The sequence below is a fragment of the Saimiri boliviensis genome, chromosome 3 (genome assembly GCF_048565385.1).
Source record: "Saimiri boliviensis isolate mSaiBol1 chromosome 3, mSaiBol1.pri, whole genome shotgun sequence".
Classification (NCBI taxonomy): domain Eukaryota; kingdom Metazoa; phylum Chordata; class Mammalia; order Primates; family Cebidae; genus Saimiri; species Saimiri boliviensis.
The window spans coordinates 106,464,521-106,536,609 of record NC_133451.1 but is presented as its reverse complement, the minus strand read 5'-3'; the positions used below and the strand labels follow the sequence as shown (position 1 = coordinate 106,536,609).

At 37.3% G+C, this 72,089-nt stretch overlaps 1 protein-coding gene across 2 annotated transcripts; it reads left to right on the top strand.

Annotated features, from left to right (window-relative positions):
- Positions 1-24,454: 24,454 nt before the first annotated feature.
- HPGD (15-hydroxyprostaglandin dehydrogenase) lies at positions 24,455-52,343 on the top strand. 2 transcript variants are annotated; one of them, XM_003933870.4, is made up of 7 exons: positions 24,467-24,897; positions 25,198-25,321; positions 28,565-28,671; positions 37,578-37,674; positions 47,799-47,875; positions 50,088-50,251; positions 51,318-52,343. In XM_003933870.4, the coding sequence occupies exons 1-7, from the start codon at positions 24,805-24,807 to the stop codon at positions 51,454-51,456; spliced, it is 801 nt and encodes a 266-aa protein (XP_003933919.1). In that variant the 5' UTR covers positions 24,467-24,804; the 3' UTR covers positions 51,457-52,343. The 2 variants fall into 2 exon arrangements, with proteins under 2 accessions (XP_039324202.1, XP_003933919.1); XM_039468268.2 differs by lacking the exons at positions 47,799-47,875; positions 50,088-50,251; positions 51,318-52,343 and adding an exon at positions 38,184-47,792 and having other exon boundaries at positions 24,455-24,897.
- The last annotated feature ends 19,746 nt before the right edge of the window (positions 52,344-72,089 follow it).

Genomic DNA, 72,089 nt, shown 5'->3' with positions numbered 1-72,089 from the left:
TAGTTTAGTAATGAGGAGGTTAGAAAAGAGTGGAAATGTTTGAACTCACTACAGTAGGGCATAAGAGACAGAACCAACTAGATGAAGATGGGAAGGCTGCATGCTATGTTGAAGACCAATGAGATTGGAGCCTGTGAATAGAGGGCCACATTTACTTTTGTAGTTTATTATTTGCTCTCACAATACCCTGATAGCATGAATGTGAAAATACAAAAGTGGAATAAATTCATCCATGTAGATACAACAGTAACATAATGACATTGACATTATTGACAAGAATGTGATGCCAATAAAGGGTTGTGAAATCTGGAAAAGAAAGAATAGAGAAAAGTCAAGAGAGGGCTGACAGGGAAGAAGTAGAATGGCCAAAGGTCTAGAGATCTAAAGTTTAAGAGCCTCAAAAAGATTACAATAATATATTTTGAATGATGAATGCCTAACTAAAGGTAAAAGTTTAAAAATACTAATATCTAAAAATTTATTTAAAAAATAGTTCCATGCTTTGGACAAATATTGACTTAAAAATTTACCATCGTATCTCAAATAATTACCAACTGTTTTATTAGGTATTCTTAATTACCCAAGAAATTCAATTATGTACAAAGAAAAAAGTAGACTTATTCAAACTTAATAAAACATGTAAATGATTTGGAAGTAGGATTTAGATTCATTGCTTAGGGTGAAATCCTACAGAAGAAGCTAGAAGATGACTGGAGGTACAGGTGGCACAGCTTCTCTGTTGTTTACCTGCTAGGGAAAAGAAAAAAACTTTGGGAGGAAAATCAATAAACCTACAGGTACATTCTAGGGTGCTAGGGAGGTATTCACCAGTAATATCCAGAGAGATAAAGCAAACTGAAGAAAGGAGCCTATTTTAGATGCTTAGTTTTAAAACAGACTATTTTTGGAAGCAAATTTAGTTTCACAGAAAAAAAAGAGAGAGAGCAGAAGGCACAGATGTTTCCTATATACTCACTAAAGCACACAAGCACAACCTATCAACTATCAACATCCCCAACTATCAACATCCCTCACCAGAGAGGTACATTTGTTAAAACTGATTAATCTCCATTGCTATGTCATTATTAACCAAAGTCCATAGTTTATATTAGGGTTTATATCAAAGACAATATTTGTGCTTTGAACAAATGTGTAATGACAGGTATTCACTGTTATAATTTTATGCAGAATAGTTTCACTGCAATTACAGACCTCTGTTCTGTCTCCATAGTTTTACCTTTTCCAGACTCATATAGTTGTAACCAAGGTACCCTTTTAGGATTTGCTCATTTCACTTAGAAATGTACATTTAAGGCTCCCCTCGTCTTTTAATGGCTTCACAGCTCATTTCTTTTTAGCACTGATTAATATTGCATTGTCTTTTGTATCACAGTTTATTCATTCATTGACCTACTGAAAGTCATCTTGGTTGTTTTCAGGTTTTAGCATTTACATAAAGCTGCTATAAATATCTATAAGCAGGCTTTTGTGTGGGTGTAAATTTTCAAATTCTTTGGATAAATACCAAAGAGAAAGATTGCTAGATCAAATTTACAATAGAGATTCAGAAGTTATTCGAGTCCACTTTCAAATAACACTATGCTATTTCATGGGTAATGTGAGTACCTTATCATAATAATAAAAAATCCTAATTCCTCTCTCTTACTCATATTGCTGGCATTCATTACACTTATACATAAGCATATAGAAACATATGCATATATGTTTCTGATATATATTCAAATATATATATTCAAATACATTATTGCTATTATTATTTTGAACAAATTGTTAGATCAATTAAGAATTAAAAATGGAAGTTTTTATTCTAACGTCATTTATTTCTTCTTTCATTCTCTTCCTAACTTTATGTAGATTCAAGTTTCTGACCTATATAATTTTACTTTTCTCCATAGAACTTCTTTACTATCTCTTGAAAAGCAGGTCTACTGGCAACAAATTTCATTAATTTTTTTATTGTGTGAGAAAATGTTTCCGCTTGATTCTTAAAGGATAATTTTGTAGGGTACAGCATTCTAGTTTGGTGTACTTTTTTTCTCAACATTTTAAATACTTCACACCACTCTGTTCTTACTTTTCTGGTTTCTGAAAGAAAGTAGTACGTAATTCTTTGCTCTCCTATAGGCAAGATATCTTTTTCCTCTGGCTTCTTTCCAATTTTTTTCTTTATTTTTGATATTCTGCAATTTGAATATAATATGCCCAAGTGTAGTTTTTGTTGTGCTTTGAATTTTTTCTCTCTTTTTATTTTTTGTTTTGTTTTGTTTTGTTTGCAACTATCTGAATCCTAGATTTATAGTTTGGTATCTGTGGAAAACATTTTCAGTCATTATTGTTATTGCTTCAAATATTTCTTCTCTTCCTGTCTCTCTGCTCCTTCCGGTATTCTCATTATGTGTAGTTTAACCTTTTGTTGTTATCTCATAGTCCTTGGATACTCTGTTTTAGTTGTTTACTCTTTTTCCTTTCCTCCTTTCAATTTTAGAAGTGTTTTATTGAAATATCTCTAAGCTCAGAGATTCTTTCCTCAGCAATGTCTGAGGAAACATTTGCAGAGGGCTAGGCACTGAGCACCATGTGTCATGCTAGGCCGTGGACCAATGCTTTCCAGTCTGTTTTATTAACTGATTCAGAAATACATGTACACGTTTGATACACATTACTTCAGGTGACCTCAAATGGGGTATTATAAAATTTAAGAATTGGAATGGCTTTCAGAAGCAATCTCTTTTACTAATAATTCTGCAAGCAACTAATATTTATTGGATGATTACGATGTCAGACATCATGCTAAAGGTTTTACATGTAGTCCTTCATTTATTAATTAATCCAGTATTTTTATATGCATTATTTTTATCTTCCTTGTATACGTGAGGGAACTCACGTATACAAGGAAGAACTTTCGCTTCTGAAAGGTGAAATACCTTGCTTAAATTCACACAGTATGAAGCAGTGCCAGTTTCTGAACCCAAGTTGATTCAGCAGCTTCAAAGCCCATAGATTTTCCTACGACATTCTGATAAATCATTAACGAAAACACTCATTAGAGGCTGGGCGCAGTGGCTCACACCTATAATCCCAGGACTTTAGGAGGCCGAGGTGGGTGGATAACCTGAGGTCAAGAGTTCAAGACAAGCCTGGCCAACATGGTGAAACCCTGTCTCTACTAAAAATACAAAAATTATCTGGCTGTGGTAGCGTGCACCTGTAATCCCAGCTACTCAGGAGGCTGAGGCAGGAGAGTCGCTGAAACCCTGGGCAAACAGGCTGCAGTGAGCCAAGATCACGTTACTGTACTCCAGCTTGGGCAACAGAGCAAGACTCTGTCAAAAGAAAGAAAGAAAGAAGGAAAGAAGAAAGGAAGAAAAGAAGGAAGGAAGGGAGGAAGGAAGAAAGGAAGGAAGGAAGGAAAGAAGGAGGGAGGGAGGGAGAGAGGGAGGGACGGAAGGAAAGAAAGCAGGGGAGGGAGGGAGGAAGGGAAGGAGGAAGGAAGGAGGAAATAAAGAGGGGGAGGGAGGGAGGGAGGAAGGAAGGAAGGAAGAAAGGAGGGAGGGATGGAAGGAGGGAAGGAAGGAAGAAAGGAAGGAAAGAAGGAAAGAAAGAAAAAAGAAAAGAAAAGAAAGAAAGTGGGAGGGAGGGAGGGAGAGAGAGAGGGAAGGAAAGAAAGTGGGGGAGGGAGGAAGGGAAGGAGGAAGGAAGAAGGAAATAGAGGGAGGGAGGAAGAAAGGAAGGAAGGAAGGAAAACACTCATTAGAAAATAGGCAGGAGATGATCATATTCACTGGACACTTAGTCTGGCTCAAGGTGACAAGTGTGGAAAGGTGCATGGGGAGGCTTTCTTCCTACTGCAAAGAGGCAAGTCTAAGAGCTGGCGCCACCCAGCAACGACTCTGCTTTCACTTTCCGGGTGCCAGGGGAGATGATTTCGGTTCCGGGATCCCCCTTCCTGGTCACCTGCAATTCCCGGCTCGTTCCACCTACAGGAAGAGAAGCCATCTCAGTATGATTTTTGTGGACATAGCTGACCTTTCATGACTTCTATGAGGAATGGAGTTTCTTTGATGAGCCTCAGAGAGAGCTGTGCTGTGTGATGCGGGAGAACTTTGCATGTACGACCTTGCTAGGTTGTTGGTGGGAAGCAGTGAAAGCAGGCACCCTCTGTGGAGTATTTCAGTAGAAAGTGTCACAGCTAGGTCCATGCATCCAGAAGGCTCATCCCTGTGACCTGTGTGTTCTGGTCATGAGGGACATTGTGCACCTGGCTGAGCACCGAAATATGCTATCTGGGTAGAGATGGTACACTTGTGAGGCATGTGGGAAACAGTTCTGGTTTAGTGCAAACCTGCACCAGTACCAGAAGGAACACAGTGGAACAGAGATGTGGACCACTGAAAGGCTGCAATGCAGATTGTGTCAGGAAGGCCCTTCACCTGTGGGAAAGTTGGGAAGGATTTTCCCGGCAGCTGTGCCTTCTCCAGCACAGGCCACTCACAACTGGATGGAAGCCACACAGCAGCACCAAATGTGGGGAGGCCTTTCACAGCAGAAAAAGTCATTACCAGTGCAGTGAGCCAGGAAACCTTTCAGATACAAATTCAAACTTGTTCAGCATCAGGGATTTCACAAATGGAGAAAATGCCTTAGGAGCGTGGCAACTATGGGCAATCCTTTAGTCAAAACTCCAGTCTCATTTGTCACTGGTGAATTCCACTGGAGAAGGACTTATGAGTGTGGCGAATGTGGAGAACTTCTTTAGGCAAAGCTCTGGCGTCATTGAACGCTAGAGAATTCACGCTACAGCTAGGCTTCATGTGTATGGTGAATGTAGAATGTCCTTTAGCCGGAGCTCCATCCTTAGTAATCACAGAAAGTTCACACTGCAGCAAAGCCCTGCGAATGTGGCGCATATGGGAAATCCTTTCCACAAAGACCTGGCCTCATTCAGCACTGTAGAGTTCAATGCTGGAGAAAGCCTTCCATATTCAGTACAACTCAGGAGGGAGGCATCTACCTGATCAAACCCCATGCATCTGAACATCCACAGTGGAGAGAGGGTTCCCTACAAATTCCAGGTAAGTGGGAAGCTTTAAGGAGCTGCACTGTACTTTCTATCCTGTGCTGGCCATGACCCTTGCCTGATTTAGTTCACTGCCAGTTTCTATGGCATAAGTCATTTCACCTCTACCACCTGACAGGTTCCCCATAGTGTATGTTAGTCACCCCAGTGTAATAAAGGAAAGCAGATGTTTCGGTTCTCTCCCTCTCATTCCCTGGAGAAAAAACCATGAATAGTCTGTGCCCTTAGGGGAGTGTCATTCTTTCCTCTCTGACTAGTTAAGGCACGATCCTGACCCAATCTTGTCTAAGAAAATTGATCCAGTCTGGGTCTTACCGGCAATTTGCAAATAACTTTGCCTTCTTCCAATTTTGGTCTAATTTGTGTTGCTTGCAAAGACCACCTGGGAAAGAGTATTCCACTTGATGATCCTAGTTTGTGGTCGAGATGCCAGTATTTCTTTGTAGGCTCTGGGGAGGGGGGTATTGTTGTGACAGCTTGTAGGACTTTGGGGAGAAGGATGAATCCCTTTTTCTCAGGGGATGTCACGTAACTCCCAGCACCATTGAGGAGACTCCAGGCACTGCACAGAACCATGTGCCCAGAGGTCCAAACTCAAGTTTCTGGTGTCAATTGTAAGAATATAGAGGCCAGGCTGAAACCATAATTGGTGCAGAAACACCGGGTGTGATTAGTGAGGTCTGGAGGAGACTGTGTCAACATCGAGAATGGTGCCTCCTCTGCAGTGTCTCCATAGGTGTTTCAACGACTATGGTTATGAGGATGAATGGGTGAACTCCATGCTGGTTTTTTCTTGGAACTGACTCACTGTCAGAGCCAATAAGGTTTTGTTTACTGCTGTAATGACCTCAAGGCCGTTGCTGCACAGCCAAGAAAATGAAAATAGAGAAATGAGAGACCTCATAGTCCAGGGATGTGGCTTTTGTCACCCCTCTAGCATTTCTGTTGACTCATATGGGAATTCTGTTTATTGCTTATCAATATTTCCTGCCACTGATGCGAGCTGCCTTTCCCAAGGCATGGGGGAGTCAGTACAGGGTGGCAAAACCCTATGTGTTCCTTTAAAAAATAGATCCACACTTTTATTCAGATAATTTTTAACATTCTATTGAAGTATAACTGGCATGCTATAAACTACACATATTTAAGGTATACAATTGAGTTGATTATCAGCCTGGATGATATACCAAGACCCCCATCTCTATTTCAAAACAATTAAAAATATTAGCTGCTCTTGGTGGAGCATGTTCTTGGTCCCAGCTGCTTGAGAGGCTCAAGGGGACGATCCGCTCAGCCTCACCATACTGAATTATGATCACAGCCTTGCACTACAGCCTGCACAACAGAGCAAGACACTGTCTCTCTAAAAAAAAAAACAAAAACAAAAAGCAGTGCACAATTTAGGTAGTTTGGACATACATAGAAACTCATGAAACTGTCACAATCATGCTAATGAACATATCCAAATATCTAATCCTGTATACCTTTTTAATAATCTTTTCCCCTACCCTCACTAGCCCTTCAGGCAACCTTTGATTTTTTTTTTTCAAAATAAATTAGTTAATATTTTCTGGAATTTTATATGGCTGGAATCTTACAGGTTTTTTAAAATTATTATTCTTTTCTTCTTGCTACATAATTATTTTAATATTTATAAATGTTGCTTATGTGAATAGTTCATTCTTTTCTTGGTGAGTCGCAATCTGTTCTATGGAAGTTATCACTATTTGTTTACCTATTTATCTGTTAATGGACATTTGAGCTGTTTCTGGTTTTGGGTTATTACAAAGAAAATGGCATATTTGAAGTATGTAGTTTGATGTTTTGATATGCTTATGCTCTTGAAACTGAAAATTTCTTCCTGCACTTACAACATATAAAATTATGTATACAAAGACATATTTGACTTTTTGTAATGGATATTTTATATGTAGACACAAATGGAGAGGGATGTATTATGAAGCTCTAGGAGCCCTCCTCCAATCTTCTATCATTATTTATCATTTCATAGCCATTCTTCTTTCATCTGCCTCCACACATTACTAGGTGATTTTACGTACAATTTCAGACATCATGTCATTTAATGCATAATTTTTTCAGGATGCACTTCTATAACATCAGTGTTCTTTCATAGCTCTAATAACTCTCATACAAAACAAAAGTATTTTAAAATATTAAAAATGGATAAGGAAATGAGTTGATAACCAAATAAAAATACTATACATGATCAGTAAGCATATGAAAAATATTCAACCTCACTAACAAAAAAGATATACACATTTAAATAAAAACAGCTATTTAATTTTTTCTTACCCACATTAGGCAAAGATGTGAATGAGTGACACTATTTGATAGTTAGAAGGGATATGGTCACTTTCAAATTAATTTGTGGGAGAATACATTGGTATCTCATTTTTTATTTTTAGTTTTTGCTTTTACAGTCTGGGTCTCACTCTGTTACCCAGGCTGGAGTGCAGTGGTGTGATCACAGCTCATTGCAACCACGAATTCCTGGAACCAAGCAGATATCCTGTCCCAGCTTCCCAAGATGCTGGAACTAGAGGTAAACACCACCATGTCCAGCTAATTTTTAACATTTTTGTTGTAGAGACAGAGTCTCACTATGCTACCCATGCGTAGTCTTTAACTCCAGGCCTCAGGGCTGTCCTCTCACCTCAGCCTCCCAAAGCACTGAGATTACAAGCGTGAGCCAGTGCATCCCATCAGTATCACACTTTTGGAAGGTAATTTGGCAAATCCTTTTAACTCAGAAATTTTACTTTTAGGAATTTAATGTAAGGACATAACTAGAAAACTTCAAAAAAGTGTAAAAAATACAAATAATCTAAATGTCCAAAAATGGATATTGGTAAATTAACTTACAAATTGTGATATATTGGAATACATATAGAATGCAGTTTTGTCATTTAAAATAATACTATTAATACAATAGCAAATATATTTTAATTTTAATATATCTTCTTAATAATTTCACTTGTCATGAACAGAAATGATAAAATTAACAAAATATGTATGGTTTATTATATATCACATTAATTATTATATAAATGCAACTAAGAGCAACTTACATATTTAAATGTGAACATTTTGTTTCATATGGTTAGCAAAGTCATGAATATTTTGGCAATATTCTGTCAATCCCAATCAATATTTAGTCAATTATCTTCTCTTTGTAGACCACATAATTATTTTGTTTTCTATTTTTTAATTGGCCATTGTAATTGTACACATTTAAGGGGTACAGTTTGATGTTCTGATACATGCATATGTTGCATAGTAATCAAATTAGAGTAGCAAGCATATCCATTACCTCATGCATTTTTTATTTTTTTATAGTGAGAACATCCAAAAAAATCTTTCTTTAAGCTATTTTGTATTATACAATATCTTACAGTAAACTATCTTCACCCTATTGTGCAAAAGGGCACAAGAACTTACTTCTATTTTTTTGTAACTTTGTACCTGTTGACCAGCCTCTCTTCATCCTCCCGAATCTCGAATGTTCTCCCAGTGTCTGTAACCAGTGTTCTGCTCTCTACTTCTATGCGATCAACCTTTTTTTAGCTTCTGTTTCAAAATGTTAACTTTAAAAAGTAAGTTATTAAGCCACCTATTTTCTTCATATGCCTTACTCAAATCCAGAATTGTTTTGCCTACTCGACTTTAAAGTCTGGAAATTATATCAAAAAAGAGGTTAGTTTGCCATGAGAAATTCTTACTGAACCTATGCTAGCTCACTAAGAATGGAGGAGGAAGGATGCCATTCATTATTGTTGAGCTCACTAAGAGCTCAGAAATAATTGGCTAAATATTGAAACATAGAGTTATGCTGCAGATGGATATCAACGTCACCTCAGTATGATTTCTGGAATTTATATATGATAACCACCTTCCTAGGCCTACTCCCCTTACCATCTTGACCTGTCTTTTGAAAACATAGCCATTTGTACATTTCTGGCATCTGGTACCCATCACATTCTCCTCCAAATTTGTTCATAGCAGTTCTTTAATCACAAAAGAAAATGCTTAGACACTGAAGAATGTCATTCATTGGGATTAATAGTTATTACTCATTCTAAAAGTATCCAGATCATCTGTTGCATTCTTCTAAACCCCTTGTGGTTTCAGACCATTTTTGCTTTGTTCTTTCTAGTTCAAATAATGTTCTCCTGGATAAGGAAGACTATAAATAAACTAGCACTGTGAAACAGGGGGGTCTGCCAAATGTAGCCTGCCTACTTGCTTTTGGTTACCTGCTTTTTTTTTTTTTTTTTTTTTTTTTTTTTAATGAAGCTGAAGGCCACAGTAGGTGAAGACTGCACCACTGAACAGTGAAACTTAAACTTCATTAGCTACATTATAAATTGAACATTTATAATGGTAATGGTCACTTCAGTTATTTTTCAGGAATGTGGAACAGCTCCTGACCAGTTCAAACTGATCGACTCTTCAGCTGTGCCTGTATAAAGGCTGGAGAGATGGCATTTGGATATCAGAGGACCAAAAATTCCACCCTGAGATCATAATACCATCATTTTCTACAAATATGTCCTATGAGATACCATAAACCCCAACTGTGTTTGCATAGAATCACTGACTGTCTCATTTCCCCCCCTCACTGGCAATTATCTTTCCCCATGTCTTAGACGACCCTATTTCTGTAACCTATTAATATCCCTAAGCCTTATCTTCAGGTAGGTGGAGTTGAGACCTGTTTCACCTCCTCACTGACTGCCTTATGAATAGTCCATCTCTTTTGTAAAACTCATCAACTCAGTGATCGACTTGCTGCAATTGAGCAGAAAGAACCTGGTTGATGATCATTGCAAAAGCTGTAGATACTCAATTATTCACTGCCATCTGTTGTATCAGCTATTCTGTCTCCTCTCCATTTTCATGTAGACATAGATACAGATATCTTGTTTAACATAAGAGCATTTTTAGAGCATTTTTTTTATTTTTAAAGAGCATCTTTAATTTTAAAGAGCATTTTTATTACCCTACCCATGATGTAGAAACCTCAGTTAATTGGAAGCCTTCACCTTCATAAACTCTTCTTCAAGTCTTGTGCATTTATTTTCATCCTTCTACCAATCTCCAGGTAAATAGCTATTTCTTATTCCCTTCTCAACTCTAGTGTTGCTTCCTTAGAAGCCTCCTTTCACAACTGATCTCATGAAATCCTTCTTCCTCCCCCACTCATGTCACTGTACGCCAATCTTGTGTTCCTAGTTTTGTTTCACTTATCACTACCTGTAATAATTACTTTTTCTATCTCCTTCAAATAGAAAGTGAGCACCATGAAGATAGGAATAGTACTGTCCCCTCAGAGCCTATTACTGACCCAATCACATACGAAATAACACATAGATATCTGTTGAATACAGTGCTGATATTCCAAACATTAGCTGGTACAGCACAGGCAATAAAGAATCAGAAGAGATGCCAGCTGTGAACAATGGGAGGTGCCCTACTGGTGAATATAGACTGCAGAGTAGCCTTCGTCAAATGAATAGGTAAATTTAAGCATATCTCATCTACTGCCTGACCAAGAATTATCCCTGTTTTTCTGTTTGCTTCTTTAGAACACCTTTCATATTTTTATTTACAATATTAATCATTTTTAGTTGGAAAGCAGAACTTCATTTAAGTCTCACAAATATTTTAATAGATTTTTTATATTGATCTGTAGTCATGATATATCTTTCTTACTTTCTCTGAACTTTCCACAGTCTCAGGTTGGAAAAACTAATACCAATCCAAGCATTTCTCTCTTTGGTCAACAGGCATACTGAGATGCCAAAATTATTTTACAAATCAGTTCTTTTTTTGGATTAAAATTCAACACAGAGTCATATTTTTCACCTCATCTATCTTCAGACACTCAAAAGGGACACTGTTTATCAGATTTTTCATATGCTTTGTTCTTTCAGTAGAAAATAGACAAAATTTACCACCCCCACCATATAAAGCTTTCACTCTGTGCCATGTGTTACTTGCTCTACTGACATTCACCAGATAATAAATTGTTTAAAGTCAGGACTGATTTATTCTTATGTTTCTTTTAATTCCTGCCATCAAGCACCAGACCTTGACTATAAGTGAGACCATTGCATTTAAGTTGAATTGAAATGAGTGTACTGATTTATCCAAGCTAGACTTTTTTATTTTTTTGATATGGACTCTCAAACTGTCACCCAGACTGGAGTGCAATGGCACAGTCTCAGCTCAACTGCAGCCTCTGTCTCCTGGGTTTAAGCAATTCTCCTGCCTCAGCCCCCAGAGTAGCTGGGATTATAGGTGCCCACCACCACACCTGGCTGATTTTTTGTATTTTTAGTAGAGACGGAGTTTCACTATGTTGGCCAGGCTGGTCTCAAACTCCTGACCTCATGATCCACCCACCATGGCCTTTCAAAGTGCTGGGATTACAGAGGTGAGCCACCATGCTTGGCCTAAGCTAGACTTTTATAGGTACTACAGATAAATAATAGTTTCACATTTCTCTTTATCCTTTATCCTTTTTTTATTGGTCCACTTTGTCCTTTAGATTTTTGGCTTTCATTTGTGCATATGCTTTCTACCTCCTTGTGCCCTCTTTCAGATCTGTTTCCTTAATACAACAGATAGGCTTACCCTGCCATATTCCAGTTCCGACTGCCATCTCACTAACTCCGTAATGTTGAGATCATGTTTACCTACTTACGGTTCAACCTAAATTTCATTTTATTCATTACTGACTCATATTTTGTAATCCTTCTTCTTTTCCTTTCATTTAAGAGTTACAAGGAAACCCAAAGTATCTGGGTTTAAATTCTATCTAGTGATTTCCCCTTTCCTCTAAACATGTTGCAAAAGTCCAGTCTCTCAAAATGAGTTCTAGTTTTGCAGGAATTCACTGAGTTCAGCTAAGATTGGATGATCTTTCTAGTACTGTGCTATGTGCTTCACATACATCTTAACATTTAACCCTCGTGAGAATACTCTGTAAAAATTATTATTGCTATCTCAAGTTTTACACAACTGATCCGAAAAAGATTAAGAACCTCACCTCTGGGTACGAGTGGTAAGCTGGTATCCATGTTTTCTCCTTTATTTAGGAAGAGCTTACTTCCCATTCTTCATTCTGAAACTCAGTGCAGAGTCTTGCTGCTTAGCACCATCTAAATATATAGTTACATTATGTCCAAGATCTTATTCCTAGTATAAAAATACTAAAATTTGCTTACAGATAGCAAATATTTCTTCTAGAAATATTAATTGTTTCCCCATAAATCACAAAAAGTTGGCAGTCCCTCCAATGCGTAGCAGAATAACACTGCGACAAGGCCTAGGGTGGGATCGTGTTGGTCAGTGGTGGTGTTTACTTACAGAGTGAAGTTGGAACGATTTACCAAATATCTCTAAGCTTCATTTTCTTCTTTTGTAGATTGGAAGAAATAATAGATCCAACCTCATGGCATCATTTTAGGAAATAAATGAGATAATGTGTGTAAACCTTTAGGTATAATGTCTATTGCAAAGTAAGCCTTTAAAAAATGAGAACTGCCATCATCATCATAATCATCATCATCATCATCATCATTGCTGTCACCATTATCATTATTTTGGAGACTCTGAGAGAGTAATATATACCTGTTTAACTATATCAAGCCACAGTAACCCTGAACATCATTATACATACCTCTTCCTAGTCTAATGTGAGATTTCTGGGTAACTTCCAGTACCTATAAATCCTGTTATTTTTCTCTTCACAAAGACAGCTATTTAGTACAAAATGTACTCCATGGGAACATTTAATCTAGCTTGTAAGTATAACCCCATCAATAATAACTGTGTGACTTAAGAAAAGATACTTAATTGTTTTAATCTACTTATCTATAAAATGAAGAAATTGAAACAGACCATAAACAGCAAAATTTGTATCCAAACTAAAGTTCTGAGATTTCTTACCACCCAGCTCTGTCTCATGGTAAATAATTAACATCTATGGTTACAAAGAATAAATTATTCTCCAGTTCCAGTTCACCGAATTGATGTCTAGCTCTCTGAGAATATTATATTGTTTTAACTCCAAAAATAACAAGATGCAGCAATTCTGCTGTCTAGTAGAAATTAATAAGCTCGTGACCTGAAAAAAAATCAACATAATTCCAAGTAGACATACTGTAATAATGCATTACTGAAATAAGTATAGCCAGGTGTGACTGTTAACAGCCCCATTTATCCTGACAAAATTCCTACAAAGTATTTAAACAGTTTGTAGCAGAAACATTTTTTGTTTTAGCAGGAGAAAGAAAAACCTTATGCAAAAAAAGAAATTTGCATATTTTGCCTAAAATTACTCATAGTGTTGAGGAGCAATCTAGAAGAAACTGGACCTGTGAACTTCCAGCTGAGTGTCTGTAAGGAGAAAGAAAACATTGAGATAAACAGATGGGGAATAAGGAAGGAGATGTTTTCTTCTTTCCTTCATTCATATCTGAACTCCCTACCAAAAAACAGATGAGGCCAATTCCCAAAGTGTCTTTTCTTTAAAAGAAGTTTTACAGTAGTGCTATATTCTCTCCACACAGTGAAACTGTATGAAAACTGAGCTTGGGTCACTGGGAAGATACCTGATCTTATCCCACTGTCAAGGCAACCACTTTCTATTGCTAGCATTACTTAGAGCTTTCCCTCCTGGACAATCTCTGTGCTTCTGAGCAGAGGAAAAACTTGATTTCTGGGCAAGACATTAAGATGCCTATTTTTGGAAACTTATGCTATTGTTTTCTTTCTTCCTTTCTTCCTTTCTTCCCTCCTCCTCCCTTTCTCTCTCTCCTTCTTCCTCTCTTGGTCTTGGTCTCTACCCGTCTCTCTCTCTCTCTCTCTCTCTCTCTCTCTCTCTCTCTCTCTCTCTTTCTCTCTCTCTCTTTCCTACTCTTTGTAAATCAAACTATAGCCTCTAATTTCACACGATACTTAGGTTACTTGCACAGTTACAGATAAAACTCACAGGGCTCACCAGTAGGAATTTTTCTATCAATAACTTGTGCAGTTACTCATACAGCATATTATATGTTCTCACTGTTGTAGATTCAAAAAGCTGATGGAAATTAGGGAAATTTAATTCCAGAGCAGACTGCAAGTAAGCCAGGATATTTACACAAAAGTAAGTTTGAAAAGACAATTTCACTGTCAAGATTCAATCGAAAAGCTTGATAACCAGTTTTCTTGGTATGTTCAGATATATTAAAAAACAAAACCCTAAAACCTTTTTTTGTTTTAAAAAGGAGGAATTTACACACACACACACACACACACACACACACACACACCCCAGAATGACTATATCAAGTATATAGAACAACCAGAGTCCTCACATGGTTTCTGGTAGAAGTGGGATTTAGTACAATATCTTTGGAAATCAGTCTGACACATTATATGCCAAAATTGAAGATACAGACATTCTAGAATCCAGCTATTGCTGCACTCCTAGGTATGTATGCAATAGAAAGGAATACATGTGTATACCAAGAAACACATACAAGAATGATCTCCACAGTGTTATTCCTAATAGCCAGACAACCAACAGTTTCTTTGGTAATAGATTGCTAAATAATATGTGGTGTTATCACACAACGGAGCAGCTCAGAGCAATGAACATGAACAAACTCCTGCTATATACAGTAATCTAGATAATCTTACCAGTGTGGAATACTGAACAAAAGAATAGAAAAATAAAAAAGGAGTGTTCTAACTCTCAGAACCAAAAATATATTCACTGATTAATATTTCATTGACCTTAGTTTATAAAGGATATTAAATTTAAAAAGTCTTAAGACTTTATGAAAGATTGAAAAAGGGCCTTCTCAAAGTTGTCTTTGAGAAGCTTCTGAATATTGTCTTCTCTTAATACCAGGTACTGAGAAATAGGGCCTGTTTTGACACCAACTGAAAAGACACTCAAATCACTAGTGAACCGTTAGTAACATATTCCCATTCAAAACTCTACCTCATTTCTCCACAGAGGACTTTGGTTGTTCATTTGAATGTTTTGAGGTTCAGGTCAGTTTTGCTAGGACCTTCCAGAGGGCCTCAGACAGGACTGTCCGATAAGACCTCCTATTGGATAATCACAGGATGAATAAAGTCATTTTCTCCACTATGCACGGGAGGATCCAAACAGTATGTGGAATCTCTTAAGTGCAGAAAACTTGCATTTCCTTCTCCCCATTATAATAGGAAATTAGAAAATGCTAATCTGACTTCTCGTCCATGACCAAGAGGGTTACACTGTAAAAAGGGCCAGTCCTAAAGAATTTTCTAGGACTCATATGGTTTGGCAGTGTCCCCACCCAAATATCATCTTGAATTGTAGCTCCCATAATTCCCATGTATTGTGAGAGGGACCCGGTGGGAGATAATTGAATCATGGGGGTGGTTTCCCCATACTGTTCTTACGGTAGTGAATAAGTCTCACAAGAGCTGATGATTTTGTAAGGGCTTTTCCCTTTCACTTGGCTCTTATTCTCTCCTATCTGCCACTATGTAAGACGTGTCTTTTGGTCTCTGCCATGATTGCAAGGCTTTCCCAGCCACGTGCAACTGTGAGCCCATTAAACCTCTTTTTCTGTCTAAGTTACCCAGTCTTGGGTATGTCTTTATCAACAGGGTGAAAACAGATGAATACAAGGACACTACCCAAAAGTTCAGAAAGAATAGATACATGCCAAAGATGAAACAGCTCAGTCAAGTAGAAAGAGGTTTCCTTCCCCAAATTTAAAAACCAAATGTATAAGCTGACATCCAGTATTATACACAACATATTTTCTTTTCATTATTATGAAGAGTATGACAAAGGCAAAAATGGAAAATGCAGATAGGAGTGGGTGATTGTCACCAGAAGTTTTACTGATGTTCTTCCCCTTGAATCTGTCCTGTCAAGTCAGTTCTCATGGTTAGCATCATGATGGAGCATTCTACTTCCTTTCTGTTCTCAGGAGGGATGCCTGAATTTCTTTTAGATTCTGTAACAGCCAGACAGGCTAAATACAGTTGCTGTGGTTGCATTGCCCCTGACTGCAATTCATTCTCCAAGTCAAACCGAGATAATCCTTCGAACACCCAAAGCTGAGTGATCTCTTTGGGTTTTAAAGCCATTCAGTGACTTCCCATTGTCTGAAAATAAAGTAGAAAGTCCATTCCATGCCTTAAAATGTCCTTAGTGGTCTGCCTCCTTCCTTTATCTCCAGCCTCATCTTCTGCCATTCTGTCATCCCTCATCAGCATCTTATGTTCTAGTCTTTCTTTTAATTGTTCAGATACACAGTATTCTCCCTTTCTCCTAGATGCTAGAATTTTCAGCTCCCTCTGTTTGTACTACCCCTTCTCTGCTTCTCCTAACTTCTGTTTTACCCGTAAACATTTTTCAGACTTCAGGAGAAATAGCACTTCCGATGGGAGACTTGCCTCTTCACCTCACCATGTTAAGCCCCTTTGACATGGGCTCCCATGTAACTGCCTGTGACCAAATTATTGTCTGCATCCCCAAAGGGGCTCCAGGCTCCAGGGAGGTAAGACCATTTGTTTTATTTACCGCAGGTACTCATGACCTAATGCAGGACATATCTTTGCTGAATAAATTGTCGAAATTATATGAGCACAATGTATTAAGTAAAAGTTACTTTAAAGTAGTTGGTTATAACTGATACCACCCAATATTGGAAAACATGTGTAGAAATTCTTCAAAGACTCTTCTCCCTTGGTCTTCAGGTCTGCCTGTAAGCGATGAATTTCTTTTCCTTTTTTTCTGCATCACAGATTACCATCACTTGAGCATTTGGCAACTGAATAACTTTGACCATTAGATTCTTCTCCCATTACTGAACTGAATGGCCTTTCGACTCTTGCCATTTAACAGGAATGTGTGACGCTTTGTTAATTACAAGTCACAAGACTGGCTCAATCCTTAACGCATCCATCTGTCTGTTTCCCCAATATTGCTTGGTCAATAAACAGAATTCCATTTCCATAATGGAAAATCTATATGTTGTGGGCTGAATTGTGTATCCCCCCACCACCAAATCCTTATGTCGAAACACTAATGCCAAATACCTGAGAATATTAGAGACTTTAAAGAGGTGATTAAATTTATTTGAAGGTAGAGCCTTTAAAGAGGTGATTAAATTAACATAAGGCCAAGAGTGTGGGCTGTAATCCAAGCTGGCTAGTGTCCTTATTAGAAGAGGAAATTCGGAAACTCACACAGGCACACATTCTCAGAGGAAAAGCCATGTGAGAACACAGCAAGAAGGTGGCCATCTGAAAGCCAAGGAGAAAGGCTTAAAGAAACCAAACCTGCCAACACTTTGATCTTGGACTTCCAGTCTCAGGAATTGTTAGAAAATAAATTTCTGTTGTTTAAGCCACCAATCTATGGTATTTTGTTATAGCAGCCCTTGGTATTTCTAACACCAAGAAAAGTTAGAAATATCTCACCAGTATTCTGGAGCTGAAAATTTATCTGTATCATCATTCTTTCTCCATTTTCAACTAAGTATCTCTTATTCCAGAAATAAATGTGAATATTAAGGAAGAAACTTAATAAGAATATTTCATTGATTGCCAAATTTGTGCCAGGCATTGTACTGGGTGCTTCAAGGAATGTCAATTTGTTCTCCTTTTAACAGCTCAGAATCAGAGAGGTTAAGTAATCACCCCAAGATCATACAATTAGCAAAGGGGATGAGACAGCATTTGAATATAGATATGTCTAAGATAATTGAGTGGAATAGACAGAGCAAAGGCTTTGGAGCCATGTGACTTGGATGTGTACCCAAGTTTGTTGTTTATTTCCAGAATCAATTACTTGTCTTCCATGAGGCTCAATTTCTTCACCTGTAAAATGAGAATACTACTACTTAACTTGCAGGTTTAGTAAAAAGACTAAATGAAATAACATAGAAAAGGGCAAAAAACAGCCAAGCGGTGGCTCGTGCCTGTCACCCCAGCACTTTGGGAGGCCGAGGCTGTCGGATCATGAGGTCAGGAGATCGAGACCATCCTAGCCATAGTGAAATCCTGTCTCTACTAAAATACAAAAAATTAGCCGGGCGTGGTGGCCCATGCCTGTAATCCCAGCTACTCAGGGGTCTGAGGCAGTGGAATCGCTTGAAACCAGGAGACAAAGGTTGCAGTGAGCTGAGATCTCACCACTGCACTCCAGCCTGGCAACAGACCAAGTCTCAGAAACAAAAACAAAAACAAAAACAAAACAACAACAACAACAAAGAAAAAAACAAAGAACAGAAAGAGTAGCTATTAAAAACAAACAAACAAACAAACAAACAAAAAAAAAAAAACAAGCTCCTCTATTGTAGCTTATGGTAACAAAGCCAAGACAAGACCCTAGACTCCAGTACTCACAGTAACTGCCTTGTACTAGCAGTGTTTTTGTTTGTTTCAATAAAGAAAATGCCTATTTTTGTATTGATTTATATGTGAGTATTCCAAAATTCGGTAACCATGTCTATCAGGTGAGTGGCTAGCCTCTCTCTGGGCCGGTGCCTGTGAGTGAGTGCATCTTGGAATGTGTGTGCTCACCACTGTGCATGTGGTAAAGGAGAAATCAATTTAAGACTAGGCTGGCCCAATGGGTCAGAACTGAGCTGACAGACACTGGAGTATGTGAAAATATATGTTTGCTCAAAGAGTGATGATTTCAGTCTGTTTTCAACTTGTATTTCTTAAATAAATCACTACTCAAACAAGGCTAAAAGTACCGCTCTGCTACAGTTATCTCAAAATGCAAAGTTTAAAAAAGAAGTAATACTCAGGAATCAGCCACACCTTGAGTCAAAGCCTCCTCCTTCATTTTCTAGATAAGTGACATTGACCAGACTTCCCAAACTGCTTAAACCTGTTTTTCTTATCTGTAAAATGACCACAAGAATATCTACCTCATAGCTTGGCTGTAAATAATAAATGTAATTATATATATATAGTGCTTAATGATAATAGCATTTATATAACGTTTGCTATGTGCCCATCACTGGCTGAGCACTTGATTTGTATTGAATTTAGTATAGTCTTTACAACAACTTTATGAAATAGGTGCTGTTATTATCCTCATTTTACTGATGAGGAAGCTGAGATTCGGAGAAATTAAGTAACTCTCCAAAGGTCACACGGTTAGTAGATGGTAGAGCTGGATTCAGACCTAAGCGGTCTGATTCCAAAGGCTGTGCTTGCAGATAGTAAAAGAGGTCTGCTTCTGAGTAAATGTTCAATACTCAATACTTATAGTTGCATTAAAGGAATAATCAATCGTCTTAACTTTGCATCATTGTATTGTATTTGTTTTTATTTTAAGATAACTTTGTGTGAAAAGCAAATACAGCTCTCTGCATGCTAGGAAGCCATGTGTCGGTTAAAACATACCCACCCTCCAAGCCTTCAGGCCTTTGTCATATGATACCTGCTCCTCTGAGTATCCTTGACCTCTCACTTTCTTCAACTGTTTTCATATGCAGCTATCAAATATTTACCATGGAAACACCAATCACAAGATCATAAGGAGCTTACTGTCTCTGGGTGTCTTCAAAGGGGGCTGTGTCTTTTTCTCTGGATCCTTTCTAGCTGAGGCAGTGCAGGGCCACTCAAAGTATATGTGCAATACATACTGACCGAAGGAAAGTATAGATAAATGTAAGATATGTGTTCAAGAGAAGATGGAAAATTTTAATAGGAGGCTGAGATTTCCCATGCGCTGTGATTATCTTTTCATATAATGTGGTAAGTGAAGAAAAGTATAGATAAATATGAGCTATGTGTTCATGAGAAGATGGAAAATTTTAATAGTATGCTGAGATTTCCCATGTGTTGTGATTATCTTTTTATATAAGAGTAAGAAATATAATGGGCTTTTGGAGAAGAGTGTTCTCATATGTTATACTAAAAGTACATTTTGAATTTAAAATATCTATGGAATATTATATGTAGTATATTCTAAAACCAAAAAGGAATTGCTTACCCAGTCCACATATACCTACTCCTCCGATTTTTGATATGCATTTCTCAGCTTCTATGCTCAGGGCATTATTTACTTTCACTTACATTCGCTGTATATTTCTATCATCACAGTTATCTGTGTTATTAAAAACTTGATTCTTGGCCAAAACAAAGTTAAATTTGAGATAGACCATCATTCATATAATTCTGTGAAAACATTCTTACTATAGGCTATAGTACAGATTGAGTGTCCCTTATCAAAGTGCTTAGGACTAGAAGTATTTCAGATTTCAGAATTTTTTTTTTTTGATTTTGCAATATTTACATGTACATAATGAGATCTCTTGGTGATGGGACCTAAGTCTAACCACAAAATTGATGTTTCATATATGTATTATACATATAGCCTGAAAAAATCTTAGAGGTTTTAATAATTTTGTACATGAAACAAAGTTTGTATTATGTGCTTACATGTGGAATTTTCTTCTTGTCATGTTTCAGATTTTTGGAGCACTTTCTAAAAAAAACTTTCATTTTAAAAAGATTATTGCATAGGAGTGGGAGCTAGGGAAGCAGCGTATAATTACACTATCTTTATTTTTATAGTTAAGTAAGTAATTTATGTCTATTTGCAGACTTTATGGCAATAAATAATCGAGTAGGTTAGCCAATTTGGTTGACCTAACTGCCATGTACCAAATAAGATTTAATTTGCTTAGTGTCTCATATGATTTGGTCATCAGGGACATTTGGGAGGATTTTTCTATTGGGGGGAGATATATTAGGTTGGGCTGTGATAGCAAATAGAAGCAAACATGTAAAGGCCCAACAAGTTAGAAGTTTATAGCTTGCTTACATCACAGTCCAGGAAGGCTCAGAGTTTGGAGCATTTTGGATTTCAGATTTGTAGATTAGGGATGCCAAACCTGTGACTGATGCAAGGTTTCCCGGCATGTAAAGAAGGGCCACAAGTAAGACACGGGGCATGAAACACCTCAGATGCAATGCCCAGAAGTTTAGATATTTTAAGGATTTTAAACGTGAGACTATCTAAACATGATCAGATCCGTTTTAGAACTTTTCCTAGGAGAAGTGCAGAAGCTGAATTGGATTTTTAAATTGTGGAGCAATGAAATGAAGTAAGTCAGGCACAGAAAGATAAATACTGCATGTTCTCAGTCATATGGGAAAGCTAAAAAAAATAGCTTACAGAAGTAGAGAGTAGAATTGTGGTTATTAGAGGCTGGGAAGGGTATGGGGATGTGTGTATGAGGAGAGATTGGTTAATAGATACAAAGTAACAGCTAAATTAGAGGATAAGTTCTAGTGTTTTCTAACACTGTAGGGTGAATATAGTTAACAACAATTTAGTGTATATGTTCTAAAAGCTAGAAGAGAGGATTTTGAATGTATACAATACAAAGCAATGGTAAATATTTGAGGTTATAAACATGCTAATGATCAAATATCCTTATTTTAGTATATGTCGTATGCATGTATTGATATATAACTCTGTGCATGTATACATCTATCTCTCTGTACATATATATCACATAAATATGTACAGTTATTACGTGTCAACTAAAAAGGGGAAAAAATCCTTCCTTACAAAGATCACGGTTTAATAAACAGTTTAATTCACTGTAAATAAAGCGCCTCACAATGCAAAAAGAACAAATAAAGGGAATTTGGAGGCAATGAGAAGCTGATTTTGCTGACACAGGAGAAAACAGGAATCTGGTCAGTGGCAGTGGAAACTGAGAGGCCACTCTCAGTGGAAAGGGATGAAAGGGTATGAATTCTTCTCTAGGCCTCAGTCCTTCCTATCTACTAAAAAAACAAAAACAAACAAACAAAAAAACCTGTTTCTCACATTTTTCTCTGTTTCACATATATTATTCAGACATATTTCAAAAGTAACATGTTGGGACTAATATTAATGTATTATTACTTTGTGCCAGGCTCTGTAATAGTGTTTCATATGCTTTTTTCATACCTAATTTAATTTTCACCTTTTTTTTTTTTTTTTTTTTAGGAATGCTTACTTTATAATAAGGAATCTGAGACACAGAGTTGAAGCAACTCGCCCAAGGTTACACAGCTGGTCAGTAGCAAACACGAGATCCAAACCCTGTTTGTCTGAATCCAATGCTGGTGCCCTTGTGCCTCACCCACCCAGCCCCAAACTGCTTCCTGTTCCTCCAGTTGTCACTGTTCCTGACTCCTTGCATGTGGACCTCAATCCATCTTTTCTTAAAAGAAAAACGTATTTGCTGTGTAATCTTTCCAACTACTGCCCAGTCCATTCCTCTTTCCAGGTAACCTTGGTCTTTAGGCCATGACAATATCTATCTTCTCACAGGCCATTTTCTCCTTTAATTTCAGCTGTTCAGTTTTTGCACCTTGTAAGTTTACTCACACTAAATATTGTCTTGAAAAATTCAAAATATTTCTCCATCCTTTATTCCCTGGTGCTCACCTGAGTACTTTGCATTATTAAACACTGCTTTCTCCTTGAAGTTGCGTCTCCCAACATGTCCCTGTGTCACCCCAGCAGTTCCCTTTTTTTTTTTTTTTTTGACAGTTTCTTCTGCCTCAACCTCCCGAGTAGCTCGGATTACAGGAACCTGCCACCATGCTCAGCTCATTTTTGTATTTTTAGTAGAGACAGGGTTTCACCATGTTGGCCAGGCTGGTCTTGAACTCCTGACTTCAGGTGATCTGCCTACATCAGCCTCACAAAGTGTTGGGATTACAGTCCTGAGCCAAGGGAGAGCTCCTTCATCAGAAACTTCTATGTTCTGTGCAAGCTATTAGAGGAGATGAAGTTTTGTTTGGTTCCTTTTCTTTTTGCCTTCTACTATTATTTTCTTTCAGTATGAACCCTCAATTTACTCTTCATATTACTTTTTTTTTTTTTTTTTTTTTTTTTTTTTTTCTTAAAATGGAGTTTCAGTCTGCTGTCAGGCTGGAGTGCAGTGGCCCTATCCCAGCTCACTGCAACCTCCGCCTCCCGGTTCAAGCGATTCTCCTGCCTCAGCTTCCCGAGTAGCTGAGACTACAGGTGTGTGCCACCATACCCAGCTATTTCTTGTATTTTTAGTAGAGACAGGGTTTCATCATGTTGGCCAGGATGGTCTCGATCTCTTGACCTCATGATCCTCCCACCTCCACCTCCCAAAGTGCTGGGACTACAGGTGTGAGCCACTGCACTTGGCCCATATTACAATTTTAATTATCATGCTAGAATACAAATACCTATCTTCTGTCTTAATTTCTCAACATTTTGTCAAGACGTAACCTAAAATCAATGCCAAAGACATCTGCTTAGCGGCTTACCGACCACACAACAACACACATTTTAGGCAGCTTCCTCATATACTCCCTTCCAGAGGATCCAGCCACCTTTCCCATTGTCTCCCTTGGAAACAGGCAAAGAAGATATAAACAGGATTCATTCTACTGTTAGTCTCAATCTTTTGCTCAACTCCCATCTCCCTCAAGTATTTAGATTTTATTTTTCTTTAAGAAAATAGATGCCAGCTGGGCACAGTGGCTCATGCCTTAATCTCAGCGCTTTGGGAGTCCACGGCGGGAGGATCGCTTGAGCCGTGGAGACTGTGATTGCAGTGAGCTGGGATTGCGCCACTGCATTCTAGTCAGGGAGACAGATCGAGAACCTATCTGCAGAAAAAGGGTGGGGGGGGGGGGAAGTCAACCAATTAAGTTTACAAAATTAAAATTGCAGCCTGCCGCTGACAACATGAGAAAAAGAGACAAACTCCGTGGAATAGCTTTGCTGAATGCAAATCAGCAAACAGCTAGTACCGGAGTTCCTGGAGAGCAAGGAACCTCTGTCCCAACCAAACTTGACTCAGAGCTTCCAAAATTGGTTGCATTCCATCGAGCCAACAATTTGCTAGGCTTCCAGCGACGCTGGAGGGCATATGCAAGTAGAGGATGACAGATCTTGTGGGGGCATCTCAAGGTGACACATAATTGATACTGATCAGAAACAGCGCCAAGGAGACTCTTCGGCCCTCGCCTTGAAATGTTATGATTCCAGATATTCAGGACAGAGCAGAGTCCACTTCTCATCTCCAGTATCCGTAAAAATCTGTCCAAATTGCCACTAAGTAAAAAAACAATGGCGTTATTACTTCTGCTCTCCATCACCCTCCACCCCAGTCATTATGAGATGGGAACTCACACACAACTTTGAGACAAAGAGCAGTAAGTTTGCTTTATGGTTTGCTTGTCTGGTTCCGGGTGCGGGGCGGGGGTGGGGCAGGGTGGGGTGCAGGAATCCAAGCTTCCAAGCCTCTGCTCCGCTCCCCTGCTATCGGGTTGGTCTTTAGGGCACTGAAGGAAACTCCTTTCCAGAAATAACATTTTAACTTTTCTCGTGTCCGCGGTCTGCCAATCACGGAGCCAGGGGCTGAGTGGAGTCTCTGCGCCGGGCTGCGAGTCGCGAAGGCAAAGATCGCGAAGCTTGGCGCTCAGCGCGCTCCGGGGCCAGGTGACACAGCCGTGGATTCCCCGGCGGGCGCTGGCCTGACAGCTTCCTCTCCGCCTACTGGCAGGAGCGCCCCGCCGGGCTGCACGCGCGTGCACAGGGGGGGTGACATAAAAGCCGCGGCCGCGCGGAGACGCGGAGTTGGCCCACCGCGCGCCCCAGCAGCGGCTGCACCATGCACGTGAACGGCAAAGTGGCGCTGGTGACCGGCGCTGCGCAGGGCATAGGCAGAGCCTTTGCAGAGGCGCTGCTGCTCAAGGGCGCCAAGGTAAGCCCGGCGCCCGGCCGCGGACACTCCTGCCCACCCACCCGCTGGGAGACTCGCCCCGCCGCGCCGCGCCGCCTGGGGTGCGCCGCGGAGACTGGGAGGCCGACCCCCGAGTGCCCGCTCTGCCACTTGCAAAATTTGCCTAAGCCGAGGCTGTGTGCAGACCCCGAAAAGTGGCTGGGAGGGAACCCGACCCTAATTGCCACCGTTGAGGTCCAGGAGGGGAGCCTCTTGTGTGTTTCTTGTCTGTCTCTTTCACCGGCAGCTGCAGGCCCGCGATTCCTCTCCTCTTGTCTATAGGTAGCGCTGGTGGATTGGAATCTCGAAGCAGGTGTGCAGTGTAAAGCTGCCCTGGATGAGCAGTTTGAACCTCAGAAGACTCTGTTCATCCAGTGCGATGTGGCTGACCAGCAGCAGCTGAGAGGTAAGACAGGAGAATCAATCTATCAGCTGGGAACAGGCCCTGAGCAAGCGACAACCTGAAGGCCGCCGGGCCAGGGGGCCCTGGGCGCCGCCTCCGCTGCCTCCTCCAGAGCAGCTACCTTGAAGCTCCAAAAGACAGTTTGGACTGATAGGTTTCCCTCTCACAGCCCAGCAACTGTAAAACCGAACAGAAAGGCAAGACTGCTGGAGAAATCCTTTTAATGTAGTCATTTGGCAGCACTTAATGTAGTCAAAATTCTTTTATGTATTCCAAAACACTGCTGCTGCAGTAATTATTAAATGGTGGAAATTGTAGACAAAACGTGGAAAGTTAGAGTAGGCTGAGGGGCTGTGAGAAACAGCTTCTCCCAGAAAGCCGGAGTCCAGTGACAATCCAATGTGGTAGTGTTTTTCCTTTAAACATATCAGAATACAAGTCCAAGGATCATCATCACAGAAGTGCTCGATGCTTTTGACCAGATGTTTAATCTGGCTTTTCCCCCAACAAGATGGTACTTTAAATAAAAATAGTAATCATAATAAACTGTACAGTGTTAGAATTGTAGTGGAAACATCTCTATCAGCCTTTCCGCATGCTTTCCTGTTTCCGGCTACTCACTTAAAATAGGCCAATCTACTTGTGAAATATCAGGGACAATATTGGCATACCAATAAATAGCTTTGATTATAAAGCTGTTTATTATTATTATTTTTTTTTGTAAACCTGTTGAAGAACTTGAGAGTGCCCCAATAAATTTACAGGAAACAAAAATTCTGGAGAAAAACCAGAAAAGTAAAATATTTGTATTTCACAAGTTTTATTCAAAGAGACTGAGTAAATTGTTAGGCACTTTTAAAGCAAGGGGACCAAAAACTGTTGTAAATCTTATTCCAGTGCCTCTGTTCTTAAAGGGACATCAAATGTAAATTGGTTTTTGAATTTTAAAATATTCTGCAAGAGAATGAAAATGAATTGATGTGTTAGAAGGGAGTGGTGTACCAACAGTTAAGAGAAATTGTTTTAAAGGAAATTACATCATTGAAATCTGAAAATGCTAATGAAGAGCTATAACGCAGATGACAAGCATGAGCAGAACAGATTTGCAAACACAATGCAAGAGGAACATATTGTGCCAGAGGATGATTACGTTGATTGCACGTGATATTTTGGATCAAGGATAGAGCCAGGTCAAATCTGAACATTCATGTTAATGGAATAAGGAACAGTATAGATAACCGGAAAGCCACTTCTGTCTCAACTTATATAGTTTCACAAATGACATTTAACCACAATTGTTTTTTCCCGGTATTTAAAATTAGTACCTTGGCTATAAACACATTCCTTAAGGATAAATGATTGTGGAGAAGGAAAAAAAAACTCAGACACATAATGAGTGACTAGGAAAGGCATGTTGGTCATGAGAAATCCACATGTTGTGTGGACATCAGCATTTGTTTTCATCTAAGGAAAACATGACATTGATTCTTCCAATTTCAGGATTTAATGATGCCTACAACTTTTACAACTGTTTAGACATATGGAAACCATAAAAATATGAGAAGAAAAGGTTCTTGGAGATGATTTAGACATAACTTATTTTACAAATGAACAAATTGCAGCCAAGAGAGTTTAGATAAATTGTAAAGAGTACCCAGCATATAAATGGCAGCAAGAGCTAGACTATAAGTTGCTTCAGGCTGGAATTCAATGGGATGTCAGAAAACAAGATGGTATACTATACATTGGTAAGACCAGAGTATAAGAAATACAGTGGACAGCAGCATGAGGAAAGAAAATTGAAGAGGCAATTAGACATACATATTTAACAACCTCGTTTTCCAAAAGGTGGAGGTTGTTTAACATACTAAGAATGGAAGGAGAAAAACAAATACTGGGGGACCTTTTCTGGACCCGATTTTAAAATTCCATGAAAAAGTAAACAGTTTGTATTTTGTTGTCCTTCCGTTCCAGTACAGTGAGTGTAAAAGGTACATATTAGAAATTCTTGAAAATGTTTTTAGCAATTAACTAGCATATTAATTTATCCACATGGGAACTGATTAATCCACATCTTCCCCAATATGTCTGGTGGATGTTAATGATTGTATGAATTTATTTCAATCAAAATGAAGTTAATGCTGATCTACTTTTTTTTAAAAAGGACTGCATATGTTGGCCTGGAGATCTGAGAATGCATTTCTGTCATTATCCAAAATGTAAAGTAATAGAAATGGAATGAATGATCAAAGGCCCAGGGAAAGAGTTTAAATCAATTAGAACTATGTCAAAGGCTGCTTTGAGAAACAATAGACATGTGATTGGATAGTGTAATGAAAGACATTCATACCTCAGAATCCATGGCAACTTTATCCTGTTTGAGCATAGTTTTATACAAACCAGCAATTTGAATTAGTAATCATAGTGAGAGAGAAGAAAAAGGAAACAGTAAGCATCGAAGTTTCAGTAATCAAATAAAATCAACTGAATGAAAAGTAGACTTTTATTAAGGTATAACCCCCCCCCAAAATATGCATAACAGATCTAAATACACAAGAAAACTTGTATTTATGTAATACTTTATGAATTTAATATGGCTTATAGCAGGCGTCCCCAAACTACAGCCCGCGGGCTGCATGCCGTCCCCTGAGGCCATTTATCCGCCCCGCCCCCCACCCCACTTCAGGAAGGGGCACCTCTTTCATTGGTGGTCAATGAGAGGAGCACAGTATGTGGCGGCCCTCCAACGGTCTGAGGGACAGTGAACTGGCCCCCTGTGTAAAAAGTTTGGGGACGCCTGGCTTATAGAAAAGGCTATTTACCATAGTCTAAGCTACAGAGCTCCAGTAACTTCTCAGGGACTAAAGGGTGTTGCTTGCCCTAACTGACTTCAAGGAGTTCTTAGCTTAGGATGCTCAGTTCTCTAAAAGTTACCGCTTATAGAACTTCAATGTGCATACAGATCATCTAACGATATGTTAAAGTTAAGATTCTTATTCAGTTCGTCTGTAGTGCCTGCAAAATTCTGCACTCTTACCAAGCTGCTAGTCCACAAACCACTCTTACCAGATTGAGGCTTAGTCCACAAACCACACATTGAGAAGCAAGGAATTAAGACACAGCTCATGAGTATAATGTTTACTATGAGGGCAAATAAACTAAAATTCCACCCATGGCATAGGACATGATTTAAATGTATACATGGAAAATAAGAATGTATCAATAATATATATTTTTTTGAATCAGACACTTTTAGAAAAGTTGTAGACCACTTTGGAAGATTGGACATTTTGGTCAATAATGCTGGAGTGAATAATGAGAAAAACTGGGAAAAAACTCTGCAAATAAATTTGGTGAGTTATCTTGACTATGTTTTTTGCCTATGATTATTTAATAACATGATATTTATAAAGAAAAAAATGGTTCTTGGTGTCACAGAAACAAAATGGCCTACAATGTAGGAAAAAAAGGAAGTTACAGAAAGCTGGAGAAAAGCATTTCCTTTTATTAAAAGGAAGAAATTGAATTATGAGAGTAACTCTGTCTTAAAATATTAGAAAGAGGCATGAATAAAATATCATTGATTGCTTAACTCAGGGCTTGGCAGACTATGACCTGCAGGCTGAAGTGGCTTGCCACCTGTTTTGGTATACCTGCAGGCTAAAAATACCTTTTATATTTTTAAATAGTTGAGACATTCAAAAGAAGAATAACATGAATATATGAAATTCAAATTTCAGTGTCTATAAAGTTTTACTGGAATGCAGTCACTCATTTAAGTACTGTTAATGGCTATTTTCATGCTACAGGGTCAAAGTTGAATAGCTGTAACAAAGATCCTATGGCATTCAAGGACTAAACTATTTACAATCTAGCTCTTTACAGAAAAGGCTTGTCAACGATTGACTAATTTATTTAAAAATAAATCTTAATTAAATGCCAATAATGTAACAGAAAAGAAGATTAAATTGACAGTTGTACTTTGTAACTAGTAGGACTTTTTATCCTGAAAGTTTGTCATTCATGTGTGTGTGTGTGTGTGTATGTGTGTGTGTGATTTCCACAATGTTTGATAATTATTTAGCTCTTAAAAATGGTGGAATTAAAAAAATAAATTAATAAAATTTTCTGTTTTAGCCATTGAATCATGATTTTGCTGGTTATCTCATTCTATAAATACCCTTGACATAAGATATTGGAGTTTAGTAAAAATCAAACTTTAACTAAAACAAAATGTCAGATGGGCTGTGCCTGGGGTCACCCTACCCTTGCTAAAGTCATCCTTACCAATCTTGCAAGGCAGGTAACTGTAAAGTACAATGTGCCCACAGTGTGTGTATAAAGGTACAGGGAGTGGCCTCCTACTTCATGATATCTTCCTATTACATTATGAACTTCGTAAAAACAAGAACTGGGTTATGTTTTTCTTTGTTTCCCTCCCAGTTATCAATACAGTATCTTGAAGATAGTGTTTAGTCAATAAATTTTTGGCTTAAATTGAAATGCCCTAACTGCTATAATAACTTGATAGAGGCAATGAGATGACACTACTTCATGAAAGAGCCAACTCCGTCAGTCCTACCTTGAGAAGAATACAAAATTGCTCCCTAAACTTGACAGATAGCTAAAATCCATTTATCTTTTATTTTTTTTTTTAATTTTAAAATTATATTTGTTGGTTTTTCTTTTTCAACTTTTAGGTTCAAGGTGTACATGTGCATATTTGTTACACTGGTAAATTGTGTGCCATTGGGGTTTGGTGTACAGAGGACTTCACCCGGACAGTGGTCACAGCACCCCATAGTTTTCCCACTATCATTCTCCTCCCACCATCCCCAAGTGGACTTTGGTGAGGGTTGTTCCCCGATTTGTATCCATATGTGCTCAGTGTTTAGTGCCCATGTGTAACTGAGAACATGAGGTATTTGGTTTTCTGTTCCTGCAGTAATATGCTTTGGATAATGGCCTTCAGCTGCATCCATGTTGCTGCAACGAACATGATTTCCTTTTTATGGCTGCATAGTGTTCCATGCTGTATATGTACCCATTTTATCCAGTCCACCACTGATGGGCATCTAGATTGATTCTATGCCTTTGCTATTGTGAATAGTGTTGTGATGAACATATGAGTGCTGTACCTTTTTGGTAGAATGATTTATGTTCCTTTGAGTACATACCCAGTAATGGGATTGCTGGGTTGAATGGTAGTTCTGTTTTAAGTTCTTTGAGAAAGCTCCAAAATGTACACCTGTTACTTTTATTTTTTACTTTTTAATGATAGCCTTTCTGACTGGTGTGAAATTCTATTTCATTTTGGTTCTGATTTGCATTTCTCTGATGATTTAGTGATATTGAGCATTTTTTATGTTGTTGGCCATGTGTGTGTCTGTCTTCTTCTGAGAAGTATTCACGAAACTGTGTTTATGTCCTTTGCCCATTATTTAATGGGTTATTTGGGTTTTGCTTTGTTAAAGTTCCTTATATATTCTGTGTATTAGACCTTTGTCAGGTTCATGGTTTACAAATATTTTCCCCAGTTCTGTAGGTTATCTGTTTACTGCTTTGATGGTTTCTTTTGCTGTGCAGAAGCTCTTTATAAAGTTCAGTTAGTTCCTATTTTTGGTTTTGTCACAATTGCTTTGAGAGACTTTGTCATGAGATCTTTGCCATGGCTTGTGTTCAGAATGGGTTTTTGTGTGTGTGTGTGTGTGATTTCTTCTTGGATTTTTATAGTTTTAGATTTTACATTTAAGTCTTTAATTCATCTTGAGTTGATTTTTTTAAATGATGTAAGGAAGGGGTCCAGTTTCAATCTTCTGCATGTGGGTACCTGCTTATCTCGACACCATTTATTGAAACAAGCATCATTTCTCCATGCTTGTTTTTGTCGATTTTCTCAAAGATCAGATGATTGTAGGTATACAGCTTTATTTCTGGCTTCCTTATTTTGTTCCGTTGGTCTGTGTATCTGCTTTTGAACCAGTACCATGCTGTTTTGGTTACTGTAGCCTTGTATAGTTTGAAGTCGAGTAGTGTGACGCCTCCAGCTTTGTTTATTTTACCTAGGATTGCTTTGGCTATCCTGACTAATTTTGGATTACATATGAATTTTAGAATCACTTTTTTAAAAATCTGTGGAAATTATGATGGTAGTTTGATAGGAATAGCATTGAATCTGTAAATTGCTTTGGACAGTATGGCCATTTTAACAATATTGATTCTTCCTATCCATGAACATGGAATGTTTCTTCATTTAACAATGTCATCTCTGATTTCTTTCAGCAGTGTTTTATAATTTTCATTGTAGAGATCTTTCTTCACTGGTCAGCTGTATTCATAGTTGTTTGTGTGTGTGTGTGTGGGGGGGCTATTGTAAATGGCATTCTTGATTTGCCTCTTAGCTTGGACATTATTGGTGGTTGGAAATAATTGCTGATATTTGTACATTAGTTTTATATCCTGAAACTTAACTGAATTGTCAGTTCTAAGAGCTCTTTGGGCACAGACTATGTGGTTTTCTAGATATAGAATCATATCGTTTGCAAAAAAATGTTTGACTTCCTCTGTTCCTATTTAGATGCCCTTTATTTCTTTCTCTTGCCAGATTGCTCTGGCTTGGAGTTCCAGTTCTATGCTGAATAGGAGTGGTGAGAGTGAGCAACCTTGTCTTGTTTCAGCTGTCAAGGGGAATGCTTCCAGCTTTTGCCTACTCAGTATGATGTTGGCATTATGTTACTTTGATGTTCAAATGTTACATCATTCAGGACTTTTTAACATGAAAGGATGTAGAGTTTTACCTAAAATCTTTTAATCAAGAAAGAATATTCTATTTTATGGTATGAATATCCTCCTTGCAGTTTTTTTTAAACTTTTTATCTAGTGTACCTGGTTCATTATATTTGAAAACAACTTGAAACTGTCAAGTTTGTCTCAAAATCTTTTTGGGATTTTAATTGCAAATATACACACCTGTGTTTGGAGAGACGTGATAGCTGATTTTCCTAAGTTGAGACAGTTCTGTGATCTTCTTCTACTTTAGGAGAAATGTTGTGAAATGAAATATTCTGACTGTGAATACGTGCAAATAGGAAAGTCTGGAAGACCAGGGGAATTTTATTGTGATCCTTTAGTTATAACTAACAGTCCTAGTTCCTTCTCCACTGAAATTTAGCCAGCCTTTATTTTTCTTGGGACTCTCCCGATCTAGGCCACTTTTCAGCTTACCATCAGGAACTAATGACATATGTTTTCATGGAGAAAACACCAATGTGTTTTGTTTGTAACACATTTTTAAGTAAAATTGTTACCAATGTCTTACTTAAAAATGTTACTTCCCCTCCTACCTAAACCCATTGCAAGAGTAGAGTCTGACCAATTATTGTCCTTCCAACTTGATTATCTCTGTCACTGTAATGGAAATATTTGTATGCAGTTTATGTAATCCTTTTTAAAAACTCTTCTCTGGATTAAATTTGCCTCCTTGGGTCTTATACAATTGCATGCTTTACCTTGTGCGTGTTTTTCTTGTATTACTGCTCATGTCAGATAGTAACCACTTAAAGGACATTACCATATATCTCTCTGTCTTCTGAAATATTATACAATATACTTATACCATACTCATAGGGTTTACCATTTTTTTTTAAATTTTACTAGAATTGTTTTAATATATATGTAATTCATGCTAGTAAACCACAAATTCTTTCAAGGCAGAAAACTATTGTTTTGTGTCCTTATAGATGTTAGTTAATAGTTATTGGGTCAACTGCCATTACCTGTATATGATATATTGCATACATGAGAGTATTCACTTCTATGTTTCAGTACATTGTTTTCCAAATACGTTAGTGTTTCCAAACAGGATCATCTGTCCTTCCACTTTTACTCCTTATCAAATTTACTCCTTATTTTTCACTTTGCTGATCTCATCCCTCTTCCCATACAAGGAATACACTAAACCTCTTCCTAGTCTTTTGTTTCCGTTAGGCTATTTTATACTTCCTCCTTAGTTTGAAGCCAACAACAGCAGCATTATGTATAGCTGTTCAGAACACATAAGAAATGTTCAGGAAAGAATGAGTTTTGCAAAATTACCAACAATTAGTCTTTGCCAACTATCAATGCTGGCAATTGGGCAGGTGTAAACTTAACTTTGACTATTGGTATGGTAATTCTGTCATGTACTTTTGTAACTTTCTGAAGTTTCAGTAAACCTAAATGTATTCATCCCAACTGATGTGAAACTTATACTCTAATTTTGACATTTAACTAATATATGTTGAATCCTTAACCCATTTATGCCAGAGATTGCAATTTTTTTTTTGTCTGCATGAGTGAAAAATCAGACCCTGGTGATGACCTTGAGCAGGAGGATCTAAATAACTCTCACATGCTTAGCATTCCAATAATGGAACACCAGGCATAAGTGAGTTAATATAGTCAAATAAGATTTTAAAAAAATAGATGATTATTGCTGGTCATTTTGTTTTTCAGAAATGTACTTATTAACTAGAATTGCATTGGGAAAGATATTTATTTGGGATTAGTCAAAATTAGAATCCAGTCCTAAATCTATAGTTTATGAACTGTTATTTAATTTCTATCATTTCGAATTTCCAGGGTGGGGAGGTGAACACCCTATCTCTAATGACTGTTACACTTAAATAAACCATAGTGTATGTGAAGCATTCAGCACAGTGCCGCTGCATTGAATTCATTCAGTAAATTGCACTTCCCTTCCAGAGCATCAAAATCATTTTCTGGCGAGGCACGGTGGCTCATGCCTGTAATCCCAACACTTTGGGAAGCTGAGGAAGGTGGATCAGTTGATGTCAGGAGTTTGAGACCACCTGGCCAAGATGGTGAAACCCCGTCTCCACTAACCATACATACACACACACACACACACACACACACACACACACACATACAAATTAGCCCAGCCTGGTGGTATGCACCTATAGTCCCAGCTACGACAGGAGGCTGATACAGGAGAATCACTTTAGCCCGGGAGGTGGAGGTTGCACTGAGCTAAGACTGTGCCACTGCAGTTCATCCTGGGCAACAGAGCATGACCCTGTCTCAAAAAATAATAATAAATGAAAAAACTACATTTTCTCACTCTCTTATTTTATTCCATATACATTCCTCTGCCCTCCTTTAGCTCTAATGATGAGTTGAAGAAGTAGATAGAGCCTGTTATCAAATATGTTCTGTTTTCTTGGCCCCTAAGGATGTGGATTAGAAATTGCATTAGTACTATTTGCTGCAGCTGTTACACTATAATTGAAAGATCCAGTTACCTATGCATAGTTAGGCAGAGTTTGCCAAATTGTAAGTTGCTCCAGTAAAGGGCAAGACAATAATATTAACCCCTAAAACATGCAAAAAATGGGAAAATTTTGAACATGAAAAAAATGATGGATGAAAAGGAATTTAGAAAAAATCATCAGCTATATTAGTATTTCTCGAAAGCGGGGCTGAAGAAAACACAGGGAACCTGAAAAGCAAAGTTGCATGATTTATGTACCAGAAGTTTTTTTTTTTTTTTTTAAACTACAGTATAGTGCAAGAACCATAAAAAAACTAAGAGCAATGCCAGTATGGAGGAAGTTGAGATGGGGAAACAGAGAAATCACAGATTGGAAATGTCAGTAGTGAAAAAATTGGGGGGTGGGGGGGCGTGGTGGAGAGAGAGACAGAGAGAGAGAGTGTATGTGTGTGTGTTATAGGAAGACATGGTGCCTGATAAGATAAACAAGTAGGCTATTACCATTTATTCATTTATCTTTATTACTAGAGAATTGTTCCCAGTATAGGAGAAATTATGAGAGTGATTTTAAGTTAGAGCATGGTTTAATTAGAAAAAGAAAAAAAAAGTTAAGATTCGGAATACAACACAATAACAATTTCATTTCATTATTACATATAAAAGCTGTGTTTTCATAACCCAAAATATTAACTAATCATGTGTTAATTAGACCATTTTGTCAATAATTGAATTTTTAAAATTCTCTGGGTGAAATTAGACATAAGATTTTCTTTTCTTTAGGAGTCAATTACAAAATTTAACTGCCTTCATAAAATGTCTAAAATGATACTATAGATTTCAGTTATTTTTTGTTTGCTTCTAGAAATGTCTGTAATTTTAATTTTTTCTATGTGCTTGATATTATAATGACATAATCTATAAGATACATAAACATTGCTAAGAACAAAAAAATTTAGAATAGCACACATTTTACTCTATGGTTTTCTAACTATTTTTCTAATATGTTTTATAGATACACACACATATATAATCTAGAATAAGGAATAAATTGTTATTGTAATGGACGAAAAGTGAAAAATTTCATTTGTACACAGCCAAAGCCTTAGACCCTGTCTTGTAGATTCATCCTTTGAACTCTTTCATTTGAAAAATTGTCCAGTTCTTAACCTGATAGTGGATAGGAAAAATAATCCCTTGCCTTCCTCCACCAAAAACTTAAAGATAAATATTGCTTTTTAAACAAAATTAAAAATAAACATTAAACATTCCCAAATTTTCTATCTGGCTTCCTCTTGTTCATGTTGAAAACACAACAGTGGGGTGCCAGCAAAGCTGTAAATATCTGAGAATAAAAGCATAGTGCCAATACGCATGAACAGAAATTCTGTTCAGACATGCTGGAGACTTCTGCAGAAACTAACAGAATCTAACTGGCTTCAATAATTTCAGCCATCTACATCCTTTCCTGCTTATATAAACAGTTAATATTTTGGTTTTCTTTTGTAAAGGAAATCATGCAGAGATTTTATGCATTCTCCCTAAGTCTACTTAATATCAAACTGACACATGGCTTAAGTGAATAGAATCTCCAATTTACTTTTTTGTTCTAGAGCTACTGTTAGGTAGTAGAAGTATATCTGAATGCTTGTCCAAAAAAAAAAAAAAAAACTTCAAAAGGAATTTTTTGAAATAAAAAGAAGGTAAACACGTGTGTACCCTCTCTTTCAGACTCATTGTATCATTTTCTTTACAGTACTGTAAAGCATAAAAAAATAGGAATTAAGATGTCAAAAAAAGAATTTTTCTTTTTAAAAAGGCTGAGCTGGAAGGGATAGGAATGTTTAAATCCAAAAGAAAACTAAGGTTTGAAATATCAATTTGATCTCACTAGGGTTTTTTTTTTTTCTTTCTTTCTTTTGGCAGTCATTAGAATAAAAATAGGAAAAGTGCTTACATGTGGATATGAGTGGCAAAACAGTAAACTATCAAAAGGATAGCTTTAAGCAGTGATTAATACAATTTAGTGATAGACATTACTAAAGACCAGATGCTGAACTAACTGAAAATCACTACTTAAACTGGATAAAACATTTATGTGATTTCACACAACACAGAGTTCAGGATTGCTTGATCTTACTGGTCAATGGTATTATCAGGGCCCAGGGTCCTGTCCTTCCTCCCACCTGCCATTCTTTATGTTGGTTTCATCTTCAGGATACTCGGAAATATGGAATGTTCATTTAAGTTACAGCATTGGTGTAGAGCAGGCAGTGTAACCATTTCTTCTGGTTTAAGAGCAACGAAAAGTTTCTCAGCAGCAACCATCCTGTTCCCATTTCTAGCTGGTTGCCTCCCAGGTCTCACTGACCAAAACTGGGTCGCCTGCTGGCTCTTAAACCAGCCACTGTCAAAAAGAATGAGATTTCTATGACTGAATTAAATTAATTAATCAGTGTCTGTGTCTGCATTATATTTGAGACCATTTTCCTCTGTATTATAATTTTTATTAGAAATAAAAACAGAAAAAATAAAATCTATAGGAAATCAAGAGTAAGCACAATTCTATATTCCAAGTAAACAGAGTAGATAAGTGTGGAATACTGAGACATGAGAACTATATGCAGAAAAGATGGGTAAGTAAGTTTTGTGTCCAAAATTTAGCAAACGAGAATAATGTATGGAATTATTGAAGATGGTCAGAATTGAATGGAAGTAACAAACATTGTTGAAATACAACTTGTAGCATAAAACCTCATATTTGGCAACTAAGTGAAGTTTCACAGATATACGACAAGCTCCACAACGATTAGGCGAACAGAATCCAGGGTTAATGACTAGCTTTAGAAACAAAGCTCTTTTAAAATATTTCATTGATAATATTTGCAGAAATCTCCCTAGGTATCTGGAATAGCGATAAAAACTTCGGTGTGGAAAATATGGTAAAGTATAATGATTACATTTCTTTCCTCCCTTGTGCCTCTGGATTAGGTTTCTGTTATCGGTGGAACCTATCTTGGCTTGGATTACATGAGTAAGCAAAATGGAGGTGAAGGAGGCATCATTATCAATATGTCATCTTTAGCAGGTAAGGGCAATTATTACATTAAATGTAACATTTTCTTACTGGTACTTTGGACCACAAAAACAAATCTTCAAAGTATATTTATTATCAGCTCAAGTTTGAAATGGAAAATCTGATTTTTTTTATAGTTCCACGGAATTTTCTGTTGCATAATATCACAAGTTTGAAAAATATGTTTATATTATTTTAACTTGTGGCTTTTAAAATTATCTTACTGCAGTACTGTTTGAAATTATATATTTTTTCAGTTACTGTTTTTCAAAGGTTGTTATGAGCTGCCTAAGCAATAATGCATGGGAAAGCATTTTTGGCAAAGTAAAAAGCTCTAACTTGAAGTTAAGGTTTCTCTGCTCCCATGTGATTTTAGTAAGAGTGTGGAACTTTAAAATATGGTATAAATTATAGTTAAGAAATGTTAAACTAATAAATAAAGCCAAACATGCCATGACTTACATATAGTGTAAGCATATTCCTTACTCGTACATCAGTGCAAGGCAAGGTCCTTCTTGCAGGTACGTCTTCTGTATGCAGACACTTGAAATCCTGGCTGGCAGAAGTTCTGCGATCTTTAGCAGGGAACTCCCAAAGTTACTCTAGAACTGGTGGATTCCTTTCCCTCTAGAAGAGAGAGAAAAGAAACATGGAGGAGGCATGGCTTCTCTTTTAAAAACCCCAGCTGAATAATGGCAGACATTATTCTGCTCCCATTTCCGTATAGAACTTGAGCTCACGTTTTACCTAACTTGTAAGAGAATCTGTCTGGGAAATGCAGTCTAGCTGTGTGCCCTTAGGCACACAGGAATCCCGTAGGAAGAACGGATTTCAGAGGGCAGCTAATCATCTTTCCCGCAGTATGCAATCCTAAACTATATTGTTTTCAGAGCGGTATGATTTAGTATCAGCTGATACCTTATCCCTCAATACTAGCTTTAAACCCGTGACTGGATGTTTTGGAGCAACTGAGTCAAGTGACTTGACTTTTTCAAACTCTAGGAAAAAATCATCAACGGCTCTTGAATAGTTCAAATGAAATTGCGAAGTTTAGGAAGTCTGATCAATATGGACAGCAAATCTAAGCTATGTCCAAAAAAAGTGAGGCTTTTTAAAATTATCTTCTTGGTTTTAGTTAGTGTGGTGATTTGAAAATAGCAATTTCAGCCCTATGTCCCACCTCAACTTGGCATCCCAGCTCCACTGATTTGGGAAGTTGGGTTTGGAGGTACCTGTGACTGAACCACTGTCTGATTCTCAGTATTTTTCTCCTCCCTCTAGGAACGATTGTCAGATGGCCCTTTTACATCACTGTAAAGCTGCCACCAGAGGAGATTTAGAAGTCTCCTTTAGAAGTTCTCAAAAATAAACTAGCATATCATTTTCTGGGTTGCTTAAAGTCAAAATCATGTCCCTAAAGCTATTACAAACCTAATTCTATATATTTTTCAGGGTAATCAGGTTATTTTTCCTAGTGGTACAACTACTTATAAATGATAACATTTTAATTCTAATGATACTTCAAAAGGTGAGAGCATGGGCAGTATTTGAAAGGGATATGTGTTCCGGAGAGGGCCAGATGTTAAGCTGTGGGAAACTGAAACCATAAAGCAGATTGGCAAAGTTAAATCTATACTATTTTGAAATAAAATTATAAGAAAAAAACAAGTGACTGGAGAATTAAAAAGAGATATTTAAAATTTCCTTAAAAGTTTAAATCTTTAAAAACCTGCTGGGGCTGTGATCAAGATTGATACTTCTGTGTATTCTTTCTATAAAGCTAAGAGGGCCAGCGAAGTTTGGAGCACCATGAATATCATGCAGGGAGCCCCTGTATGATATAGCACCAGAGGCACTGATTTCATTCTTTGAAAGGCTGAAAGCCTCAGGGTTGGATCAATTTAGGATGATCTGGCAGAAATTCTGTACCATAGTAGGGTGCTTACATGCCCCAGAGAGCATGAATAAAGAAATGCAATGTAGTATTGCTGCCTTTTATCTGATTAAAATATTAAAATATATAATGTTATTTATTGGGCACTGTTTACCTGGTATCATTTTAAACACTGTGCATTATCTCATTTAATCCTCACAACAACCCTGTGAGGTAAATTCTATAATTTCCATTTTGAACATGAGGAAACTAAGGCAGGAGAAGTGTGAAATATCTTGCCTACGCTTACACATCAAGTAAGCCTCGGAGCTGGAATTCATCTGCAAATAGCCTGGTACAAGTCTTCTTAGAATTTTAACCCCTAGATTATCTATCTCCCTCTAATGTCTATGAGTTTATTTGTTAATCTACCTGTATTTATCTCGGCCTAACAGAAAAGTAAAAGAAACTGAAATCTTTTGTCTTAAATAAACCCTTGCAAAACAAACTTAAATAAAACCCTTCAGGCCTCATGGGCACAGCTCTAATCTCACGGCTACATTACTAAACCTTCAGTGAAATCTTAAGCTTTTGCCCTATTTGACACTTCCAGCAAAGTCCTAAAAATATTTGGGGAGCTTACCAGTGTCACAAGTCAAAACAGGCCATTAGGAAGAGCAGTTTAAGGCTTGCAATTAGATGCTCCTTTTGCTTTGTTGGCTAGGAGCTTCCTTTATCATCCTGTTTACCCCCACCCCTGAGTATTAATCTTCTTACCTATATCAGATACAATATTTGTAATCACGTGTGGGGATTTCTCTATTCATGCAGATAAAACAATGACTTCATATAAATTCAGTGAAAAAGATTTCCCTGGTTTTAAATTACTTTCCTGGCACTGGTACAATTTAATGAATAACAATTGCATTACACACTGCTTCTCCCTCTGACTTTCCTCCCCATGTGCAAGGCAACACTATGTAAAATGGTTAAATAGCTTAAGTTTATCATTGTGCCCTCTGCTTGGTTTATTTACCCCGCCACCCCCCATTTTCAGGAGTCGTCCTTGGCACCCTCCCTTTGCAGTTCCAACCTCCACACCTCTTGTGTTTATACTGTTTCCACACTGGCCATGTGGACAGTCCCTGCTGCTTCCTTTCCCATCTACTAACATGCCTCATCTCGCAGTGTTAAAATGAATTGCCTCGTATTTTGTCAACCAACCAAGAGCCTCCAATTCTTCCCGTAATGAAATTCATTTGATAACAATTCAGGATATTGTAATAATGGGACAAGGCAAAAAGAGGCCTCTATCTTCATCATTCCCTCAGAAATGGTATCAACAATTTTATGCCCTTGAGTCATAGCATGTAGAGAGAGGTGAGAGGATTTAAAAAAAAAATCTTTAAGGAGTTATCAGAGTACTTCTAATATTTGCCTACCTGTGTTTTTCAAATCTTCCTTCCTCACAGATTATTTTTTCCTGTTTTTCTCCATACTGCTTACTCTACTGAAGGAATGGCTGTGGGTAATATTCAATATTCAACCCAACAGATCTATCCTCACGATCTCTGGCCTGGATGCAGCTGAGTCCTTCACCGTGACAGTAAAACCTTAAGTTGGCACACTGGTTTGGGTAGAGAAGTTAATGAGTAATGACCATTGACGCAGACAGAGTATCAAATGCAATTAATAGGTTCAACAAACAGGAGTAGTTAAGTAGACAGTGATTCCTCAGCAGATTGTGGGATGGGTGTGCTCTAGTCTGAAGTTCCAGAAGTTACTCTGACTGTTGTTAACCCACATGGACTTTACAACACGAGTTTCTGTTTATAAACATAATACACAAACAGACACTAACTTTGCCACATCCATCCTGAACCATTAAAACAAAGTTGGAAGGAACAATAGAAGAACAGAGTCTGCCTCAATGCAGATAATCAAACAGCTGTGCTGTCATAAAACATCCCATAAAAGTCCAATGCATGTCTTACATATTTAATTGTCTCAAACTGTGGGAAAGGAAACGTAATTGTCACAGGGAAAGGAACCTCTCTGCTGACCCTGCTACATATTCGGTTAGTGACGCTGTGGGGTTCACCTGGGACATTCTCTGTCACTCAGTAGCATTTTGTGAGAGACACCATGAGGATCTTATTTACTCAGAAGTGAAAACGTCGGAATCTCAAAAAAATACTTGAAAAATTGTAGAAAATTTTCAGCATGTCTTAAGTGACAACCCAGTGACATATCCACTTGTGCTGTTAAGTTTTATTTATGTTAAGGTAGAAGTGCTAAAATAACTACCTTAAATAAAAAATTAAAATTAATCAAACATATGTTGAGAATTTGCAGAAGAGAAATGGAGATGTTAAAGTAATGAGGCAAAGTTTCTTCTCCAAGAGCTGTATATCAGCATCTCTTATCAAGATGACAGAACCAAATAATTTCCATGGCATAGACTATTTAAACAGAAGCATTGGCCAGGTGTGGTGGCTCACTCCTATAAACACAATGCTTTGGGAGGCCAAGGCAGGAGGATCACTTCAGGCCAAAAATTAGAGACTAGCATGGGCAACAAAGCGAGACCTCATCGCTATAAAAAAAATGTTATAAATTAGCTGGGTGTGGTGGTATGCACTTGTAGTCCTAGCTACTCAGGAGGCTGAGGTGGGAGAATTTCTTCAGCCCAAAAGTTCACAGCTGCAGTGAGCTATGATTTTGCTACTGCATTCCAGCCTAGGTAACATAGTGAGACCTTGTCTCTCAAAAAAATTTTTTTTTCAAAAATCCCAGAAGCATGATATTTAAGTTGCAAGGCCTTAGGAATTCAATGGCCTGAAGAATGTACGAGAATATCCAGAAATTTCAGGTGAAAGAAAACAATGATCGTCTTCTTCTATCTCCTGGCCAAAAGAAAAAAAAAAAAATCACATGGTACCACTGTCTACTACTGCTCTTGTGATAAGGAAGGGGACCTAACAGATATTTAGCAACTGCTAAGCTCCAGGCATTGTGGCAAACTGTTGGCTTTATGGCCTCCACATTTAACATTTGCAAGTCTCTACAATATAGGTCAATTTAATTATCTCCAAGTTATAGTTGAACAATGAATCTCAAACACTTGAAAAATGGGGGAATTAGCAGTGGTAATAAAAGCAATTTTATTTTGCTCCATTTTAGCTTGTGTCATAGAATGGATGAACTGTTTCTGTGTGATGAATCTTAGGTGCTCAGATGCCAACTGTAATGAGTATGGGAGCCACCCTTTCTGCTTAGTGCTGGCAAAGTTCTCCATGTCAGTCCACAGAGACTGGTGTCCATTTTGCTGTCTTTGAGCTTAAAATAGTTGAAAAGACATATATCAGAAGCAATCAGTAGGAATGGTTTTGTAAATGAGACATTCTGAAGGATAGATGAGAATTTCAGTGTTTCTTAGTATAGGAACGAGAGGGCTAGTGAGAAACGAATAGTCTCTTAGAATGGTGCTTCTCAGACTTTCATGTATCTAGGGACTTTTTGTCAGGTGCAGATTCTGATTTCAGTAGGACAGAGATGGGTCCTGAAATTGTGCTCCCAGGTAATACCACTCCGTGGACCACACTTAAGAAGCCAGCCACCCATGTGGATCAGGATGGTTATTCTTTGACGGGTAAGGAAGCTTCTCAGTTTCCTCTAACCACAGCCTGAGCAACGACTGAATGCTAGTAGCAACTCTGAGTCACTGGGAAGTTCTATGAGACTTATCTTTCTGGGAAGATTTTTGTTACAGAACATATAGTGGTTTTATGAAAGCATGTGTCATTTTTTAATGGCATGTCACACTCTAACACATAACTTAATGGCAACCATAAGGACGAGGAAAAAAAGCCATCAGATAAGGTGTTCCATTATGTAGAAAAATCACAAATGAGGAAGTTCACCAGTTACTTTGGTCAGCTTTATGCATGAACCATAGATAAATATATTCTCACGAGTTCTCCCTTTTTTCCTCATGTTGGAGAAGTGGTGGTTGAAACAGACAGATTGATACACGGGTTTTTTGTTGGTAGTGGTTGTAAAGAAAATGTGACAGCTTTAGGTTCCTGCTTTTTTAGCACAGTTACAGAACTCCAGGTTAACACACGAGGATCAGCATCCTTAGATTCACAATTTATTTTCCTAAGTTGAGTTTTCAGCCTTTTTATCTAGTCCATTTTACATGGTTTCTCTCCCTTAGAAACAAACCATGTTTGTGGATTCAGTATGACTGCCCTGAGGAGATTTCTGTTTTTGCAAAAAAGTCTTCTTGAGGCTTTTACCCTCTGTGAAATAAAGTCATTAAAATTGGCTTTTGCAAATATGGGTAAAAAGATTATGAAAAATTGAAGAACTAATGTAGAGATGGAATTTAAATTCTGTTTTTCTAAGTAATTTTCTTTGTTCTGTTAGTACACATGTAATTTTCAGATATTTTAAATGCTTTCAGGTATTTTAAATGCAGTATACAATTATCTCATCAGACTAATTGTTTAGTGTATTATCCTGAGTGGTTTTAGAAAACATTTCTTTGTTTTGTGGGTAGAATTTCTCCCTCTACTGATTTTTTTTCTGTGACTTCACAGTTTTGACAGACACAGATCTGGTACGAATTATACTTGGTATATTTTAGAAAGAGCCATTTTGCATTTCTATAAATAAAACTTGCACAATGGTGGGCCCATCTTAAGTACTGAAAAATACTATCCTTAACCATTTTAATATAAGGTATTCATTTTTAAGCACAAAGACAAGATTTCTCACAATGTTAAACAAAATGCCATTTATTTAAAAGCAGAGACCGCTCCCTCTTGGTTACAATTCTTTGTTTTATTGTTGCTATTCTGAAATCCCTTAACATTGTGACAAAATAACTTCCATGTGCGCCCTCATTTTGGGAATGAATGTGCAAGATAAAACAAAAACAAAAGCAAAAACATATTCATTACAGCAACTAGTCCTATAGTCATTATATTGGTATTTGGTTATTCAAGGTGGAATTCAACTGGCTATTACACCTTCGCCCTGCAGCAAGGGTCCTCCCCCAGTTTCACACATTTCCATTGAATATATTTAAAATATTACTTCATTATACTTTGCGCTGAAAAGGAACTGAACACATAGTTCTTACATGAATTTACTTCTGCAAATCCTGTTGGCTTAGGACTGGAAACTGTCTAGTTTGCCAAGGTTCAGAAATCAAACCAAATTAGGACACTAGACAAGACTTGCAGCATTTTAGTGCAAAAGATACATTTTATTAAAAAGTACAGTGTGGATGAACAGATAAGTCAATACAATAATTTTGAGGTGTTTCATCTGGTTCACTCTTGATATTGTATAGTCTATAGGTTTGGATAAAGGTATAATAACATATATCCACCAGTATAATATCAGCCAGAATGGTTCACTACCCTAGAAACTCTGTGATTTAGCTGTTCTTCCCTTTCTCCCACCAGCTCCTGGTAACCACTGATCTTTCAACTGTCTCCACAGTTTTGCCTTTTCCAGATGTCATATAGTTAGAATCATACAATATGTAGCCTTTTCAGATTGGCTTCTTTCACTTAGTAATATGCATTGAGGTTTCCTCCACATCTTTTCATCGCTTGATAGCCCTTTGCTACTGTTAAATATTATTTCATTATCTGAATATACAACAGTTTATTTCTTCATTCAACTACTAAAGGACACCCAATGCTTCCAAGTTTGGAAGAGTCACACAGTCACACAAAGATAGAGACAAATTGAGAGAATTAATTTTTATCCTCAGGAGTGAATAAAATTCTATAGGGAAAGAGTGTTCATAGAACAGCAAAGAGGACCAGGGATATCTCTGGTTTTAGACGGGTAATACTGAGATATGTTTATTTCTTAGAGTGATTCTGATTTGTTTCTGTACTTGATACCAGTGACCAATGTCTGAAATTGATTTATGTAGGCTTTGATCTAATATTAAAAAGTAAAGGGCTGGTGCTGTGGCTCAAGCCTGTAATCCCAGCACTTCAGGAAACCAAAGCATGTGGATTGCTTGGGCTCAGGAGTTCAAGATCGGCCTAGGCAACATGGTGAAACCCCATCTCTACCAAACATACAAAAATTAGCCAGGCATGGTGGTGAATGCCTGTGGTGCCAGCTACACGGGAGGCTGAGATGGGAGGATTGCTTTAACCCAGGACGTGAAGGCTGCAGTGAGCCATGGTCTTGCCACTGCACTCCAGCCAGGGCAACAGAGCTAGACTCTATCTCAAAAAAGAGAAGGGGGCAGGGAAGAAGGGAGGGAAGGAAAGAGGGAGAAAGAGTGAGAGAGAGAGGAAGAAAGAAAGTGAAAGCAATGCAAGGATAAACATTTTGCGGGATAGCAGTGAAAATATCATTAGAATGTTACAAGATTCATAAAACCAAGTGCCATTTAAAAATTGCAAGCAAATTCTTGCACCTTCCAGTTGCATTTACAATTCTAACTTTAAGGAAAGTATGCATGTTGTCCTTGCTTGTTACCAGAACCCACTAAGCAGTATTTTATTTCTCTCACCTATTGATACCTTGAACTTTCTGGGGTTTCAAAGTTCATCACCTCTGCATATGTAACAAAAATTCATTTCGAATTCATCTTTAACAACCCTTATGAACAACGTCTTTGCATTTCTTGTGGCTGTGTCAACTCATTTATCTCTGATTAAGGTTCATGCTGCATTTCCTTCTATATATGAGCATTGTCCTATATCCACTGCCTTTGTCTCATAAACATTTAAGGTCTGGGTGAAGTAGGGACTAACGAGAACCAAAAACAGCAACTCCTGGTTATACTTATTTATTCCCTTTATCTTCCACTCCTGGCATACCTATGTAGCCTGTGAAAACATAAATTCTTGTTGACTGACACTGACAAACAATTAACTTACACATGTTACTTAACAACAATAACAACAACAAGAGAACCAACATATCAACAATACTTTGAGATCACTGGGTGGACACACTAGGTGTGATCTACCATCCTCGGGGATTTAAACTGCCCTTGTGCAAACATACTTTGTAAATTGAGACCTGGCAGGCACCCAGGGAGTGGTTAAGATCTGCATTTATTGCTGAACTTTGGCCCAACACCCTTAACTGATGGGTGGCATTCTGGGAATAGTTAGCTGGGTGGAGATGAGCATGTCTCAGCAGAATAATTTGGTATTATTAGCATGACATTTAATATTAAATATAGTATTATAGTAATCAGGGATCATGGTTTCTTGACTCAGAGAAGTCACAAACTTAAAAACCATTCAAACAAGTTAATCCAAATTACTTAAAAACAAATACAAGAATGACTCTGATTCCATTTTGACTGTTGGTTAGAGAATTAACAATTATGAGAAATAAGCTTGATAGTAATAGCTACTACAATAAAATAGGTTTTTCTTGTTGTTGTTTTATTTCTTTGTGGAGAGATGAGCTAGGCTGGAATTGGGGGAGAAGAGATGTGGTAGGTATACGCTATAATGCTGCTTTTTCTCTCCAGACCATGAATTTAATCGGTTACTATTGTGCCTATGTGGGAAATTAAAAATTAAAACATTCTGTAATTGACCGAATTCACAGTTGACTACATAATTACAAAAGGAAATAAAACAGGACCACGAAGGTTTATTTCTGTCCTAAGTCACCGGGCAAAAAGATGCAGACATCTACAACAGATCAAATAAAAATAAATTAACTTTTAATTTTCTTAAACTTTTGGAGGCATCGTTCAAGACAGATTGGTGACAGGAAATTGTATACTAACTTATAGTGAAGACTAATAATCTCCAAGATTCTCTGGAGATTGAAATTCCCTCAGCCATTTGGAAGCCTTAAAAATGTAGAATATATACTTTTTAAAATCCAGCCTTAAAAATTGAAAAGTAGATGGTAATTTACTGAGTTTTAAGATGATTTTCTTTGTGTTTTAGATACCATTTACTTTCCTTGGCTTTCCAAAAAGCCTGGGGAGGCAGACAAACACATATCACTCTTGGCTCTATCTCTTGGTGTAACTTACCTACTTTACATTCTGGACAGCATGCGTCAGAGAGCAAACAAACTACACTTAGGTTACTGAGTTTTACAAAGTGATCTGGCATTACGTTAGTGTGTTATTCAGATTCATTTTAAATTGAAATCATCACAAAATATTCGTTTGCATTGTCGTTTTTGGGTAGTCTGCTTGCTTTTTTTAATCAAAGCATTTAAAGGTTGTATTTGTTTGTTTCAGGGCTCATACCTGTTGCACAGCAGCCGGTTTATTGTGCTTCAAAGCATGGCATAGTTGGATTCACACGCTCAGCAGCGGTGAGGCTACAACAACCATCATATCTCATTTTATCTGTGTATACATTTATAAAACATGAATTCTGTAGAGAGGAATCACTTGAAAATCAATACATTTGGATAAAAGATGGAAAAAAAGCATACCTCCATCTTTATTATGAAAAATAGTTTTTGGATCATATAAAGGACCAAATAAATAATAGACTCATTTTTCAATGAAGTGGATTCTAAATACAGATGTGTTATTAAAAAATGTATTAAGGATAAATAATGGGGAGATAATACTTATTTCCGAAAACTAACTCCAAATTTAAATATTATTAACTTCAGGTTTTCTGAAATAGAAAATGCATAGGCCCCAGACATTATTTGTCACCAGTGATGTGATGAAAATGAGTGAGAACATGGAGCTGGAAGGAGGGGTGGGGCCACACCTTTACTTGATAGAGTGGTCAAGGATAATGTCTCCATGAGGCCTAGGGTGAAAGATGTACAGAGCTTAGAAAAATACTTTAGACCTAATTGATCACATGCATTGATGATATGAGGTGAGAATGCCTGCCTTTCTATAACTCACAAAAGGGCATCTTGAATGGGGTCAACAAGGGGAAAGTAGGATGAGGTATGACTCAAGACACCAGCAGAACTCAGATCAAAGGGGGCTGTGGGCCAAAGTTGTGAGCTTGGATTTTATTCTCAGTGTATCCATTCATGGGGCTTTTACACACATGAATGACAAAATCAGATTTACTTTTTAAGAGCATTCTGCTTGCTGTCCGGAAATTGTATTACAAAGGACAAATGTAAAAGCAGAATTAACAGTTGTACAGAGTCTCTGGGTGATTCATCTAGGTGAGACAGAGAGGAGTCAGTGAGATGAATAGAAAAAGATAATCAAAGAACTACTAGGACACAGAAAAAACAGATGCACAAATGTTAAATGTTCAGCCAAAATGGAAGTTAAATATTTCTCACACTTAAATTGAATGTACATTATTACCTAATTTGCAAAGACTTAATCTTCAGATAGACTTCCTATAAAGCTCTCTTACAAAGTAAAGTAAATCTTAAAGACCAGAAATTATATTTAAAATTACAAGACTGGAAATGTCTAAAGTCAGTTGACATTATTCAGGGTAGTTATGTTCCATGAAGTCACTTGCGAACACTACGTTAGTGACTACTGAACCATTGCATTTGGGGGAAATACTGGGTTAAGTTCCTGAAAGCCTCTGGTCACAAAATTCCAATCAACTAGTCAACACATAACCTTGTTTTATGTGTATCCATATTTAAAGACATTTTATTTATTATATATTGTATGAACATTGAATTCATGACTAAAGCACTTATTACTCATGCCTGACCAAAGCTTATCTATATTTGGTCATTTTCTATAAGACACATCAATCTTCTTGCACTAAAGAATACTCCACAGCACTTCTACAGTGGCTTCGGTAGCCATTTTAAACTGTAGAATTACCAACAAAAAAGCACAAAAATTAGAGAAACATGGCAAGGCAGAGTCTAGTCTTAACGTGACCTCAGCAGGAACATGCACATTAGTGACTCAGATTTCTCACTGCTCTGTGCATGTCCACAAACAACCACAAATGCTCCACAAGTATTGATTTCCAGGGTCACAAGTAAATTTTAGCAAGCAAATTTGGCAGCTTCGTTCATATGTAATCCATGAATAATGAGAATTGACTAATTTTTTAATAATTGCAAATAAAATCAATAGTTTATACATGAAGCCAAATAATATTAGTCTGAAAATACTTAAATTGTCTTCCAGATAGGGCAGAATATTAAGATTCTATAGAATCAAAGTTCTAAACATTTTCACCAAAATTATTTTTTAAGTATTATTTGTTATGCAACCACAATATTTGAAAGAAAACTTGGGCTATCAATTCCAAGTCTCCACTGCTCAGCTTCAGGTTCCTGCAGAGTTCAGTACATAAGAGAAGCTTACATAATTGTTTCCAAAAGTTGTCCAGTAATACTGATTTTTTTAAAAGTAATTAGGTAAGACTTTCAGGAATTAATACGATACTTTAGGTATGTGTTCTTTTCCTGTCTTTCTATTTACCAGTCATTGTTATATAGCTGGAAGGATATCTGAATAGTATTTTTTTACATGAGAGCATTGTAAGACACTTTAATGATCAGTTTGTCCTGTGCTATATGTTTATGAAACTGCTGAAACCTACAACCTTCTCATTGGCAGTTGGCTGCTAATCTTATGAACAGTGGTGTGAGACTGAACGCCATTTGCCCAGGCTTTGTTAACACAGCCATTCTTGAATCAATTGAAAAAGAAGAAAACATGGGACAATATATAGAATATAAGGATCATATCAAGGATATGATGAAATACTATGGAATTTTGGAGTAAGTAAAACTATGCTATTTTCTTTTAAATGATGAAGCAAAGTATTATTTAGACAAGCAATACAAAGGGAAAAAATAAGCTTATACATTTGAGAAATTAACACAAGTGTCAAACTTTTGGTTTAGCAAACTCTCTGGGAGAAAATATTTTTTTTTCTGGGTTTAGGAATAGAATGTAAGTTTACACATTATGAATATTACTTCAAAATATGGAAAATGCTTCATTACTACCTTCAGCCATAAAGTTGATATTTAGTCACCTTTGAAGGCAATGATAGCTTCTCTGCCTAAATTCCAAGCAATATTAAAACATACTCTTTGTGAAATATTTGTAAGGTTCCATAACTTCAACCACTTTCTTAAGAAATAGTTGCTACACATTCATACATGCACACATACTTACTCAGTGAATGATGTCTGAGTTAGAGTAGTTGGGGATTTCATAGCACAGAATCATAGTTACCACATTTTAGGAATCAGACTTGAGGTCAAATCTTGGCTTTACCACTTACCATGAACTTATCCATCATACCTCTAAATGCTTCAGTTGTCTCACATGTAAAATAGAGATAATATTATAACAAACTTAGGGACTTTGTAAAACTTAAATAAAATGAAACATGTAAGGTACTTAAAATAGCAACTGACAAAAAATAAGATGTTCAGTAAATGCTAGCTGTTATATTTCTACAGATATAATAACATTTATATCCAGTAAGTCTAAGATCAACTGATATGACAAAGATGAGAAAAGTGATCATTTGCTCTATGAAAATAATGAGTATAAATTCCTCCTGCCAAAATGTTAGAAGGTTACAGCTAAATTTATCAAATAATTTAGTTAATATCCAATTGAAAAAAATCTAATTGAATAAATCAGATAAATGGGATATCTAATCTAGATATCTAATATGTAATTAGATAAAAATTGGAAGTAGCAATAGCTTAATGACATACATTTCCCTATAACATGTTCAACATAATAGATTCTTCAGAAATTAATTTAAAATGAAGTGATAATATGCCTCAATTTTTGGTTTCAAAATACTGTTTTCTCTATTTTTAGCCCACCATTGATTGCCAGTGGATTGATAACACTCATTGAAGATGATGCTTTAAATGGTGCTATTATGAAGATCACAGCTTCTAAGGGAATTCATTTTCAGGACTATGATACAACTCCATTTCAAGCAAAAACTCAATGAACAGCTTATATATCAGCCATAAGTGAAAATAAGCACAAATGACTTATATTCAGACCCTATCTTCATTTGAATATAGCTTTCAATGAAATATTATAGCTTGAAGTTTTCCCTCATGTATTTGATGATAAACGTTTTCTAAAATTTTAGTTAAGTATATGGATAAAAATTATGAACTATTAAAAATGTGATGTGGACCCAAAGCTAGGTTGTAATCTCAATAGTCTAAAAAATGATGAAAACAAAGGCTATTCAAGGAATATTCTGCATTTTTAAAAAGAGGAAAGTGTATATATATATCTGTGCTTCATAAATATTAATATTTTTCAGAACATCATTTTAAAGGAGATACTTGAATTGTTATTTAAATCAAACCATATGTAAAACACTCACATATATAAAGTTCACACTTTAAAAGAGGAAAGCTACTTAACAATGACAAATATTTCATAATAATTTCTACTTACATACCATCTTTCAGCTGAACAATTTCAGTTCTTTCAAGAGCTTCTTAAAGCAGCATACTTGGGGTCAGTAGTTAAGGAATAACCTATGGTGTAAACATATCCCAGATGAAAACTGATGTATGAAAAAAATGACAGAAAGTAACTGATTGACACTGTTGATTCACAGTTCAGCCTCCCATCTGGGAAAGACATTTCTTTCCTCTGCTAGCTTTAAGAACTTTAACTGACTCCAAAAATCTCAGGAATTAAACTTTTAACAGTTACAGCAATAAAGGATAGTTAGTACTCCAAAAATGTTATATTTAAGATATGCTCAGCAAGAAAAAAATGCAAATGTAATTTTTTTCAAATTACTTTTTTGTTGACTTGTACCAATTTGAAAAGTGCCTACCCTTCAATAAAACTGTTTAATTCTTATCTCCATACATTACTTGGTTTTTTATGAATAGCTGTCGACAAAATGAAACCACTTTTGCCACAGCCACAACTGTAAATGTTTTTGTACCTATGCTGAAATTTGTAACAACACCGATGTAAAAATGGCTGTGGTGTTTTGCTTTATTTGCTGTCAGCTATCTTAAGAAAGAATCATTAAATACACCTCCTCTGGGTAACACTCTTTGCAAGAAGTAGGTAATGCTTATAACAGTGAAAGCACAAGATTTCCAATTCAGTTGTTTTTCTCAAAAGAAAAAAAAAAAATCGCAAAAATGACTCACCCTGTCTGCTAACTCCAGACCTCCCAGCTTGAAGCAAAATCTAACCATGTGAGATTGATGTGGATTTCCTAGAGGTACTGAAATGTTATCATATCTTGTCTTGTTTTAATTCTGCTATAGAAAACTATTGCCTTCACTTTTAAAGAATAATTCAAATATGAGCAACTGCAGTCTAGATTTTCATTTAATGTATTAAAGACAAAGTAATGAACATCAATGAACATCTGATAGAGATAAATTGTAAATAGGCACAAGCTTGTTTGTATGTTCTGGCAATCAGCAAATGATGTAGGTATGCCCAGTATCACTTATCTTATATATTTTTCCTCTGTCATATAAATAATATAAACTTTTCACTTATGGACAATTTTTTGGACTAGTAGCCTTCAATATACATTTTGCTTTGAATTATTTTCTTTTCAAATCAATAAACTATGTAGATATTTAAAATCAAATATCAAATAGAACTGGAAAAATGTGAGTTATATAAGTTAAAAACTAAATCTTATCTTCTATAATTAGCTCTAAATAAATTCATACTATTATATGCTATCTCCGTATACTGGTTGAGAAAATAATTAAATTGAAGTGTGGGGAAGGGAGACCTTGGTTTATTGTATTTTTCAGTGAAAATTCTAATGTAAATGGTACATATATTTTTCAAATGTGTTTTTCTTAGTAAAATGAAGTTGGTACTCTGAGAACAGCAAAACTAGAAATACGTAGACATGGAGAAAAAGGTCGAGACTTGATAATGACATTGAAATGTCCTACAAATTTTATTTTCTCATATAAATACAAATTTAGATACTTGTAATATCATTTAACATAGAAGTGATTGTATGACAATTTCTGCTTACTTTTGCTCATTTTATAAATTTAGCATACTGAAGAGGTCTGAGAATACAAATTTTGAAAAAAGTTCAAGGTATTTCACATACTACGTATCATCTGATGCATAGTTTTTCTTAAATTAGAATTTCAAAGGAAAATTGGTGCATAGGAAAGGTGATTGGATCCAGGGTCACAGTTGCTGTCATAGGGTCTCCATCTCCTTTTCTCTTGTTAGCTTCCCTTCTGGGCAGCTCTTTCACATGATAACTTCCTGGATCTACAGGCCTGATTCCCAGCAGCTTTCAGTCCACCAAAAACAACAACTAATTTGGCCTTGCCTAGGTTATGTGCCCACTACTGAGACAGTCCTTGTGGTCAGAGAGATGGCTAATCTGCCTGCCTAGAAAGAGATGGTGTGCCTCCTCAGAGCTGGTAGAATTAGGGAGCGGGAGGGAGACAGGAGAGGTAGGCAGGACATTGACCTGAGTCCTACGGACTAAGATAAGCAGAAGGAAAATTTCCAAAAGGAAAATTACGCTGTCATTACCAGAAAGTAGGTGAATGCCTGTTGAGGTGACAAAAACAATAGATAGCTTCTGTAGAGGAAGACAGAGTGAGTAAAAGATTAGTTACATCTTTTTATTTCTTTATTTATTTTGAGTTTTGCTCTTGTTGCCCTGGCTAGAGTGCAATAGGGAGATCTCGGCTCATTGCAATCTCTGCCTCCTGGTTTCAAGTGATTCTCCTGTCTCAGCCTCCTGAGTAGCTGGGATTACAGGCATGTGCCATGACACTGGGCTTATTTTTGTGTTTTTAGTAGAAATGGGGGTTTCCTCATGTTGGTCAGGCTGATCTCAAACTCCCAACCTCAGGTGATCCACCTGCCTCGGCTCCCCAAAGTGCTGGGATTACAGGCATGAGCCACCGTGCCCAGCTGATTAGTTACATCTTAATCCTTTGGATAAGTTTGCATAGTATTTTAGTTCCTATAACATGTCTAGACCCATGATTTCCAAAGTGTGTGAAAAACTGGATCACAATGGATAGGACATGACAAAAGAGAAGATAATGAATACAAAATACAGGAGGCATCTCATGCATATGTGATTGTACTCATTCTTAATATAAAATATATTTGTCATTGTGAATCACAGTGAAAAAATTCAAAAGCTACTTGCTTTAATATTGACTGCAAAAATGCAATCATTGCCTCTAGATTTGCTTTGTTTTTGAGTTTCTGAATATATGACCATCTTAATTTTACCATTACATTAGGGCTTATTAGGCTTTTCTATTTTCTTTGTCTTATTCTTTTATATATTTTTGTTGTATTTTAGGTTCTGGAGTACATGTTTAGATCATGAAGGATTGTTGCATAAGTATATACATGACAATGTGGTTTGCTGCCTCCATCCCCCCATCACCTATATCTAGTATTTCTCCCCATGTTATCCCTCCCCAACCACCCTACCCACCACTGTCCCTCCCCTAGTCCCCCACAACAGACCCCAGTGTGTGATGCTCCCCTCGCTGTGTCCATGTGTTCTTATTGTTCAACACCCACCTATGAGTGATAACATGTGGTGTTTGATTTTCTGCTCTTGTGTCAGTTTGCTGAGAATGATGGTTTCCAGATTCATCCATGTGCCTACAAAGGACATGAACTCATTATTTTTTATGGTGGCATAGTATTTCATGGTGTATATGTGCCACATCTTCCTTGTCCAGTCATCATCATTGGGCATTTGGGATGGTTCCAGCTCTTTGCTATTGCAAAGAAACAATCATTAGAGTGAACTGGCAACCAACAGAATGGGAAAAACAATTTGGCAGTCTACCCATCTGACAAAGAGCTAATCTCCAGAATCTACAAAGAACTAAAACAGATTTACAAGAAAAAAAACAAACTCATTCAAAAGTGAGCAAAAGACATGAACAGACACTTTTCAAAAGAAGATATATATGAGGCCAAAAAACATATGAAAAAATGTTCATCATCACTGGCCATTAGAGAAATGCAAATCAAAACCACATTGAGATGCTATCTCATAGCAGTTAGAATGGCAATCATTAAAAAATCTGGAGACAATAGATGCTGGAGAAGATGTGGAGAAATAGGAACAACTTTTACACTGTTGGTGAGAGAGGAAATTAGTTCAACCATTGTGGAAGACAGCGTGGCAATTCCTCAAGGACCTAGAAATAGAAATTCCATTTGACCCAGCAATCTCATTACTGGGTATATACCCAAAGGATTATAAATCATTCTATTATAAAGACACATGCATATGTATGTTCATTGGGGCCCTTTTTCTTTTCTTTCTTTTTTTCTGAAACAAAGTCTCACTTTGTCACCCAGGCTGGAGTGCAGTGGTGTGACATGGTTTACTGCAGTCTCAACTTTCTGAGCTCAAGTGATCCTCTGGCCTCAGCCTCACAAGAAGCTAGGATCACAGGCATGCATCACCATGCCTGACTAGTTTTTGTGTTTTAAAAATCCTCCTGTTTCAGTATTAGCATCGTTTCTAACTCTTCTTACTAAAATCTCATTGTCGACATATAGTTACATTAAATTTTATAAGATTTCTAAGGTTATTTTTAAACTATAAAACTATCTCTTCTCCCCAGTTTTCAAGTAACATTTCCACGCATAACATTCACTCACTCAACAAACAATAATTGGCTGGGTGCAGTGGCTCATGCCTGTAATCCCAGGACTTTGGGATGCTGAGGCAAGCAGATCATGAGGCCAAGAGTTCGAGACCAATCTGCCAAACATGGTGAAAGCTCGTCTCTACTAAAAAAATAAAAAACACAGGAATTAGCTGTACGTGGTGGCAGGCATCTGTAATCCTAGCTATTCGGGAGGCTGATGAAGGAAGCCAGGAGGCAGAGGTTGCAGTGAACTGAGATCACACCATTGCACTCCACCCTGGGTGACAAAGTGAGATTGTCTCAAAACAACAAAACAAACACAAATAATTATTGAGAAATTGTGTTCTTGACAAAGTATGTTTACCATGTTTAATATACATGTTTAAGCATATTATATTCTATGTAGATATTAGTGCAGACATGTATCAATTATTAGGTCCAATATGAAAAACAGCATTTGAGTCCCAAAGACATAAACCAGTAATAATTACAAAGATCTTGGAAGAGCTCAAGAGCCAAACATGGGTGATGAGGCAACCCAGAGACAGCAGGAAGGTTCTATCACCTCCAGAACTGGCCAATTCAGGATAATACCAGTGCCAAGGAAGCAATGGGAGGCTGCCAATCAAAGCTGGGGCTACAGAGCAGGGGTTGTGAGGTGGGAGGTGGAATCCTGGAGGAGACAGCCACTGCCAGAGATGCCACCCCAAGAGAGTCAACAGGGAGGAAATACCCTGAAATCGCCTCTTCAATATCCTATCAGTATCTCTCAACTAGGAAGGGAGTTAGGAAAATGTCAAAATGTCATTTTCAGGTCAGCCCTTTGTATTCAGAGCAGAGCAGGACAAGGGAAGGTTGTAGATTTGAGAACAAACAGGCATATGGGATACATTTTCTGTTTTTCCCTGCTGCAATACGGATCTGGACTTGCTACTTACTCCCTGCTAAAGCTTGTTTTTGTTGTTTTGTTTTAAGAGGGAGTTTCACTCTCGTTGTCCAGGCTGGAGTGTAGTGGCATGATCTCGGCTCACTGCAACATCCACCTTCTAGGTTCGAGCGATTCTCCTGCCTCTGCCTCCCAAGTAGCTGGGATTACAGGTGCCCACCACCACGCCTGGCTAATTTTTTGTATTTTTAGTAGAGACAGGGTTTCACTATGTTGACCAGGCTAGTCTAGAACTCCTGACTTCAGGTGATCCACTCACCTCTGCCTCCCAAAGTGCTGGGATTACAGGCACGAGCCACAGCACCCAGCCTAAAGTTTGTTTTTAAGACTCATGAGTAAAAATATCACTCTAATTCCATAGGTAATCAATGGTGTGACGTTTCTGGAAGCTAGTCCCAGAGTAGCAAATGGTCCTGTAGTCATTTACATGTAACTAAGAGTCTATGCATTTTACTATGCAGATGTATGGATTTATTACTAATTCCTATCACTAATCCTTAAAATTATTTGTCTTACTACTGTGACTTTAAATATGTGTTCAAAAAATACTGTCTCACTCTTATAAGTGCTATGAAGGAAACAAGGCTACTGAGCATGGGCTGGGCACAGTGGCTCACACCTGTAATCCCAGTACTTTTGGGAGACCAAGGTAGGTAGATCACTTTAGGTCAGGTGTTCAAGACCAGCCTGGCCAACATAGCAAAACCCCATCTCTACCAAAAAAATACAGAAAAATTAGCCAGGCGTGGTGGTGGGTACCTGTAGTCCCAGCTACTTGGAGACTGAAGTGGGAGGATTGCTTGAACCTGGCAGGCAGAGGTTGCAATGAGCTGAGCTCACACCACTGAACACCAGCCTGAGTGACAGAGTGAGACCCTGTCTCAAAAATAAATAAATAAAACATGTTGACTGTCTTGTTACATCCTACTACATTTTTAAGCTCAACTTGCTATGTTTACATTGAAAGAGGATAAACTGGTAAATTCCTGGATTTAGATTACCTTAAAGTAATTTCATGTTCGTGAGATACCATTATTTAATATCTAATGTACCCATTTATGTAACTTTTTATTGGCCCCTAAATTTGTGTGTGTGTGTGTACATGTGTGTGTGTAGAACTGGACTAGATCAATGGCTTTCAAATGTTTTGCTCCTATACCCACAAAATAATTTTTATAACTATGTATTCTTTGTAATCATTGAGTAAGAGTAGCAAAAACAATAGGTTGTTTTTTTTTTCCTTTACCCACACAGGAATGCAATGCTGCATTCAGTGAGCAGCTTTTCATGAGGTTGTTCAGGATTTTTCTACCTTGTAGCTCTCCTGTCTATGGCTTTCGAATCATTTACTTCCAGTCAGTGAACTGGACAAGAAAGAATGGGGCAGGTATGCCAGCTTCTTGAGCATTTCAGGCTGGAAGTAACATGCACTATTTTTACTCATCATCCACTGGGGAAACTAGTCCCATGACCCTTTCTAAAAGCAAGGGATATTGGGAAAGGGAGAAACTGTGGTGATGCCTCCCAGAAACAACTCTACACAATACAGCGTGGCTGAGTTATTGATCGACAAATCATCTGTGTCTTTGCCATATTTAATATCCCTATAAATCCCTTGCTCCTCGCCCTGAAAACATTTTACTCCTACTCAAGTGTAACATCCCCCAATCCTATGCAGTTATTATACCTAATTTAGATTCAGAATCACCAGCAGACGCACGGTCCTCCCTTCAGAATGCACATGGCTTCTCATGATCTAGTGACCTATGAACTTAAAAGACAATTTCTCTCACTTGCTATGTGTGTCCACGCACATGCACACAAATATAAACACCGTAATGATGAGCAAAAAAAGAAAACCTGCAATAAAATGCCTCATTTGAAAAAGAAAAGAATGGGATACACACAGCAGTCAGTGGCCAATAGCAATGAGACAGTCCTACCTCGTAGGCATTATGAGGTCTCTCTTCCCTGGCAGTGGGGAATTTCCTTGCTGATATTGAAATCTTCCGTTTGGGATTCATGATTTTACCATTGTGCCCAGGAGCCTCTCACTCTAACTTGGTGAATTTTTTCTATGTCTATTATCCTCCATCTTTCTGCGCCAAATCTTCTGGGAAGTTGTGGAGTTTACACATACTGTGTCCTATCAATTCAAGTTTCTTTGATACCCAACACTTATTTTAAGTCTTAAACAATTAAAAAGTTGTTTTTTTTTTTTTTTTTTTTTTTTCTTGAGACGGAATCTCATTGTGTAACCCATGATGAAGTGCAGTGACAAGATCTCTGCTCACTGCAACTTCCGCCTCCCAGGCTCAAGCTATGCTCCTGCCTCAGCCTCCCAAGTAGCTGGAATTACAGGCATGCACCACCACACCCAGTTAATTTTTGTACTTTTAGTAGAGACGGGTTTTTGCCATGTTGGCCAGGCTGGTCTCCAACTCCTGATCTGAGGTGATCTACCCACCTCAGCCTCCCAAAGTGCAGGGATTACAGGTCTGAGCCACCACACCTGGCCCATTAAAAGCTTTTTAATTCTGATGTGGGATTTTTTTCAGCTGTGCATCGTATCAAAAAATTAGTAGGCTCTGATCTATTTACTTCTGGTCAATTTCATTTGCTTTAAAACACTGAAATATGTTGAAAATCATAATTAAGTCATTGATAACCATAATTTTCAAGCCTGATATATTATTTTGCACCCTACCCACTCATTATTCCTCTCTTCTTTCAGCATAATGGGAGTACACTGAGAAAAGTGTGATAGAACTCACACTTGGAATTTGTGTCATAACTAAGGTTTAAGGGATCATTCATGCAGAAAAGTTTTCTGACTCATATTTCTGTGCTTAGAGACTATAAAAGCAGTTGACTTTTCCAACCAAAAAGTCTCCACATTTTTTGATTATCTCTTCTTTAAGTTTTTATTGCAAACAAGGCAGTTTCAGCCTGAGCTCACCTCCTGGTTCTATACTTTGCTAGATGTAATCAGAAAACACCAAATCATACCATTATCATTCTGTCTTCCAACCCCTTCACCTAAGAAATTGGACTTGGTAGGCATGGGAGGGAACGTACTCACCAAATGTTTTATCTTTGCTAACATGGTCCTCCACTTTTCTAGCCTCACCACCTCTACTCCCCTGTGAAACCAATGGTGCATACATTAGGTTTGTTGCTGCTTGGCAGCATTTCACTTCTGGAATCAATCTGTATTAGCTAAGGTAATGCTTGGTATTATAGGAGATAATTCCCCAAATCGCAGAGGCTTAACAAAATAAAAATTTATTACTCTCAGATGCAAGAATTCAATGCAGGTGTATGCAGAGTGGGCAGCATTCCAAGGATTCAGGTCCTTTACATTTTATAGCTCCACCGTCATTCAGAGCCTTGAGATCTACTCAAGAGGGTGGACACGGCACACCTGCTCCTTAACCACTTCAGGCTGTTCTGATACCCTTTGTAGAGCTACTCAAACAGCTCCACCTGGGTGCAAGGGTGGGTTTTGGTGCTGGAAAATGTAACTCCTCCGCCTGGGAAGCCACTTTCCAGCAACAGCTCTATCCTTTGGAAAGGGGAAATATTTACCTTTGGTGGAGAGCTGGCTATTTCTGCCATACCCCTCTCATATTTTTAAGTTTAAATATAAGATTGAATTCATTACCAAGTAGGTACTTTTTGTATATTTTCATACTGGCTTTAAAAATGTTCAATGGATAATAAATACCATAACCATTTTATGAACCTTATTATCCACTTTAAAATTCAAGAACATGCTCCTTCTCGAGTCAGAAATTTTATCATTTAACTCATAGTTACTTCCTCTACAGAATTTTATTCTAAATATTTTTCTGTGAATTTTATGATCATATCTCTCTGCAACAAATACTCACACGCACATTAAATTTTGAATTTCGTTTTTCATATAAGGTCTAAGTAAATTTGATATGGTTAAAATAGTTAATATACAATTGATCAAAATAACAGTGATACTAATATTTTGTAAAATGTTTAAATTTTAACAGCTTTAGTGGAATAAGTGGGTTTTGGTTACATGGATGAATTGTACACTGGTGAAGTCTAAGATTTTTATGTATCTGTCACCCAAGTAGTGCACATTGTACCCAATAGGTAGTTTTTCATGCTAAATGCCCTTCCCATCCTGCCCTCCTTCTGAGTTTCCAGTGTCAATTATATCACTCTGTATGCCTTTGCATACTCACAGCTTAGCTCCCACTTTTGAGAACATGCTGTGTCTGGTTTTCAATTCTTGAGTTACTTCATTTAGAATAAAGTCCTCCAGTTCCATCTAAGTTGCTACAAAAGACATTGCTTCATCTTTTTAATGAGTAGTATTCCATGGGAGATATATGTGTGTGTATATATATATATATATATATATATATATATATATGATTCCATATCTTCACAATTGTGAATTGTGCTTCAATAAACATATGCATGTAGGTGTACTCTTGATATAGTGACTTCTTTTCCTTTGGGTAGTAGGATTCCTGGATTGAATAGTAGATCTATTTTTAGTTCTTTAAGAAATCTCCATAGTGTTTTCCACTGAGGTGGTACTAGTTTACACTCCCACCAGCTGTGTATAAGCATTCCATTTTCACCACATCCATGCCAACATATATTGTTTTCTTTTTTCATAATGACCATTCTGACTGGCGTGAGGTGGCATCTAATTGCAGTTTTAATTTGCATTTTCTTGGATGACTAGTGATGTTGAGCATTTTTTTAGTGTTTGTGAACATTTATATATCTTCTATTGAGAAACGTCTATTCATGCTCTTTGCCCACTTTTTTAATGGGATTTTTTTTTTCTGGCTGATTTGTTTGAGTACCTTGTAAATTCTGGATAGAAATTCTTTGTCAGATGCATAACTTGCAGATATTTTCTCCCATTCTGTAGGTCAGGCGTCCCCAAACTTTTTACACAGGAGGCCAGTTCACTGTCCCTCAGACTGTTGGAGGGCCGCCACATACTGTGCTCCTCTCACTGACCACCAATGAAAGAGGTGCCCCTTCCTGAAGTGTGGCAGGGGGCCGGATAAATGGCCTCAGGGGGCCGCATGCGGCCCGCGGGCCATAGTTTGGGGACGCCTGCTGTAGGTCATCTGCTTATTCTGATCATTATTTATTCTCGCTATGCAGAAACCTTTTAGTTTACTTACATCCCGTTTATTTATTTCTGTTCGTTGCATTTGCTTTGGGGGTCTCAATCATAACTTTGCCTAGGCCAATGTCCAGAGGAGTTTCTTCTAGGTTTTCCTGTACAATTTTCTTTGGTTTCAGATCTTAAACATAGGTGTTTAATCCATCCGGAGTTACTTTTTGTGTATTGTAAAAGATAGAGATCCCATTTTATTCTTCTACATGTGGTCATTCTATTTTCCTAGCACTGTTTACTGAATACGTTGTCCTTTCCCCAATTTAGGTTTCTGTACATTGTGTCAAAGATCAGTTGGTTGGTAGTGTATGCGTTTGTTTCTGGATTCTCTATTCTTTTCTATTGTTTTTTTTTTTTTTTCTTTTTCTTTCTTTTTTTTTTTTTTTTTTTTTTTTTTTTTTTTTACCAGTACCATGCTGTCTTGGTTACTATAGCCTTGTATATTTCTGAAGTTTGGTAATGTGATGCCTTCAGATTTATTCTTTTTGCTTAGGATTTCTTTGGCTATTTGGGCTCTTTTTTGATTTCATATGCATTTTAAGATTTTTTTTTCTAGTTCTGTGAAAAATGATGTTGGTAGGAATTGCACAGAATCTATAGATTGCTTTGGGCAATATGGTTATTTTCACAATGTTTCTTCTAATGCATGAGCATGGTGTATGTTTCTGTTTGTCTCATCTATGATTTCTTTCAGCAGTGTTCTACCGTTCTCCTTGTAGAGATCTTTCACTTCCTTGGTTAAGTATATTCCTAGGATTTTTTGTTTTTGGCAGTTATTTAAAAAGGGAATGAGTTCTTCATTTGATTCATAGCTTTGTCATTGTTGATGTATTGCAGTGCTGTTGATTTGTGTATATTGACTTTGTAACCTGAGACTTTACTGAGTTCGTTTATTAGATCTAGGAGTCTTGGAGGAGTGTTCAGGGATTTCTTGGTATGAAATCATATTACTGTCAAACAGAAAACTTGATATCCTCATTTCCAATTTGGATGACCTCTATTTCTCTTGTCTGAATGCTCTGACTAGGACTTCCAGACCATGTTAACAGAAGTGGTGACAGTGAGCATCCTTGTCTTGTTCTAGTTTTTAGGGGAAATGCTTTCAACTTTTCCCTATTCAGTATGATGTTGTCTGTGAGTTTGTCATAAATGAATTTTATCATTTTGAGATTGTTCTTTCTGTGCCTAGATTGTTGAAGGGTTTTATCACAAGGGGATGCTGGATTTTATTGAATGATTTTTCTTCATCTATTGAGATAATCATATGGTTTTTGTTTTTAATTCTGTTTATGTGATAAATCACATTTTTTTTGAGACAGGTTTTCACTCTGCTACCCAGGCTGGAGTGCAGTGGCATGATCAGAGCTCACTGCAGCCTCAACCTCATGGGCTCAAAATCCTCCTGCCTCAGCTTCCCAAGTAGTTGGGACCAGAGGTGCACACTACCATACCCAGCTTGTTTAGTAATAGTAGTAGTAGTAGTAGTAGTAGTAGTAGTAGTAGTAGTAGTAGCAACAGCAGCAGCAGCAGAGACAACGTCTTGCTATGCTGCCGAAGCTGGTCTCAAACTGAGCTTCCCAGAGTGGTGGATTTGCGGGTGTGAGCCATTGCACCCAGCTGAATCACATTTGTTGATTAGCATAGGTTGAACTATCCCTGTAACCATAGAATGAAATCCACCTGTTCATGGTGAATTATTTTTGTTTTGATATCCTATTGGATTTGATTTGAGTATATTTTGTTGAGGATTTTTGCATCTGTATTCATCAGGGGTATTAGCCTGGAGTTTCCTTCCTTTTTTATGGCCTTTCTTGGCTTTTGTATCAGGGTGAAACTGGCTTTGTAGAATGAAGTAGGGAAGATTCCTTCCTTCTTAATCTTTTGAATTACTTTCAGTGAAACTGGTACCAATTCTTTGAATGTCTGGTAGAATTCGTGTGACTCTGTCTGGCTCTCAGCTTTTTGCTGTTGTTCGCAATTTATTTTATTAGTGATTCAATCTTATTGCTTGTGATTGGTCTGTTCAGGATTTCTATTTCTTCCTGATTCAAGCTAAGGGGGTTGTATGTTTCTAGGAATTTATGCATTTTCTCTAGATTTTCTATTCTGTTTGCATTTAGGCGTTCATTGTAATCTCCAATAATCTTTTGTATTTTTGTCATGTCAGTTGAAATGTCTCCATTTTCACTACTAATTGAGCTTATCTGAATCTCTTCTTGGTTAATGTAGCCAGTGGTCTATCAATTTTTTGTATCTTTTCAATGAACTAGCTTTTTGTTTCATTAATCTTTTGTATATTTTTGTTTCAATTTTATTTAGTTTTGCTCTTTGTTATTTCTTTTCTTTTCTTTCTTTGTCTTTTTCTTTCTTTCTTTTTTCAGTTAGGGTCTTGCTCTGTGAGGGCGGTGGTGCAATCTCAGCTCACTGCAGCCTCAATCAACCTCTGAGGCTCAAACGATTCTCCCACCTCAGCAACAGCAAGTAGCAGGGACTTCAGGCATGCACCACCATGCCCAGCTAATTTTTGTAGTTTTAGTAGAGATGAGGTTTCACCATGTTGCCCAGGCTGGTGTCAAATTCCTGAGCTCAAGTGATCTGCCCACTTCAGCCTCCCAAAGTGCTGGAATTACAGGTGTGAGCCACCACATCTGGCCCCATGTAATTTATTTTCTTCTGCTAGCTTTGTCTTTGGTAAGTTCTTATGTCTCTAGATCCTCTAACTGGGATGTTAGGTTGTCAATTTGTGATTTTTAATAATTTTTGATGTAAGGGTTTAGCACTATAAACTTTCCTCTACTGCTTTTGCTGTATTCAAGAAGTTTTGATAACTTATGTCACTCTAATCATTCATTTCAAAAAAAAAAAAACCATTTAATTTCTATCCTGATTTCATTGTTAAGCCAAAAATCATTCAGGAGTTGATTGTTTCATTTCCATGTATATTTGTAGTTTTGGAATTTATTTCCATTTTTATTCCTCTATAGTCTGAGGATATACTTAATATGATTTTTATTTCTTAAAATTTATTGAGACTTGTTTTGTGGCTTATATGGTCTATTTTGGAGAATGTTCTGCATGCTAATGAGAAGAATGTATATTTTGCAATTCTTAGGTAGCATGTTCTGTAAATGACTGTTAGGTCCATTTGTTCTAGAGTGTAGTTTAAGCCCAGTGTTTCCTTTTTGACTTTCAGCCTTGATGATCTGTCTAATGCTAACAGCAGAGTGTTAAAGTCCCCCACTATTGTTATGTTGCTGTATATCCTTTCTTAGGTCTAGTAGTAGTTACTTTATGAATCTGGGACCTCTAGCATTAGGTGCATATATATTTAGGATTGTTATATCTTCTTGTTGAATTGATCCTTTTATTATTTTATAATGACCTTCTTTCTCTTTTTTTGCTGTTGTTGCTTTAAAGTCTGTTTTATCTTATATAAGAATAGCTGATCCTACTCACTTTTGGTTTCCATGTGCATGAAATATCTTTAGCCACACATTTACCTTGAGTCTATAAGAATCCTTATGTGTTAGGTGTGCTCCTGAAGATAGCAGATATTTGATTTTTTATTGTTTTAACCGATTCTGCCAATCTGCATCTTTTAAGTGGATCATTTAGGTCATTTGCATTTGATATTAATATTGAGATGTGAGATACTGTTCCAGCCATTATGTTGACCAGCCCCTCCTCGTCCTCCTTCTCCTCAGCCTACTGAATGTGAAGACGAAGAGGATGAAGACCTTCTGATGATCCATTTCCACTTAATAAATAGTAAACATATTTCTCTTGCTTATGATTTTCTTAACATTTTCTTTTCTCCAACTTACTTTATTGTAAGAATACAGCATATAATACATAAAATATACAAAATATGTGTTGACTATTCATTATCGATAAGGCTTTTTGGTCAACAGTAGGCTATTGGTAGTTAAGTTAGTGAGAAGTCAGAAGTGTTATATGGATTTTCGAACGTGCAGGGAGTCAGTGCCTCAGTCCCTCATTGTTCAAGGTCAACTGCCGTTGGGTAGGGGATCACATAGAAGGTCAGATCATCCCACACTCCTCTTTACTACCCTCCAGTGGTCTCTGGTTGCAAATAAGGTAAAATCCATCTCTGATTTCACCTGTTTTCACTCCCCTTCTTTCTGACTTCACTCTAGCCTCACTAGCTTCTCCACACCTTGAATGTGCCAAACATTTATCCTTTAGGAACTTGGCACTCACTCTTCACTCTGCCTAGATGGCTCCTTTCCCATATATTTCCAAGAATCACTTAACTCTAATATTATGTCCTTAAAATGGCATCCCACAACTGTCACGCTAAATTAATCACTTACTTATCTCATTCTAGGTTATCACACACTTATTTTGTTTTCACCTTTATAGTGCTGATCCTCTGTGAATTTATGTTAGTCATTTTTTTCTTCATTGTATTTTTTCTACCCTACCATATTATGAGCTCTACAAAAACAAAGATCTTACCTGTTTCAGTTCTTTACCTAATCACAGCATATAAAACAATGCATAGAATACGGTGTGCCTCGAGTAAATATTTGTTGAATGAATGAATGTCTATTAAATGGATAATGCATACCAGACTGTCTTAAAAGAAATATAAATTTCCAAAACATGAAGTTAATACGTTCATTCTTTGTATTGATCAGATGATTTCTGGGATACTGTGTTTGAGTCTAAGTATTACACTTTAAGAGGCTTTTGCCAATCTGGAGTTTGGATTTTATCTTAATGACAATGGGAGAAAAACACACAAAACTGTAAATACTTGGAATTGTCATAAGGAAATACAATAGACATCATTGCCTCCTGGAAACAGAACTATGAATGAGTACAGGGGAAAGGGATGTACTTGCAGGTACCTTCAGAATTAAGATACTCCAAATGAAATGCCTTTGTAGTTTTCATTTGCAGAAAAATTTGCTATGATTGAGATGGTTGAGGCTGATACCAGCTAGTCACATATTAGAGACACTACATACAACATTTCTGTAAAAGTGAGAAGTTAGCTTAAGAACGTCTTAAAATTGTTTTCTATTCTGCATTACTAGATAACATCACTGCAATTGAGTTGACACAAAGTAAATGCAACTCATAGTAATATTTCCTTAATCAAAAAGGATCTTTATGGTATTCTCTCCCTATTTTGATTTCTTACTAATTTTTTCTAACATTCAGTTTCTCCATCCCACTTACTACCTGAAGTATTTTGGTAGGAATGCTTCCAGAACCCATGGCCCTAGTTTGCTACTTATGCTGTTGCTCAGTCTAATGCCACCCGGGTGCTTCCTTGCAGCCTCTGAGTCACAGTAGCCACTTAGCGTTGGATAAATCCAATGTTCATTTTATCGAGATGTTGTGACAAAATGTTAGTTCATTAATGGCCTGGTCCATGCTTCCTGTTCATGTGGGTCAGAATGGGGGATAGGGAGGTTTCTCTAACAAGGATGACGTTTTCAGCATTAGTCTTCTTAAATAAATTTTATTGTCCTTATCTGATGACCACTGAACTGTCATGATAAAACTTATCTTTTTTGTTGTTTCCCTTTCCTTGACTTCATCAGTGGGAGAACAGTGTAAGTTTATGTGACTAGCACAAGCAAATACCTAGCATTTTATGAGGAGAACATGCTGCATTTGAAATTTACGAGATTGAGGGAGAAAGTTACATCTTTCTAGCACAGGATCTCTCTTTTTTTTTTTTTTTTTTTTTTTCTTTTGACATGGAATCTTGCTCTGTCACCCAGGCTGGAATACAATGGTGCCATCTTGGCTCACTGCAACCTCTGCCTCCCTAGTTCAAGTGATTCTCCTGCCTCCACCTCCCGAGTGGCTGGGACTACTACAGGCACCTGCCACCATGTCTAGCTAATTTTTGTATTTAATAGAGCCGGAATTTCACCATGTCAGCCAGGATGGTCTCAATCTCCTGACCTCGTGATCTGCCAGTCTCGGCCTCCCAAAATGCTGCGATTACAGGCATGAGCCACCATGCCTGGCCCTCTTTTATCTTTTTTCATTTCTCCTTTTCTGATCCACTTCCAATTGCACCGCCAAAAGCCAAGTTCTCATAGATCTTGTGTGTATTAATACATTTTTATTTTTTTCATAGCTACTCTCAAGTCTCCAGTTTCTGTTCTAGTCAATTAACCCTAAATACTGTTGGTGGTTTAATCTATCTAAAACATGCCTCTAATTCCAGAGGGATGAAGTCCAGTCCTCCAGCCAGAACCTTCACAATCAGACCACAATTCGCCATTCAGCCCTAATCTGGGCTACTCCTTATCAAATTATAAGGTTCCCTAAATTCCACTGGCTTTGCCTACCTTATTCCCATTGTATACTCATCTGTAAATCTTTTCCACATTGAAGTGGGTAGGAGAGTGAGCAGGAGAATGGTTAGGGTGGAATTCCTGCAAATGGAAGAAAATAAAGATCAGGAGATATGTGGGGAGTGGCGGGAGCTTTAGGGTAAAGACACTATGAAAAGATTTGGTTAAATCACAGAGAAATATGCTTTTTATATTTAGCCTAGTATAAAACATAAGGAATAGATTTCTGAATTTAATTTTCTGCATACAGTTGTATGCAGAAATAATCAACAATGATTATTATTGATTCAGATTCAGTTAGAGAATGAATAAGCTTTTCATATTATAATTGTAGCATCTAAGACAGACAAGCAGGCCTTTCCCTGTCTCACTGGTCCATAGCAATACTCACTACTTGTTGGTTGATTTGAACTCCATAGTGGTGGAAGTTTATCAGTTGTAACCAAAAATGTCCTTTCTGTCACAGAATTTCATCTCTGGACAATTACTACTAGATGTGCTCTAAAACATCCCAAGTTAGGCCCCAGCATTGCTGGGTTACTTCTGTATCTCAAATTATTTCACACACAGTATAACAGAGTAGTGATTGATCTCTGTTTCCCATTATCTTTATTCATCTCATTACAAGTTGTGGTGAATGACTAATGAGGAATGCTGGACTCCAAATAATTCTGTTTTCTGTTATTGCTGCAAAATATTCAAAACCTGAAGAAAAAATAAAAAAAAAACCCAAAGGAAAATAACACTACTTGGTGAGTTCTTCACATATACAGATACACACACACACACACACACACACACACACACACACACACAGCTTGATGAACAGAAAGCCAGAATGGATAGACATAGCAGTTTCCACTAAATGATTACTCTTTTTTTAAAGAGATTTTTAAAGCAAATGCTGTTTGAGGTTTTTTTTTTTTTTTTTTTTTTTTTTTTTTTTTCACTTACTCACTCTTGACTCAGTAAGTCTTTTATAGTACAGGGAAAAGCTTAAGTCAACTCCATAATAATTCTCAATCATAAACTTCCCTGAATCCCTCCCTGTTGGTGTTCTTGTGCTTTATATAGAAACAAAAAGTTTAAAAAGGGGAAAATCAGTCCTTCTTTGAACTCCCCTTTAACATATAGTCAATCAAGTCTGTTGTATTTCAGCTAATCTATAATGAATCTTACTTTTATGATGTTTTTATCTGCATGTAAAACACTAAAGAAATGGCCAGGCATGGTGGCTTATGTCTGTAATCCTACAACTTTGAGAAGCTGAGGCAGGTGGATCACCTGAGGTCAGGAGTTCAAGACCAGCCTGGCCAACATGGTGTAGCCTTGACTCTACTAAAAATACAAAAAGTAGTGGACACGATGTTGGGTGCCTTTAATCACAGCTACTAAAGAGGCTGAGGCAGGAGAAGTGCTTGAACCTGAGAGATGGAGGTTGCAGTGAGTGAGACTGCACCACTGTACTCCAGCCTTGTTGACAGAAGGAGACTCTGTCTCAAAAAAAAAAAAAAAAAAGAAAAGAAAAGAAAGAAAGAAAAAATTAAAAACTAAAGAAATTAAATACTTTTCTGTTGTTTCTTGTTCCACTACCTAAAGAATGGGACAAAATCGTTTTACTTCATTTGAATACTTGTTATAGTCTAAAATAGGCCTTTCCCCCAGTATAAGGGAAATTGGTGAGGAAAGTTTAAAAATCTTAGATTTCTTGAGCAGGATCTTTACTGAGTGAATTTATAATTTTAATTTGTAATATTGTGAATTCCAAGAATATCAGTTGATCTACCTTTACTATTATTTTTTTGTCAGAGACAGGGTCTTAGAGTTCAGTGGTACAATAATAGGTCATTGCAGCCTCACATTCCTGGGCTCAAGTTATCCTCCTACTGTAACCTCCTGAGGAGGCAGCACAGCAGGGGCACTCTAACATGCCTAGCTAATTTTTAAAAATTGTTTGTAGAGAGGGATTCTCACTATTTTGCCCAGGCTGGCCTTGAACTCCTGACCTCAAATGATCCTCCAGCCTTAACCTTGCAAAGTGCTGGGATGACAGATATGAGCCACTGTCCCAAACCAGATCTGCCTTTAATTTGACATACATTTACTGAAAAGCCACCCAACTCCAAGCATAATACTAGAAGCTAAAAAGCCAAAAATAAATACCTTATGTGCCTGCCTTCAGGGAGCTCACAATTGTGTTTGGAAAACCAACATGTAAGGAAGAAAAAGACACAATTTCATGTTATAATGATTGTAACTGATTTATGTATAAGGATAACAGGCAATTATAAAGAGAACTCTGCCTGAGTGGGTCAGGGAAGGAGAAGCCTTCATAAAATAAAAGCCTTGAGGAGAGCCTTGAAAGATTCTTAAGAGTCTGGGAGGAGGGATGTTCCAGGCAGAAAGACACTGCACAATTCGTTCAAAAAACTATAACCGGTTTTCCGATTATACTTCTCTATGAGTTTAGTATAGAACTTGGCATTGGAAGCAAGCATGAAGCATCCTCAGTGCCATTCTAAGAGGTTTGCAGTTTGTCTTGGCAATGGGGAACTTTTTATGGATGTTAATCAGGAAGTTACCTGAACAGGTTTCTGTTTGGGGTTGGTTCAGAATAAAACAGATAAGAGTGAACCTGAAAGTCTGAAGAACTAAGCAGAAGAATTTTGCAACACTCCATAGGATAGATGATAGAGGTCTTAATAAATGCAGTAACGATGGAGCTAAAGAGGTAAACACAGGCGGGAGCACAATTAGAGAATCAGAATCCAGTCTCAGGTTGGAACTGAGCAGTAAAAAGGAAGAATGGCTCTAGAATAATTCAGAGGATTTTAGATCCTGTGCACAAAGTTTTGAAACACATCAGGGTGCAGCACGGTGGCTCACACTTGTAATCCCAGCACTTTGGGAGGCCAAGGCAGAAAGATCATTTAAGCCCAGTAGTTCTAGACCAGCTTGGGCAACAGAGAATTAAAAAAAAAAAATCCTGGTATGGTGGCACAAGCATGTAGTCTCAGCTACTCAGGAGGCAAGATGATCACTTGAATCCAGAAGTTTTAGGTTGCAGTGAGTCATGATTGTGCCATTGCACTCCAGCCTGGGCAATAGAGCAAGACCTTGCCTAAAAAAAATTTTTTAACACACCAGCAGCATCATTCATATTTATTAAAGGCATACTCTGTTCCAGATACTGTGCCAGGCACTGCATATCAAATCCTGTAATAACCATATTAGATAGATACCATAATTATTCCAATATTATAAAATGAATGAGTTTAAACCCCTTAGAAAGATCATTGAAATATAAATAATACCTTCAATCTTGCACTAGAATCACTTTTCCACACATTTTGAGATTTCTTACTATTTGTTATTAATATTTATTACTACTTTCTCATATCCACATGAGTCAGGGATCAGATATTAAAACCATTTTACTTTAATATATGAAGAAATTTACTGATCTGGAAAAAAAAAGCAGCTCCA

Bases quoted from the DNA above. Each gene is read 5' to 3' on its own strand.
- HPGD (XM_003933870.4), top strand. From the start codon at position 24,805: ATGCACGTGAACGGCAAAGTGGCGCTGGTGACCGGCGCTGCGCAGGGC. The intron at 24,898-25,197 runs GTAAGCCCGGCG...TCTTGTCTATAG, and splicing joins TGCTGCTCAAGGGCGCCAAG to GTAGCGCTGGTGGATTGGAA. The intron at 47,876-50,087 runs GTGAGGCTACAA...TCTCATTGGCAG, and splicing joins GATTCACACGCTCAGCAGCG to TTGGCTGCTAATCTTATGAA.